General features: G+C 49.6%; 2 protein-coding genes across 5 annotated transcripts; one reads left to right on the forward strand and one right to left on the reverse strand.

The window, feature by feature from the left end:
- Positions 1-245: 245 nt before the first annotated feature.
- On the forward strand, positions 246-28,726 carry snx27a (sorting nexin 27a). Its single transcript, XM_035429574.1, has 13 exons — positions 246-725; positions 6,328-6,559; positions 9,063-9,255; positions 12,323-12,387; positions 13,165-13,269; positions 15,681-15,759; positions 16,432-16,595; positions 18,624-18,713; positions 20,330-20,479; positions 20,950-21,078; positions 21,401-21,460; positions 25,294-25,342; positions 26,128-28,726. Exons 1-13 carry the CDS (start codon positions 400-402, stop codon positions 26,190-26,192), a joined length of 1,707 nt encoding a protein of 568 aa, XP_035285465.1. The 5' UTR covers positions 246-399; the 3' UTR covers positions 26,193-28,726.
- Positions 28,727-37,583: 8,857 nt separating this feature from the next.
- On the reverse strand, positions 37,584-60,799 carry chrna11 (cholinergic receptor, nicotinic, alpha 11). 4 transcript variants are annotated; one of them, XM_035429573.1, is made up of 11 exons: positions 60,695-60,799; positions 59,257-59,379; positions 57,077-57,216; positions 56,191-56,235; positions 55,595-55,704; positions 55,054-55,133; positions 48,390-48,557; positions 45,703-45,897; positions 43,450-43,536; positions 41,774-41,883; positions 37,584-38,368 (listed from the first exon to the last, which is right to left on the reverse strand). In XM_035429573.1, the coding sequence occupies exons 2-11, from the start codon at positions 59,306-59,308 to the stop codon at positions 37,634-37,636; spliced, it is 1,722 nt and encodes a 573-aa protein (XP_035285464.1). In that variant the 5' UTR covers positions 59,309-59,379; positions 60,695-60,799; the 3' UTR covers positions 37,584-37,633. The 4 variants fall into 4 exon arrangements, with proteins under 4 accessions (XP_035285464.1, XP_035285463.1, XP_035285460.1 ...); XM_035429572.1 differs by having other exon boundaries at positions 60,629-60,767; XM_035429569.1 differs by lacking the exon at positions 60,695-60,799 and adding an exon at positions 60,422-60,576.
- Between the last annotated feature and the right edge of the window lie 10,030 nt (positions 60,800-70,829).

A 70,829-nucleotide genomic window follows, 5' to 3' on the forward strand; every position in this document is an offset into this window, starting at 1 on the left:
TCATCCATGGCAATAACACAACTCTTTTTTCATTACCAAAGCAAGGAAATTGCATGCATCACATTCGGATATTTTGTACATTCGAAGCACCAGCAGTCAACTGGTTTACAGTGTGCGGCGCGTGCTCTGCAGCCCTAAGCTGTTTTGACAAGGGCTTACCCAATCAGAGAAAGGTTTCGAAGGAACCCCGTCCAATCAGATCGATACTCCAGCAAAGCGTCGTCGAATCCTGCTGCTTATTATGTCGTGACGTCAAGCGACTGGAGTCGGGAAGAAAAAAGGGTTGTCTTGTGATGGTGGGGCGGGTCAACAGTATTGGGTCTACACAGCTAGCCGTCGCCTATTCAATGTATTACTGAAAAGTGAGAGGGATAAAAGTGGAGGGGTTGAAACAAAAATATGGCGAATGTCGAAGGAGATGAAATTCGTCCGGCGTCCCCGTCGCTGGTTGCACCGTCGTCTCGAAACGGATCCGGTATTGGTTCAGCTGCAGTCAGTCCTGAAGGCCAAACGGCGACCACGATTACGTCGGGTCCACGGATGGTACGAATTGTCAAGTCGGATTCGGGCTATGGATTCAACGTTCGGGGACAAGTTAGTGAAGGAGGGCAACTACGGAGCATTAACGGGGAATTGTATGCCCCTCTTCAACACGTCAGTGCTGTTTTACCGGGAGGGGCAGCAGACAGAGCTGGCATCGTCAAGGGAGACCGGATTCTGGAAGTGTGAGTGCGCAAACTTAGTTGTGTTTAAGCAAGCCTAAATTAATGTTTCGTGAAGCAACATGTAACTTGCTTGCTACGTTTCTGACTGACCTATAGTATTAGCTTGTCATGTCGTGATCGTGAGATCATTTAGCTAAGTGAAACATTGAATAGAGTACAAGTTAGCCATCAAGGTTAATTGCTGGTTAAATGAAAACGCTTGACAGCTATAATGCTTAGACTTTAGTGCTAAATGCTATCATAATTACCTAAGCTCCTCCTAACATCCCTTGGCGTGCCAAACCAAGCTAACCTAGTTCTGCTCGCTAGCCAATTTAAGGTAGCTATTCTAAGCGCTAGCAACTTACCAGCACTAGATTGCTAACTGGTTTGCCTAGCATTGTGTTGCTAAAACGAGCACACAGATAAGTTAATGGAAATTGGCTAGTTGTAAGAAACTTACGATCTGCGAACAACAAAAGCTAGCTAATTAATTTGTGTTCCTGTTAACGCCACTGACCTGTTAACGATAGCCAGCATGGCTAACTGTAACTAGCTAGGTAACTTTAGCATCGGTGTGCTAACGCTGTTGGTACACAGTGCGACAGTGTTCATGTTAACGTTTGGTATCATTTGCATATTTTCCAGATAACTATCAAGGTTTTAAAAATAATAAATTGTGCTTTTGCCATAAGTGGCCTGGCTAGCTTGTGAGCTAAACTGGAAACAAGCCTTTGCTGCAGCGGTGTGCAGCAGTACGGTCAGTTTAGCTAGTTCACTACTGTGACGCTGATGACTGCTTTTCTTACTTGAAAATTGTGCATGACTAGCATGCTAAATACCATGGAAAATCGCGTCACCTAGCTAGATAGCTACTCCTGTGGCCATGTACACAGAAGCCCTGGCATATGCAGTTAATTATAAGTATACCGTTTGCTAGATAAAGAATTGTGGCTAACTGTACTGGTCAGGTCGGCAGATTGTGTTTGGAATTACTTTGCATTCCTGGTTATGCTTACATTCCCTACTACTGGGCTATGACCAATGTTGCTCTAGAGCTTGATTCCTTAATGAAATAAAACGGTGAAAAATTTCAGGATTCACTGGATTTGTGAATTTTTCCTAACAAAATAGGTAGCTTGCTTTGGGCCCGTGCCTTAGGTAAGAGTACGCATACCAGTATTGGGATGGAAGTCGTTATCATCAAAGCTATTAGGTCAAGCTCTGAATGCTAATGCGTATTTTGTCTCGTTAAAACGGTGGAGACACGATGATCCTACAGGCGATCTTGAAACGGCAGTAGTTTGGCTGGCATGGTGTACTTTGGTATGGGGAAGTGGCGTAAATCTGTTGTCATGGAATAGGCTCGCTCCAGCGCGAGGGATGTCGCGCTTTGGGCCCGCGTGAGATGAGGAGTGGGATATTCTAATGTGCTGCAGTGGCTCCATACCTAACTAATGTTGGAGTATCTCGTCATTAATTCGTCTGTGTGGAGAAAAAACTACTGCCTAGTCGGTTAATTTTTTAATATCCTGTGAAATCTTCATGACCCAAATGTACGCTCCTCGGGGATAGGAAAACCTGGCCTAGTAATTACAGTATTGGGGTCTTCAATATGGAAGAAATAATACAACACATTTATTGCCAAACCCCAAGACAGACCATTCTGTGGCACAATGCAAATTAGCCACAAATACAACCAAGCATTTTAGCGGAAGTTTTCACTGCAGTCCTTAAACAAAAAATGCACTAGAGATTGTGCATGAACAAAAAAGGCTAAGTTGAACGCTGACCCATTGCGTGTGCTGGCAAGTAAGTGAGGGGGAGCATTAATAACGCATGAAGTTTGGGAATTGGCATAAGGGTTTTGGGCGTGGAGGCTTGCACGGCGCAAAATACAAGTGCGTCAAAAGAAGCGTATCAGCTGGCTCGATCCTTTGTCTTGCGTGCACTCCTGAACTCACACTCCCGGCAACAGGTCGGTGCCTTTTCTCGCGCTCAGTGTCTGGATGAAAAAGAGGGCGGAAGAAAGCACAGAGAAGGTAGCATTACCATACATAATTTATTCACTCAGCTGACCTTTATCCCGATGCCTACTCGCCAAGCCTGAAACTTCACGTCTGGCGCGCGTTTGTAATCCATTTACGGCTGGTGCTGTTTGGGAGGGGGGGGGAGCACTTTCCTCGAGGTTACAACAGCTGTGGTCTGCCTAGGGTTCAACCCCATGACCTTCTGATCCTGAATTCAGTGCTAGAACTACACAACCTACTGTCTTAAACATTTGGTAGTGGTAATTGTCAGTATGAACCATCATTTAAGATGTATTTTGTGCACCATTAAATGCTCCAGTGCTCTTAATAACCCAAGAACATAAATAACAGCAACTTTTATGGTCTTTTTATGATTAATACAAATTATTTTCGCTGTGTGTTTAGTATTATTAAAAGATCTTGCTCCCTGCTAGCACTGAGAGGCTACTTTGTTGTGTACATGAAGTTTTGGAGTGAAGGACTGTTTGGTCTATGGGGCCAAGGAGTGAATGGGGGACACAAGTGTGTCTGTCAGCCTGTACTGTGGAGAAGGAAACAAGTAAAATACTGATAAGTAGACTTGGCTGATCTGAGGTGGAGGGTAGTGTCTATATCTCGGTGGTTATGTGGGTAGTCCTTTAGGCCTTCCAGACGCCGTCCGTCCGTCTGTCTCTGTTTGCGGCTGATAATCTGGGGAGGGCCTTGGGGAGACGGGGGAGATATAACGGACACTCTTTGTGCTTTGGGGAGACTGCGCTCTCCCCTGGAAGGGGGGCTGCCCCGCAAAACTGAGGAGGAGGAACAGAGAGGATGGGATTTCCCCCCCCCCCCCCCCCCCCCTGCTTACGCTTCAGTTTTCAGTGCTGGAGAGGCGCGAGACTGTGCACATTCGCCTCATGTGACCAGCGGCTTGCATGTTACACAGTAACCAGCGCACTCCGCTCGCGACCAGAGGAAGTGAAGAAATGCACGCTTTTGCATGTGCCGTTTTGCAAGTGTCCTCGCTTGGGTTCCGTTGCGCTGGGCTGCTGTACATTCTGGTTACCGGCAGGGTTGTGTCACTCTTTGTTACTGATTTGGCCGAGCCGAGTTTCATTATTAGGTTGAGCTGTGGTTCATTCTCAGTTAGACTGAGCTGAGTTTCATTATTAGGGTCGGCTGTGTTTCATTGTCAGTTAGGCTGGGCTAGTGTTTCATTGTTGTTCGGCTGAGCTGTGTTTTGTAATGAGTTAAGATGAGCTGTTTTCTGTTATAGTTAGACTGAGCTGTGTTTTGTTATGAGCTAATCTGAGCTGTGTTTTGTTATGAGTTAGGATGAGCTGTGTTTTGTTATGAGTTAGGATGAGCTGTGTTTTGTAATAAATTAAGATGAGCTGTTTTCTGTTATAGTTAGACTGAGCTGTGTTTTGTTATGAGCTAATCTGAGCTGTGTTTTGTTATGAGTTAGACTGAGCAGTGTTTCTGTATGAGTTAGCCTGAGCTGTGTTTTATTACTGGGTTGCTTGTGCTCTGTGTTTAGCCCTAGGTGAGCTGGTGCACTGTGCCTGTGCCTGGATGTGTTACCGTAGGTCACAGCAGGTTGTGTTTTTGGACTGTGCGTATGCCCCGGGCCTTTCCAATAGAAAGAAATGTATTTTCTCAGGGGATTTCTGTGCCACTGGGGTGTGACTGGTCCTTTGTTGTACAGCAAACTGATCCTGGGTCAGTGGGGCGGTGCTGGACACAGCAGGGTGGTTCTGCCTTCCTGGGCTGCGGCTGCGCTGTTGGGTCATGGTGAACTGACCCTGGGTCAGTGGGGTCGTGCTGGGCACCGGGGCTGATCCTGCCTTCCTGGGCAGTGACTGCACTGTTGGGTCATGGTGAACTGACCCTGGGTCAGTGGGGCAGTGCTGGGCACCGGGGCTGATCCTGCCTTCCTGGGCAGTGACTGCACTGTTGGGTCATGGTGAACTGACCCTGGATCAGTGGGGCGGTGCTGGGCACTGGGGCTGATCCTGCCTTCCTGGGCAGTGACTGCACTGTTGGGTCATTGTGAACTGACCCTGGGTCAGTGGGGCCGTGCTGGTAGCAGCAGGGTGGTTCTTTCTCCCTGGGCAGTGACTGCACTGTTGGGTCATGGTGAACTGACCCTGGATCAGTGGGGCGGTGCTGGGCACTGGGGCTGATCCTGCCTTCCTGGGCTGCGGCTGCGCTGTTGGGTCATTGTGAACTGACCCTGGGTCAGTGGGGCCGTGCTGGCCGCAGCAGGGTGGTTCTGTCTCCCTGGGCTGCGGCTGCACTGTTGGGTCATGGTGAACTGACCCTGGATCAGTGGGGCGGTGCTGGCCGCAGCAGGGTGGTTCTGTCTCCCTGGGCTGCGGCTGCGCTGTTGGGTCATGGTGAACTGACCCTGGGTCAGTGGGGCAGTGCTGGGCCCCGGGGCTGATCCTGCCTTCCTGGGCAGTGACTGCACTGTTGGGTCATGGTGAACTGACCCTGGATCAGCGGGGCCGTGCTGGGCACCGGGGCTGATCCTGCCTTCCTGGGCAGTGACTGCACTGTTGGGTCATGGTGAACTGACCCTGGGTCAGTGGGGTCATGCTGGGCACTGGGGCTGATCCTGCCTTCCTGGGCTGCGGCTGCACTGTTGGGTCATGGTGAACTGACCCTGGGTCAGTGGGGTCATGCTGGGCACCGGGGCTGATCCAGCCTTCCTGGGCTGCGGCTGCGCTGTTGGGTCATGGTGAACTGACCCTGGATCAGTGGGGCCGTGCTGGCCGCAGCAGGGTGGTTCTGTCTCCCTGGGCTGCGGCTGCATTGTTGGGTCATGGTGAACTGACCCTGGATCAGTGGGGCGGTGCTGGCCGCAGCAGGGTGGTTCTGTCTCCCTGGGCTGTGGCTGCATTGTTGGGTCATGGTGAACTGACCCTGGATCAGTGGGGCGGTGCTGGTAGCAGCGGGCTGACAGGAATGAGGGTTCTCCACCCTTCGCTGGGCTGACCTGGCTGTGTTCCCTCCCGGTCCTCGTCCATTTCCTCTCTCCCCCCCCCCCCCCCCCGTCACTAATCCTGGTCCCTGAGCCCCAGAAGGAAACCCTTAACTTGCATCGCTCACATTATCTCCTTCATTCTTTCACTCTCTCTTTCTTTCTCTCATTACATTACATTACAGGCATTTGGCAGACGCTCTTATCCAGAGCGACGTACAACAAAGTGTATAACCATAACCAGGAACAAGTATGACGAAACCCCTAGAGAGAAGTACCGGTCCAAGTGCAGGGAACAACCGCAAACAACCGGAACAACTCTCAAATTCAAATTCTCTCTCTCTGTCTCTCTCTCTCTCAGGTTCACTTGTTTCGTGTTAGGGAAATGAGTGGAAACGTACAGTGTATTGCTCACAAGCCCGGTCCGGGGTCGTCCTGTCAGTCACAGTGAAGGGGGCGGGGCCAGAACTCGTGGCCGCAGGGCATTGTGGGGAGGCGTGGAACCGCTGACTAGCGGGTAGTGGGTCGCAGCCCAAAAACCCAGAGCGGGAACCGCAGATCGTTCTGAAAAGCCCGGCTGTCTGGCATGTTCATCCTGAAATGGGCCCTGCCCTGTCCCCTCCCGCAGGAACGGCGTCAGCGTGGAGGGGGCCACGCACAAGCAGGTGGTGGACCTGATCCGGGCCGGGGAGCGGGAGCTGGTGCTGGCCGTGCTGTCGGTCCCGCCCCTGGAGGCGGACGGGCTGGACCAGGGGGACGAGGTCGGCGGCCAGCCCTGCTACGACTACAGCGACAAGCAGGCCGTGCCCATCTCCGTGCCAACGTACAAGCACGTGGAGCAGAACGGCGAGAAGTTCGTGGTGAGTGGCCTCTCTCTCTGTCTCTGTCTCACGCTCTCTGTCTCTCTCCGTTTTTTTTTTTTTTTCAATTTCGAAGTGCTTTATTGGCATGACAAATACAGGCACTTGTGTTGCCAAAGCAGTGGTTACAAGATGCAACTAGCCTATATGCAATGGATGGTAGACTATGAATTTGTTATTTAAAAAAAAAAAAGGCCAAGCCTATGACAAAAATATCAGTAAGTGATGTTAGGTGTGTGTGTGTGTGTCTGTCTATCTGTGTGTTGTGTGCATGAGTGAATATGTGTCCGCTTTTACGTGTGTATGCTGTGTTGCTCTGTCTCTCGCTCTCTCTGCCTATCTCGCTGTCTCTTTGTCTGTCTCTAGCTCTCTCACTCTCTGTCTCTCTGCCTTTCTCGCTCTCTCTGTCTCTCTCTGTCTCTCTCTCTCTCTACCTCCCTCTTGCTTTCATCCTCTCCCTCTCCCTCTCACTCTCTCTCTTTCTATGGGTTTCCTTGCGCTTCAAGCGAACTGGTCCTTACGACGCGTCTCGTCCGACCGCGACGGACAGCGTTTTGCACGGAGCTATTTTCGTGGCAAAATTTGTCGAACGGATTCACAAATCTGTGAACCAGTGTGAGCGGACAAGCTGGAGCAGTTGCAAACCTGTACGACTTGAGCAAAGATAATCACAGCCTCTCGAATCCGCTTATTCAGCGCTCTGGACTTTTCCACAAAATTTTGCAGTGAACCTTGAGCAGAAGGGATCGGCAAACTTGTAAAATGTTATTTGTGACTGTTGGGTGCTAATGCTCCGGTGGGGGAGGGTCATTGCCTCCTCTCCCGACCAATCGGACGAGTGGATTTGTCTGTTCTCATCTGCCGGCTGTAAGATGCCCCAAAAAAACAAATTCCTAATGGATTAATGAATGAATGAATCTGTCGATCAATCAGTGTGTACAGTTTCATCGTGAAAGAGAGATGGGTGAAGTTTTTGAACTGAGCAGCAGCAATCCTTGTTTGATTGCCGTGTTACCATATATCATTTGAATTAAAACACGGTATATTGATCTGTATGATGTCGTGAAAATGTTTATTAGCCTTATTATTTTAGAAGTTCCATCTGTAATCAAAAGAGAATCCACACAAAGTCAACAATGATGCATAAAGATGAACAGGCCAAAAAGAAATAAAAACACTCTTAAGAATATAACGTAGTAGTGAGAATAACTGAATAAGAGAGGGGAAAAAAGTGGCCAGATGAGTTCGGAATTCTGAATTTGCTGACCTGAAACCCTGCCCATTGCGCACCTGACCAATCGCTATGGAACGTGGGTGTGGGGTTTGGAATATTGTTTTCGGAAAGTTCCCAAAAACCTCTCCGGCATTCCGAACACCAGTTCGTTTGGAGCGTGCGGTAGCCACGCCTTTCACTTCTTCTTGCCCTCTTTCTTTCTTTCGTCCTCTCCCTCTCACTCTCTTGCCGGCTATCCGTGTACCTCTCTCTCTCTCTCTCTCGCTTTCTTTCTTCTCTCTGCCTCTCGCCCTCCCCTAACTCCCTAGCCTCTCCTGTTCGTGGGAGGCGTGGCAGGGTGGGATCAGCCGGGGGTTTCCTGTCCTGCTTCTCCGAAAATAGGCCTGGGAAAAGTTCGCTCGGGCCGTTCCCGTTCCAACTCTTCCTGACCTTATTAATCATTTACTGTTCCTGTGGTCGCCAGCCCGTTTTCCTCACCCGTAGCAATGCAGAGCAGGCAGGAGGCTGTTTATACAGTACGTGGAAGTAAATCCTGTAAGTAAAGAGGGAGGTACTGTGTGTTAGCTTTTATGAAGGCTTGCTCTCAGACTGGGAATGAGTGAATTGAGCCTTTGCTAAGAAAAAATCAGGAAAGAAAGAATCAAATCATGAAGGAAGATTACCTGCTAATTGTTGACCCAGACCCGACCCTTGTTTCACATCTGTTGGCCCGCCCCATTCCAGTGATGTCATCCGCCGGGTCAGGAGCGCGCACGTAAGCGTGCACGTGCCCTGTAGCCTGCCGCAGCCAGCTGCTGAGCTGCGCAGCCGCTGGCCCGGAGGACGGCCCCTCCCGCGCAGCTGACGCAGGCGGGACTCGGGCGGCCAATCGGCAGAGCCGTTGTTGAGGCTGTGAGGCAGGGAGTGGCCAATCGTACGTCACTGTCCAGGACTCCTGGCCACAGTTGGCACAGGCACTGTCAGGCTTTCCCACAGAGCCCTCACTACATCAAAAGCTTGGACTTGCTGCATAAGAGTTCATTCTTAGTCTATTTCTCATCGCCCCCCTATTTGCTGTGTCCATAAGTTGATATTAGAATGGCGGTCGAGGGCCTCCTGGGTTTTTGTTTCGGTTGCAGTCGGGTCGTGCTTTGAAAAAGGAATTGAAATCTCGCACGGGCCCTGCTTCCTGTTCCAACACTTCCTTTTTTGGCGACTGTGACCTGATGGACTGTGGGTAATATATCTGGCTGTGAGTGTGTACCCATGGCGCCCCTTGTCTGTGTGCAGGTGTACAACGTGTACATGGCCGGACGGCAGCTGTGCTCGAAGCGCTACCGGGAGTTTGCCATCCTCAACCAGAACCTGAAGAGGGAGTTCGGCAGCTTCAGCTTCCCCAAAATCCCCGGGAAGTGGCCCTTCTCCCTGTCCGAGCAGCAGCTGGACGCCCGTAGGAGGGGTCTGGAGGAGTACCTGGAGAAAGGTGAGGAAGGAGAGCAGGGCTATTCCTGGGGAGAGGTGAAGTAGAAGAGCATGGCTACACCTGAGGAAGGGTGAGGAGGAGGAGCAGGGCTGCACCTGGGGAAAGGTGTGGGGGAGGAGTAGGGCTGTACCTGGGGAACGGTGAGGAAGAAGAGCAAGGGTATACCTGGAGAAAGGTGAGGAAGAAGAGTAGGGCTATACCTGGGGAACGGTGAGGAAGAAGAGCAGGGCTGTACCTGGGGTGAGGTGAGGAAGAAGAGCAGGGCTATACCTGAGGAAGGGTGAGGAGGAGGAGCAGGGCTATACCTGAGGAAGGGTGAGGAGGAAGAGCAGGGCTGTACCTGGGGTGAGGTGAGGAAGAAGAGCAGGGATATGCCTGGGGAGAGGTGAGGAAGAAGAGCAGGGCTATACCTGAGGAAGGGTGAGGAGGAGGAGCACAGCTGTACCTGGGGAGAGGTGAGGAAGAAGAGTAGGGCTATACCTGAGGAAGGGTGAGGAGGAGGAGCAGGGCTATACCTGAGGAAGGGTGAGGAGGAGGAGCAGGGCTATACCTGAGGAAGAGTGAGGAGGAGGAGCAGGGCTATACCTGAGGAAGGGTGAGGAGGAGGAGCAGGGCTATACCTGAGGAAGGGTGAGGAGGAGGAGGAGGGCTATACCTGAGGAAGGGTGAGGAGGAGGAGCAGGGCTATACCTGAGGAAGGGTGAGGAGGAGGAGCAGGGCTGTACCTGAGGAAGGGTGAGGAGGAGGAGCAGGGCTATACCTGAGGAAGGGTGAGGAGGAGGAGCAGGGCTATACGTGGGGAAAGGTGAGAGAAGAGAAACCGCTTGGAATTAGGGACCAATAGGTCCTATCTTTTAGCTCCTTATAAATACTAAGGCATTTGTTTGTGCAGTAATGGGAGGAGGCTTCTCTTCAGTTTGTGGCTTTGTTTAATCACTGAAGAGCTGGGCATGTTTGTACCCTTCACATAGTAATAGACAATTGTGCCAAGAAAGAGAAAACTATTTACATGCTTTATAGATTTCTGGCTGCAGATTGAGTCCAGTAAATTTCACAGTCTGCATCGATGATTTGGCCAGGGTTCTATCACAGTCTTCAGATGTTGGTCTCAGTGAGCCAACAAGACAGGGCAGTTTAATTCCTGCTCCATGCAACTGTGTTAGGAACCCGTTAGTCACCTGAACACAGACTGCACTGATGCTTGAGTATGCTGGAGAAATCCTGTCAGACCTGGGCCCTGGCATTGACCCTTTGACGAGTAGGTTTTTTTGGAATTTTTTCTTCAACATTCTAAATTTGTTTACTAGAACTCTGTTGCTTTATTGTTACATCGGCATTAGTATGTCTAGGTAAGAACATTTGAATAACATTTTTGTGACCTCACACCTTAAAGGGTTAAACATGAATAAAATGGCCTTTGACATCAAATGCACAAATATGAATTTATATGGGTATGCAATTTATAATAAATCAATGAAAAAGGAGTAGCTTGATAAGTCTGTGGCAGGTCACTTAGGGTACCTCTGGTTGTGACAGGCATATTTACACACATATTATATATATATGTGTGTGTGTATGTATATATATATATATATGTATGTATATATATATATATATATATATATATATATATATATATATATATATATATATATATATATATATATATAGCCAGTGTAATGGGCCTTTTTGCTTCCTGCAGGACACAGACAAAACAAATATTTTGTCAGTGTCCTGCGGTGCAAAGAGCTCTGGATGAACTTCTCTCGCTCCTGGGGAATATATTCAGTATTATTCAGTATTCAGCCAGTGAGCATCTCCACAGCAGAATTTACTTCCACAGCACATTCTGTATTTTTGCAAGAATGTTGGCAACTTGATGCTTCAAAAATTAAACAGATTGTAGAACCTTCAAATAAATCCTTTATTACTGCAGTTGCCCTCGAGCTTGCTTCCGAAGAGTTGTTTATTCTCCATTCAGTCTCTTTCGTGTATAACCGTACTCCGTTCCTGTTTCAAAGGATGTGTGCTCCTTGAACAGCTGACGTTTCGCTCGGTGCATTTTTATGTTTCGTAGGTTTCGTCTGTTGTCAGACGAGGCTCACGGGCAAGGCCCCTTTGAACCCACGCTGCAGCTAAACCGCTAACGCAAGCTCGCGTTTTTAACGTTTCCGACCGAGGCAGCGCTCGTTCGTTTTGGCTGGGGTTCGCGGTCCTCTTTACGGACGGCTCAAACTCGTAGCCCCAGTAAAAAGCGCCGGAGAGTTTTCTAGCCGCAGTTCTGAAAATCGCTCACCGACCACGAGCGTCCAGCAGCGGCTGCTTTTACACCGGAACTTAGTTACCGCCATCTGCTGAAAGTTGCGCGAGCGCTTTGGGGTGGGGGTGTCATATTCAGCGCTAATGGGAGCGCTTCTCTCTACGCGCTGCTGGGAGGTAGACCTCGTCGCCGCGGTCCCTGCTGTGGCAGGAAGGGGAAACCGTACATTGCTGTGTGTCCAGTTACAGCGAGCTCTCTGACGCTCTCTCTCGCTCTCTCTCACTCTGACAACTCAATTCAATTTGCTTTATTGGCATGACATGTTAACATACATATTGCCAAAGCGTACTGTTTCTGTAACATTACATTACATTACAGGCATTTAGCAGACGCTCTTACACTTTAACACTTTACAGAAAACGGCAAAAACAATTATAGTAATAGTAATGATAATAATAATGAAGCAACAAAACAAATGGGAAAAAAAGTATTGTGGATTACTTATAAAATAACACTACTGTATGTAATAGCTATGGTTACAGGTCTCCTGTTGTGTCAAGAAGTTACATAATCGGCTGGAGAATTTGCCTAATGCTCCTCCTCTCCGAGGAGTTTTTGCATGTGTTTTGTTTCGGACAGGTCTGGAAAACTTGGGTATAGGATTGTGAATTTTGGGAACAAATGATGTCGAATTTGTTTACATTTTTCCACATTTAATGAGGAAGTGCAGCTCTGTCTCAACTTGCGCTCCCTCTGTCTCTCTTCCTCTTCCACTCCCCCCTCCCCCCCCCCCCATCTTCTCCACAGTGTGCTCAGTACGGGTGATTGGGGAGAGTGACATCATGCAGGAGTTCTTGTCTGAATCGGATGAAGTAAGCACGTCTTTGTTTGTGCAGTGTGCCTGTTTGTCATCTTGGTCTGAGTCTGAGTCTCCTTCTCTGCAAGCGAGTTTGACCCTCTTCGCTCTTGTCAGGCTCGTCTGTGTGTGTATGCGTGTGTGTGTGTGTGTGTGTGTGTGTGTGTGTGTGTGTGCGCGTATGTGTACGTATGTGCGTTTGTGTGTGTGTGTGTCTGTGTTATTGAGTGTGTTTGTGCATGTACATGGGAATGTGCATTTGCGTGAGCTTGTGTCTGTCTGTCTGTGTGTGTTGCTGAATGTGTTTGTGTGTTTGTGCATGTGTGCATGTGCATGAGCACGAGCATGTGTGTGTCTGTCTGTCTGTGTTAATGTGTGTGTGTGAGCGTGTGTGTGTGTGTGTGTGTTATTGAATGTGTGTGTGTGTTACTGAATGTGTGTGTGTGTGTGTTGCTGAATGTGTTTGTGTGTTTGTGCATGTGTGCATGTGCATGAGCATGTGCATATGCATGAGCATGTGTGTGTCTGTCTGTCTGTGTTAATGTATGTGTTAATGTGTGTGTGTGTGAGTGTATGTGTGAATGTGAGCGTGTGTGTGCTATTGAATGTGTGAATGTGTGTGTGTCAGTGGTCAGCGGGTGTGTGTGTGTTATTGAATGTGTGTGTGTGTGTGTGTGTGAGCGTGTGTGTGGTGCTGAATGTGTGTGTGTGTGTGTTATTGAGTGTGTGTGTGTGTGTGTGTGTGTGTGTGTGTGTGTGTTAACGTGACTCTGCTCTCTCTTCCCTTTGGCAGAACTTCAATGGCGTGTCGGACGTGGAGCTGCGCGTGGCTCTGCCAGACAAGACCACCGTGTCTGTGAGGCTGCGCAAGAACAGCACCACTGACCAGGTGTACCAGGTACGACCGTCAGTATCACTACACCACTGACCAGGTGTACCAGGTACGACCGTCAGTATCACTGATACCACTGACCAGGTGTACCAGGTACGACCGTCAGTATCACTACACCACTGACCAGGTGTACCAGGTACGACCGTCAGTATCACTGACACCACTGACCAGGTGTACCAGGTACGACCGTCAGTATCACCACACCACTGACCAGGTGTACCAGGTACGACCGTCAGTATCACTGACACCACTGACCAGGTGTACCAGGTACGACCGTCAGTGTCACTGACACCACTGACCAGGTGTACCAGGAACGACCGTCAGTATCACTGACACCACTGACCAGGTGTACCAGGTACGACCGTCAGTATCACTGACACCACTGGCCAGGTGTACCAGGTACGACCGTCAGTATCACTGACACCACTGACCAGGTGTACCAGGTACGACCGTCAGTATCACCACACCACTGACCAGGTGTACCAGGTACGACCGTCAGTATCACTGACACCACTGACCAGGTGTACCAGGTACAACCGTCAGTATCACCACACCACTGACCAGGTGTACCAGGTACGACCGTCACTATCACTGACACCACCGACCAGGTGTGCCAGGTATGACCGTCAGTATCACTGACACCACTGACCAGGTGTACCAGGTACGACCGTCAGTATCACCACACCACTGACCAGGTGTACCAGGTACGACCGTCACTATCACTGACACCACCGACCAGGTGTGCCAGGTACGACCGTCAGTATCACTGACACCACCGACCAGGTGTGCAAGGTACGGGCATCGGTATCACAGCCAGCGTCAGTGACTGAGAAACGCGTCTGTAGTTTTCCACAGAACTTCCACGAGGATGTAATGGATTGTATGACATCACGCTTCACGGCAGCATTATTTAAAAAAACTCTGTCATGGTCCATGTGACCTCGTGCAGTTCCTGCAAACATTTCCAACAGAAAGTGTGTGCTTGCGTGCACAGTGAAATGTCCGGTGTCGATTCTAACTCTCACAGAGTACTTACGAGTCCTGTTAGGGGATATTTAATATGAACTGGTAGGCTGTTCAAGGCAATTCGTATTACATTTGGGATAATATTTTTACATTGCCTATGCAACATTTGTGCTCGTGATAGTTCAAGTGATGCCCACGTGGAACCGCAGCCTTACTGCCATACGTTTCCTCAGAGTTGCTTTTTAAATGCTGACTCGTCGCAAAAAATCGGTACGCCGAAACAAACTCCGCTCCTGCTGACGTAGCGATTAAAAACAACCACGCTCAACATACGGTTTCCTTTCTCCTTACCGAAGTCAGCCCTTGTTCAGTTGGAACAGTACGGCAGTATGTTGTCTCATGGGTGTGAGTGTCTTGGTTTCGCCACTTGTTGTCTTGGTTTTACCACTTGGGGTGCACCGATCGATCGGTCGCGGACTGGAACCGGCTGTTTTTTTTTTTTTTGCTTCAGAACATGGTCATCGGTGACCCGGCAGGTTTATTTTTAGATTTTGGCTGATCGGTGTTCCGGTTTTATGATGTAAGGAATGTGGGCGGAGTCCACGCGCAAGCTGCATTGGAATGCTTGCTGATGTATCTTTCCCAAAATGTCTGCCGTCTAGAAACGGTACAAAGTGTGTGAGGTGGACATTAAAGGTCTGTTTTTTTTCAGCCTGGGTCTTATTTTCGTAATATTCTTCGTCAATATAGGATTCTTCTGATAGTTCTGATAGTATTTTATGTGACCGTTTCTGTGATCAGTCAAAACATTTTTGACCTGTATCCTTCTCATCTGATCAGCTAGCATTGTTAGCTTTGCTACATCTAGCTGTCTGTCGTTGGCTGTTCTTGTTACGTCAGCTACTGTTGGGGGCTAGATTCTTTGCTTTGTCTTTGCACTCTTCATTGTCTGTCTGAGCAGCTAGCATTGTTAGCTTTGCTACATCTAGCTGTCTGCCGTTGGCTGTTCTTGTTACGTCAGCTACTGTTGGGGGCTAGATTCTTTGCTTTGTCTTTGCACTCTTCATTGTCTGTCTGAGCAGCTAGCATTGTTAGCTTTGCTACATCTAGCTGTCTGCCGTTGGCTGTTCTTGTTACGTCAGCTACTGTTGGGGGGCTAGATTCTTTGCTTTGTCTTTGCACTCTTCATTGTCTGTCTGAGCAGCTGGCATTGTTAGCTTTGCTACATCTAGCTGCCTGTTCTTGCCCAGCAGGATTCTTTGCAGTGCTGTTGGCTGGCAGTTTTGGCACATTTATAATTCCTGTTCCGCCAGCCCGGGGCACTTTATCTGGTGGAATGCAGAGGTTACTCCCTGCCCAGTTTGAATTGATTTTTGGTCTCTCTCTCTCTCTCTCTCCCCCTCTCTATGTTTCTCTTTCTCTTCCTCTCTCTCTCTCCCTCCCATTTCCAGGCAGTAGTAATGAAGGTGGGGATGGACAGCATCACGGCCAGTTACTTCGCCCTCTTTGAGGTCATCAACCACTCCTTCAGTAAGAGCGCCCGCACGCCCGCCCCTCCGCCCCGCTCTCCTCACACAACGCCCAACTCAGGGAGGCTCTCTGGTTGGCCCGCTTGAGCGTTCACCCGCCAGCCTTTTCGGCCGCTCTCGTTGACGTCCGGCCGAAGGCCCCGTCGTCCCGGCGATCACGGAGCACTCCGGCTCGTCCGTTAGCGCAGAGCTCGACTAGCGCGAGCTTGTCGATGAGTCGCTGTGACATCACATCACGTTTATTTAGCTGACGCTTTTATCCAAAGCGACGTACAAAAGTGCATATCGTGGTCATTGGACAACTACAAAACACAGGTTCAATAAGGTACGATACTCATTTCGTACAGCTATTTATAGCCAAGAACACAGTTCAGTGTTCAGTGAACATTATTCTGGCGTAACTTATGCCAAGCCGAACTAGGGAGAAGAACAAGCTGCAATATTAGGACAAATACAAGTTACAGGAAGTGCTGGAATTGGGCGTACATGTAACATGAGTGTCATGAAAGGGGGGATTTAAAGTGAAATGATTCACAGAGCGGTGGCAGTTAGTCCAGGTATGGTCTGAAGAGATGCGTAGACGTAGCGTAGCGAAAGTTCCGGTTCCGCTCAGGGATGTGAGGTGTGTGACTGACGGGGGGGGCTCCCCCGCTCTGCCCCCCGCCTGTCTCAGTGCGCAAGCTGGCCCCCAACGAGTTCCCGCACAAGCTGTACGTGCAGAACTACACCTCGGCCGGCCCGGGCACCTGCCTCACACTGCGCAAGTGGCTCTTCACCATCGAGGAGGAGGTCCTGCTCAGCGACAACGAGCTGGCCATACACTACTGCTTCCACCAGGTGTGTGCTAGAACCTTCTCTCTCTCTACCTCCCCCCATCACCTACTGCTTCCACCAGGTGTGTGCTAGAACCTTCTCTCTCTCTACCGCCCATACCAACACCACCACCCATCACCTACTGCTTCCACCAGGTGTGTGCTAGAACCTTCTCTCTCTCTCTCTACCTCCCATACCAACACCACCACCCATCACCTACTGCTTCCACCAGGTGTGTGCTAGAACCTTCTCTCTCTCTACCTCCCATACCAACACCACCGCCCATCACCTACTGCTTCCACCAGGTGTGTGCTAGAACCTTCTCTCTCTCTACCTCCCATACCAACACCCCCGGCCATACACTACTGCTTCCACCAGGTGTGTGCTAGAACCTTCTCTCTCTCTCTCTCTCTCTCTCTCTCTCTATATATCTCCCTCGCTCTCTCTCAGTCACACTCTCTCTCTCTCTCTTTCTCTCACTCAAACTCTCTCTCTGTCTCGCTCACTCAATCTCTCACTCACTCACTCTCCTTCCCTCTCTCTCCCTCTCTTGCTCGCTCACTCTCTCTCGTTCACTCACTCACACTCTCTCACTCTCTCTCCCTCTCTCACTCACTCACTCACTCTCCCTCTTTCAGATTCAAATTCAAAGTGCTTTATTGGCATGACAAAATTTGAATTTGTATTGCCAAAGCATGGCAAGGAACATGTGAAACAAAGAATTAGAACAGGATAATAAGATTGTATATATAGTATACATAATGTATATACATACAGCATATATATACGTACATGCATATATACGCACATATACACATACAGATATACGTGCACATACATACATACAAACATACACATGTATATACAGATACATACATATGCATAAAGTTATAATTACATATTAATTGTTATAACACTAACATGCTAATAACATCATAATAATAACAGCCAACGTGTTGATTCTAAGCATGTGTGAGTGTGTGTGTGTGTGTGTGTGTCTGTGATGATGTTTGTTTTGTCACTCACTGTCTCATTATATGGCATTCAGACACACATTTTGCTGCAATATGTGCTGTTGGTCCCTCCCCCAAGACTATTAGCAGTTTGTTGCCCTCTTCAAGATTGAGGAAGTTGGGGATATGTTTTTTTTTAATTTCTTAAAATATTTTCCCCTAATATTGTCATATTTTTGGCATTTTAAGAGGAAGTCTCTCTCTCACTCTCTCTCTCTTGCTCACACTCTCTACATCACTCCATCTCTTCCCCTGTCCTCTCTTGAGGCTCTACTCGGCCCCTTTGTTTCTCTCTCCCTTTTTTACCTCTTCATTAATCCTGCTTTCCATCCCTCTATTTCAACTAATTTACATCCCTCTGTGTCAAGAAGTTATATCCGTCTCTCACTGATTCTCTGACTTTTTTCCCTCTTTCACTTCTGTAACTTTTTCTCTCCCCCTCCCTCATTCCCTCTCTTCTCCCTTTCCCTGTGCCCCTCCTCCCTTTCTCTTTCTCTTTCTGCCTCTCTCCGTTTGTTAATAATATCTCAGCCCGTGGGATGTGCTGAATCAGGCCGGTAGCAGTGAGCATGTGTGCTGAAGGCACACTGCTGCAGAGACTGTGATGAAATATGATGTTCTCTCTCTCCCTTTCCCCCTCTCTCTCTCTCTCCCTCTCCCCCCCTTCCTCCCCCCTCTCTCTCTTACACTCTCCCTCTCTCTCTCCCTCCCTCTTCCCCCCTTCCTCCCCCCTCTCTCCTCCGCTCTCCCTCTCTCTCCCTCTCCCCCCTTCCTCCCCCCTCTCTCTCTCTCTTACACTCACTCTGTCTCTCTTCTCTCTCCCCCCCTCTCTCTCTCCTCCACTCTCCCTCTCTGTCTCTCCCCTCTCTCCCTCTTTCTCTCTCTCCTCCGCTCTCCCTCTCTGTCTATCCCCCCCCTCTCTCCCTCTTTCTCTCTCTCCTCCGCTCTCCCTCTCTGTCTATCCCCCCCCTCTCTCCCTCTTTCTCTCTCTCCTCCGCTCACCCTCTCTGTCTCGTTCCTCTTCTCCTCTCTTGCCCAGGCCCAGGACGACGTGAAGAGGGGATCCATCAAAGCGGAGGACAAGTCTTACCAGCTGCAGAAGCTGGCCGAGCAGAGCAAGACGATTATGGTCTGTTGCTCTCTCTTTCTCTTTCTCTCTCTCTCTCTCTCTCTCTCTCTCTCTCACTCACCCTCTTCAGTGCCAACTGACTGAATCGCTCTATATTGCTCTCCTTCCCTCTCCCTGTCTCTCCGTTCAATTCAATTTAATTCAAAATGCTTTATTGGCAGGAAATACTTCGGTGTACGTGTTTGCCAAAGCTTTACAAAACACATTACAATGTACATAAAGTACAGTGTAATTTCATCAGTTATGAAAAAAGAACACCTAACATGCAAATACATGAACTTAAGAACAACATTAATAAACAACAAATGACAGTTCATTATACTTTATTAACATTAGGGGTCACAGCTGTTCCTCAGGCTGTGGCAGGTGGCTACATATTGTGCAGCCAAATTTTCCTCTCCCAGGAGAATTAGATTTTTATGTGCTTCGGGTAGGATTGGGAAGTTTGGGTTTTTTTTGTGAGTTAAATTTTTTTTTGCATTTCTCACGTTTAATGAGGAAGCGCAGCTCTGTCTCTACCTGCTCTGTGTTGCAGTGGGAGCACAGCCTCTCCTCTCCTGGGCAGCCAGGTCTGCCTGTGTTGACCTGTGTCTGTCTCCAGGCTGTGCTCGCTGAGTCACTGTGCTTCGACAGTGTTTTCCTCAGCTTCTGGTTTTTCACTCTGGTCAGATCTGTAAGTCTGTAACAGTGTGTTCTCGGTTTAGGGCCAAATAGCATGCCAGTTTGTTTAGATTTTTTGTTTCCCAATAGCTAATGTTGCTAATTTTGTTCTTGTTGTGCTATGGTTTGTCTGATTCTGATTGGTGATTGGCGTAACTGGAATGGGGCTCTCCTGAGCCTGGATGGTGTTAGAGGGGGTTAGTGAACTGGGCCTCAGGACCAGCTGGCTGAGGGGGCTCTTCTCTGGGCTCAGTTCTTGGCATTTCTGGGTGTCGTAATTGTATGAGTGGGGGTCGCTGTTTTTTTTTAGGTGCATCCAGTATTTAATGGCTCTGTTTTTGGATGTTAACGAGCAGCGCTGGATATCGGCCTAATTCTGCCCTGCTTGCGTTGTTCGGTGTTTTTCTCTGCACACGGAGGAGGTTTTTACAGAACTCTGCATGCAGGGTTTCAGTTGGGTGTTTATCCCAAAGGGCAAGATCTTGCTTTGTAAGCGGACCCTACTCTTCACTGACATATAGTGTAATTCGTTTTCTCTCTCTCCCTGTCTGTATAGTATACTAGTATTCCCTCCCTATAGGTTTTTTATTTGTTTCTTTTTGTTGCTTTACATTTTAGTTTTATCTGGTCACACCCGTCACTCTGACTGTCCTCTGTTGAACGCTGTAATTCCACACACGCGAAAGTGTGTTCGGCCTTTCACCCGGTGCATGCTGGGATAGGCTCCTGACCAGGTATAAGTGGTTTAGAAACAAATGGATGGATGGAGTTTGTGGTCACTTTCTAGGGTCTTGTGTGTTTTTCCTGCCCTGCTTCTGGCCCTGTCTGTCTGTCTGTCTGTCTGTCGGTCTGTCGGTCTGTCGGTCTGTCGGTCTGTCGGTCTGTCGGTCTGTCTGTCAGTCTGTTGCCGCGCGCCAGTGTGTGTTGCTAACGGTAACCGTCTCCCCCCCCGGCAGTACCTGAGCATGCTGCGCTCGTGCGAGGGCTACAACGAGATCGTCTTCCCGCACTGCGCGTGCGACTCGCGCCGCAAGGGCCACGTGGTCGCCGCCATCAGCATCCGCCACTTCAAACTGCACGCCTGCACCGAGGAAGGGACCATGGAGGTGGGGGGCGGGGCCTGCGGAGGGGGAGGGGCATGGGATGGGGGTGGGAGGGGTAAAGGGGGGAGGGGGAGGGGCATAGGAAGAGGACGGGAGGGGTGAAGGGGAAGGGGGAGGGGCATATGAAGGGGCTGGGAGGGAAAGAGGGGGAGGGGCATATGATGGGGTGGGAGGGGTAGAGGGGGAGGGACATAGGAAGAGGGTGGGAGGGGTAAAGGGGGATGGGCATATGAAGGAGGTGGGAGGGGTAAAGGGGGTGGGGCATAGGAAGAGGGTGGGACGGGTAAAAGGGAAGGGGGAGGGGTAAATGGGAAGGGAAGGGGAATAACGAGTGCGATGACGAGTAAAGGGAGGAGCTTAAGTTAGAGGGTCAGAATGGTGGCTAGTAGGATGGTAGTATTGAGGTGTGCGTGTAGGAGCGTAAGTATGAGCGTGTGCGCTTTTGACGGACCGTCCCCTCGCTCTCCCTGCAGAACCAGGTGATCGTGTTCGAGTGGGGCGAGATGCAGCGCTGGGACACGGACGAGGAGGGCATGGCCTTCTGCTTCGAATACGCGCGGGGCGAGAAGAAGCCGCGCTGGGTCAAGATCTTCACTCCATACGTGAGCCCCGAGCGTCGAGTCTGCCTCCGAGGACTGAGTCTGAAACAATAGCACATCTGCCTCTGGATTCCCTAATAACACACATTTAACTTTGTGTCTGTATGTGTCTGTATGTGTCTGTATGTGTCTGTGTGTGTCTGTGTGTGTCTGTGTCTGTGTCTGTGTGTGTGTGTGTGTGTTTGTGTGTTTGTGCGTGTGTGCGTGTGTGCGTTTGTGTGTGTGTGCGTGTGTGTGTGTGCGTGCGTGCGTGTGCGTGTGTGCGTGTGTGCGTGTGTGTGTGTGTGCGTGTGTGCGTGTGTGTGTGTTTGTGGCCTCTCCCCAGTTCAATTACATGCAGGAGTGTTTCGAGAGGGTCTTCTGCGAGCTCAAGTGGAGGAAAGAGGTAAAGTGCTCCCGCTCTTCTCTGCAGTAGTTATAACCTACTCAAGCTTTCTTATCTGATGCAGTTATAGTAGTTATAACTTACACAGGCGTTTTTATCTGAAACACTTACTGTATAGTCGTTTATTACCTACACAAGCTTTCTTATCTGATGCGGTTATGGGAGTTTATAACCTACTCAAGCTTTCTTATCTGATGCAGTTATAGTAGTTATAACCTACACAGGCGTTTTTATCTGAAACACTTACTGTATAGTCGTTTATTACCTACACAAGCTTTCTTATCTGATGCGATTATGGGAGTTTATAACCTACTCAAGCTTTCTTATCTGATGCAGTTATAGTAGTTATAACCTACACAGGCGTTTTTATCTGAAACACTTACTGTATAGTCGTTTATTACCTACACAAGCTTTCTTATCTGATGCGATTATAGGGAGTTTATAACCTACTCAAGCTTTCTGTCTCATGCAGTTACAGTAGTTTATAACCTACACAAGTCTTTTATTGGATTTAGTATATGCAGTTTATGACCTTCATGAGCCTTCTTATCTGATAGTTATAGCAGGTTATAACCTACACAAGTCTTATCTGATAGTTATAGCAGTTTGTAACCTACACAGGTCTTATCTGATACAGCTATGGTAGTTCATAGCCTACACAAGCCTTCTTATCTGATGTAGTTATGGTAGTTTATAACCTATACAGCCTTCTTGTCTGATATAGTTAGTAGTTTATAACCTATACAAGCCTTCTTATCTGATATAGTTATGGTAGTTTATAGCCTACACAAGCCTTCTTATCTGATACAGTTTTTGGTAGTTTATAGCCTACACAAGGCTTCTTATCTGATACTGTTTTGGTAGTTTATAGCCTACACAAGCCTTCTTATCTGATACAGTTTTGGTAGTTTATAGCCTACACAAGGCTTCTTATCTGATACAGTTTTTGGTAGTTTATAGCCTACACAAGCCTTCTTATCTGATACAGTTTTGGTAGTTTATAGCCTACACAAGCCTTCTTGTCTGATACAGTTATAGTAGTACATAACATACACAGGCCTTCTCATCTGATGCTTATATCAGTTAATTAACCTACAGGTGCAGATACAGCAGCGTATATCATGCACAGGCCTTCTTATCCTGTGCAGAGACGCTGTGTGTAAATCAGTGTCCATCTCAAGAGGCTTCCTTCTCTTCTTAAACAAACTGAATCAAAAACCTGTCTGCGCTTGTCTTGCTTAATAGTGCACACGCTATTGGGAAACACGCGGATGACGTTGCGAATGTGCGTGTGTGTGTGTGTCAGGCATATTGCAGTGCAGGAAGTGAGCCTTTGTCCTTCCCCTTTGGGATGAACAACACCGTACATCTCCTGAGGTTTTAGTTTAGAACATAAGAAATATGCAGTGAGGAGAGCAGACCATTCGGCCAGTCTAGGCTGGTCCTTTACCTACAGTCTGGGGAATAATCAGCATGAAGCCTGGTGTGAAAAGGGTCTGTGACTGTCTGCTACATGAGGCCATGAAGCCTGGTGTTGAGCAGCCTGAGGGTCTGTAGCTCTGTGCTACATGAAGCCTGGTGTTGAGCAGCCTGAGGGGTCTGTAGCTCTGTGCTACATGAAGCCTGGTGTTGAGCAGCCTGAGGGTCTGTGGCTCTCTGCTACATGAAGCCTGGTGTTCAGAAACCTGAGGGTCTGTGGTTTTCTGCTACATGAAGCCTGGTGTTGAGCAGCCTGAGGGTCTGTGGTTTTCTGCTACATGAAGCCTGGTGTTGAGCAGCCTGGGGGTCTGTGGCTCTCTGCTACATGAAGCCTGGTGTTGAGCAGCCTGAGGGTCTGTGGCTCTCTGCTACATGAAGCCTGGTGTTGAGCAGCCTGAGGGTCTGTAGCTCTCTGCTACATGAAGCCTGGTGTAGAGCACCCTGAGGGTCTGTGATTCTCTGCTTCATGAAGCCTGGTGTTGAGCAGCCTGAGGGTCTGTGGCTCTCTGCTTCATGAAGCCTGGTGTTGAGCAGCCTGAGGGTCTGTAGCTCTCTGCTTCATGAAGCCTGGTGTTGAGCAGCCTGAGGGTCTGTGGCTCTCTGCTACTTGAAGCCTGGTGTTGAGCAGCCTGAGGGTCTGTAGCTCTCTGCTTCATGAAGCCTGGTGTTCAGCAACCTGAGGGTCTGTGGCTCTCTGCTACATGAAGCCTGGTGTTGAGCAGCCTGAGGGTCTGTGGTTTTCTGCTTCATGAAGCCTGGTGTTGAGCAGCCTGAGGGTCTGTGGCTCTCTGCTACATGAAGCCCGGTGTTGAGCAGCCTGAGGGTCTGTGGCTCTCTGCTACATGAAGCCTGGTGTTCAGCAACCTGAGGGTCTGTGGCTCTCTGCTACATGAATCCTGGTGTTCAGCAACCTGAGGGTCTGTGGCTCTCTGCTACATGAATCCTGGTGTTCAGCAGCCTGAGGGTCTGTGGCTCTCTGCTACATGAAGCCTGGTGTAGAGCAGCCTGAGGGTCTGTGGCTCTCTGCTACATGAAGCCTGGTGTTGAGCAGCCTGGGGGTCTGTGGCTCTCTGCTACATGAAGCCTGGTGTTGAGCAGCCTGAGGGTCTGTAGCTCTGTGCTACATGAAGCCTGGTGTTCAGCAACCTGAGGGTCTGTGGCTCTGTGCTACATGAAGCCTGGTGTTGAGCAGCCTGAGGGTCTGTGGCTCTCTGCTACATGAAGCCTGGTGTTGAGCACCCTGAGGGTCTGTGGCTCTCTGCTACATGAAGCCTGGTGTTGAGCAGCCTGAGGGTCTGTGGCTCTCTGCTACATGAAGCCTGGTGTTGAGCACCCTGAGGGTCTGTGGCTCTCTGCTACATGAAGCCTGGTGTTGAGCAGCCTGAGGGTCTGTGGCTCTCTGCTACATGAAGCCTGGTGTTGAGCACCCTGAGGGTCTGTGGCTCTCTGCTTCATGAAGCCTGGTGTTGAGCACCCTGAGGGTCTGTGGCTCTCTGCTACATGAAGCCTGGTGTTGAGCAGCCTGAGGGTCTGTGGCTCTCTGCTACATGAAGCCTGGTGTTGAGCAGCCTGAGGGTCTGTGGCTCTGTGCTACATGAAGCCTGGTGTTGAGCAGCCTAAGGGTCTGTGGCTCTGTGCTACATGAAGCCTGGTGTTGAACACCCTTAGGGTCTGTGATTCTCTGCTACATGAAGCCTGGTGTTGAGCAGCCTGGGGGTCTGTGGTTTTCTGGTACATTAAGCCCGGTGTTGAACACCCTTAAGGTCTGTGATTCTCTGCTACATGAAGCCTGGTGTTGAGCACCCTTAGGGTCTGATTCTCTGCTACATGAAGCCTGGTGTTGAGCAGCCTGAGGGTCTGTGGCTCTCTGCTACATGAAGCCTGGTGTTCCAGTGACAGCGTACTTCCTGATGTCCTTGCCAAGTGTACCTTTAGCTCATTTCCACATGTTGCCCCTTTGTCACACTGACTGCATTTAACCTGCGGAATGTTTTGCGGGCGACTTCCTCAGTCCTTCCGGTAGATAAACAGTGTGTGCCATGTGGGGAGTGCTGGGCTGACCTTTGCTTGGCTCCTCGTAGCAGTCGAACCCGTCAGGACGTCCTGGTTGTTCCGCTACCCGTGATGTTTACAGGAGGCCGGCCAATCAGAGCTAGGCAAGCTTGCTAGCAAGCTGAGCCGGACAAGGCAAGGCGTTGACTGTTATGGTTGCGGTGCAGCTGTGGTCAGGGTCAAAGGTTATGGGGGGGGTGGATGCGTTGGGTGGAATTCAGAACTCTTGGAGGGATACATTTGTATCTTTGAAGTGGACTCTACCTGCTTTTAGTCATGGCCTCTGTGTTCCTCTTCATCAGGTGGAAGAGGAGGCTACAGACAAGGACAACAAGAACTGCGGTAAAGATGGTGAGCAGCTTCTCTACCCTCCGTGACTGCAGCGCACCTCAGGGCAAAGTCTCACACTTTTTGTTTGTTTGTTGTTAGTGTGTGTGTGCGCTTTCGCCTGTGTGTCTGTGTGTGTGTGTACGTGTGTGTGTGTGCCTGTGTGTCTGTGTGTGTGTGTGCCTGTGTGTGTGTGTCTGTGTGTCTGTGTGAGACTGTGTGTGCGTTTGCCTGTGTGTGTGACTCTGTGTGAGAGGCCGTGCTGAACCCTAGTGCTCGCAGTCTGCTTATAAAGCTTTATAGATCTCTCCCCTGTGGGCAGGCATCAGGGAGGTTAATCATTGCTCCGGATGAGGCTCGGGGCTTTTCTCACTGTTTTAAATGCGAGTGTGAATATTAAAGGCACGGCTCGTGATCCTCCTCATCGATTAACTTTCACAGCGGTTTAACTGCCCGAATCGCACGGAGGGCGCGAGCCAACGAGAGAGAGGCTCCACGTCCCACCAAAAAAACACCCAGTTAGCAGCCTGCCTCATTGCACTTGTGTCACATCCATTCTGCCCTATACTTAACGGCATACTATGCAGGATTTTTAACTCAAAACACATAAAGTAACCATACTGAGGCACATCTGTGATGCACTTCCTGTCTCTGTCGTTTCCGGCAGTAACAACACCTACCATAGAGGGTATCACTAAGAACTATTAAGGGTTCCACTGTGAAGACAAGCTAGAGAAGGCTTTCAGAACCCTTTGTCTGTAGTGTTGGACAGTCACAATGCCGAGGTCTGATCGCGATCTCTTTTTCAGAGTACCTTCCGTCCGTCGAGCCACAGAAGGGATGGCGACACGTGGGGAGCGAGATCGCCACCTAGGCGCGGAACGCCGACCCGACGCAACGTAAACGCAAACGCAACGTAAACGCAACGCAGCCGCAACGCAACAGTCACCATCCACAAACCGCCAGCCCCCGGAGGAGATCGCAGAAGCGGGAGAGAGAGAGAGAGAGAGAGAGAGAGAGAGAGAGAGAAAGAAAATAAACGATCCGGGATCGCGAAACCCCAAGAAACCCCTCGCTCGCCTGCGGAGGAACCAGAAACCACGAGGGACGTACGCATCATCACAAATTTTTTTTTTTAAAAACAAATTAATATTCATTAGAACCATAATGTCACTTCGCTTCGAGGGGCTGGACTCAACGTTGTGATGTTTTTTTTTTTTTTTTGTGTGCGCATTGTGATTGGTCGAGGAAACGAAGCATCCCACGATACCGTTTGGTCAGTAAATAGAATTTAGACGGTGGCTTAGAGGAGACGGACATCTGCAGTGTGATTGGTCGAGGGGGAAACCCGGCCTCTGACGCGATTGGTCCAGACCGTTGTGAATATGTACCTCTTAAACTTTGGGACCTGTTCGGCGTAGGGAAGTAGCGAAGGTTAAAGAGAAGGGAGAGAGAAGAAGAAGCGGAAGAAAGAAAGAAGAGAAGAAATCCCGTATTCCCAACGAAAAAGGACAGTATGGAGGGATGACAATTCAGAAATGAAGGCAGGGAGGGGGGGATGGAGGGAGGGAGGGAGGGAGGCTGGAAACTACTTCTGAAATTATAAAGGAAAGAAGTAGAACTAATATTTGTTGAATAAAAACTAACAGCGTTAAAAAAATTAAAAAAAACTAGTGCTGGTCGAAGCTGGTGAGCCATTTCCACTACTCTGTTTGCAATGGATGCGCTTTCGCTGAACTAACACGCAGGGAAAATGTAGTTCCTCACCGACCGACATTTTTACTTTTGGTAAAATGCATTCCCTCTAAGTATTTATGGAGGCAATTTAGCTAAATTATGTTGCTGTAAAAAAAAAAAAAAAAAAAAAGAGATAAGTGACAGTGTAAATTATGCGGGGTAGGGTGGCCTGTGGGAAGACCTGTGCTAGGCCGAGAAAAAAAAAACGGGTGAACGAACCGTCGAGAGGGAGAAGGAGAAGTGTGTTTTTCGCCGTCTAACATAAAAATATCAGAGAAGAAGAGTTACGGAAGGGATAACATGAGAGGGGCTCCTGGAGCTGTAGTACCTACGGTAGCCACCAGGGGGCGAGCTGCGCTTGGTCAATGCGTTGAGCTTTGAAAGGGAAGTCTTTCCCGCCTGAATCCCTGAGGTTCCTCCTCCTGGTGTGTGTGCGTCTCGCGAACAGTGTTCTGTGTTCAGTGTGTCTGCCTACACGGGAGGTTTGTGTGTGTGTGTGTGTGTGTGTGTGTGTGTGAGCGCTTTCTGATTCAGCATTCGGTGTCAGGACTCTCGTGTGTCGTTTGTTTTTTTTTAGTGATTAATTACAGAAGGAGGCTGCAGCCAGCTTGTGTAGAGCTCCGTTGGGGTTCCCCCGGACAGACTTGTCGGGGCAGTGGACGGGAATCGATCGTTTCGGGGGGGGGGGTGTCCTGTCCCTGGCGGCAATCCAACGGGCGGACAGCCGAGGAGAAGGGAGGGAAGGAGGGAGGGAAGACGTATGGAGGAGGAGTGGCTGCCAATACTGAGAGAGAGACAGAGAGAGGGATTGAGGGCTTGTTCCGATCGCTTGTTTTCACTCCTTTCCTCGTTGCTTAGCGCCACCTGACGGAGGACGCAGGGAAAGGAAGCGGGGAAAAGGAAACGAGGACGGAGGAATCGAGGAAACGTGTGTCAGGCACACGGAACATCTTTATTCAGCCGAGCGCCAGTCTGAAGCCACGCCTGTTGCAGACGCGGCAGGTGGGGAGAGGTGGATCCACAGGTGGATCGTTTATACGCCACGCGTTCAGGGGAGACCTCTGCAGAGGACGCGCTTGTGCATCCTCGCCGAAGCATCCTCGGAGACTCCTCCAGGGAACATCTTTAAAGATGGTGGCCCTCGATCGACTCCAGGGTCACGCGAGGGCCGAGGAGATGAGGACGGATAAAAGGAGTGATTGGAGAGAGAGAGAGAGAGAGAGGGTGAGTGGGTCAGAGAGAGAGAGAGAGGGTGAGCGAGAGAGTGAGAGGGTGAGCGAGTCAGAGACAGAGACAGATGGGAGGGATCTGATTTGTTTGGTGCAGATATCGTTTCCCCATCGGTAGGCCCAAATCCACGCCATTTCTACGCCCCCCTGGTGCTTTTAACAGCCCTGCTGGCCCCGCTGTGGGGCTGGTGAATGGGGCTAACGGGCTCCCCCCCAGGTCCTCGGGCCCCCAGGACCAGGAGGCTTCCGCAGGGCTGCTTTAGACCTGCACGTTCGTTTCCGTTAGCGTTAGCGTCTGGTCCTGCGGCCGCGGGAAGCGAAGCCGCGTTGAGCGGTTCCGCTGCTCGTGCGGTCCAGGGCTGCCAGTCTGGGCCCTGGGGAGCAGCTGTGGAGTCCAGCAGATCTCACTGCCTCCTGAGGTAACCTGGCAACAGAAACAACACCCCCCCCCCCCCCCCCCAGGGTGGCGTTACGACGGACGTGGTGTGGAGGAACAGCGCTGTGGGGAAGCCTGGACCATACTGACGATTTATCTCCCCCTACCCCCCCCACCCCAAAACTCCAGCGGTGATCTTATCAAGATGATCCCTTGATTAGTATTCATTTTGTAACACTCATTTGAGTCCCGAGGTAGATTGGCGGCCTGTCCAGGGTGTATCCCTGCCTCTCGCCCAACGCACCCTGCTCAGGATAAGCGGGTATAGTTAACGGTTGGATGAACACTCATTTGCATACACGGCCCCGCCCTCTCCCTGGGTGTGTGGGCGTCGTCTTTGTGCATCCTCTCTGTCTCGGGCTTCGTTCGTTGTTTCTAGTAAATGCATATAACACATGGACCCTGGGTCCCACTTCCTGTACCGACGTGCACACGCCCACCCACACAACCACACACACACACACACACACCCACATACAGACACACACACGCACAAACACGCACCCACCCACACACACACATGCACACACACACACACACACACCCACATACAGACACACACACGAACACCCACCGACACACACACACACACATGCACACACCCACACCCACCCACATACAGACACACACACACACACACACACACACACACACACACACGCACACACACACACACACACCCACACTCTCCGGACTCCCAGCGTGGGACGCGGGGGCTCGGCGGACGGTCGTCATGGCGACGGGAGGAAACAGAGCCTCCGCCTCCGCGCGCGTCCCTCGGAAACGGCGGGGGCGCGTCGGGACACGTCTCGGCCGAGCCAGGGCTCGGGCTCGCCCCCCCCGCCCCCCTCCCCCCCCCCCCCCCGAGACTAACGCTGTGATAGTCATCAACCAGCCAAGCCAGGGCTGTGGATTTTCTCACAGTGGTGCGCCCCCCCCACCTTCCCGAAACGCTGTGATACGAACTCCGCGGAGTCCAGGCGTCCTCTCGAACCCTGCGGAGTGTCCGGCCAGGCCGAGCGACCTTCGCTCTCGATCACGTTCACGGGGGGGCGGTTCGGTCGTAAACGCGGTCTTATGAACGTCGTGCGCTCGGGGTGAATGATTTCTGAATCTGCGACTCCCTAAAGAGGGCTTTCCTCTTACTAGTCAGTGCTTGGAGTGCGTGTGTGTGTGTGTGTGTGTGTGTTTACAGTATCTGTGTTCATCTGTAGAGACTTATAAGGCTGAGAATTATTATGTTACATGGAGTGAATTCATTCTTTTTCTCTCAAAACGAAATGGTTCGTTTTAATTTATGCCGGCGAAAGGTAAAGGCGACATAAAACTTAATTGTGTAGAGTTTCCCTTTTTTTTGGTTGTTGTTTTTTTCTTGGCAGGGCGGGGGGGGGGGGGGGAGGGGGGTTCCTGATGAACGTAAACAGCGCGGCGAGATCTAACAGAAACACGAGGCACGTTTCATTCTCTCATTCGAGTCACGCCCAACTAACAAGCCTGTTTTTTTTTTGAACGAGAAGAGAAATCTCGCAGGGATTCTGCAAAAAGCTAACTCACCGCTAGAAGAAAAAAAAATGTTTGATAATGTCACTTAGTGTAATAAATTGTAACATATTATTTTAAATAAATTGATTTATTGATGAAAATGACTGTTCGGTGTTTTGCGTAGTGTGTCCGCATGTTTGACGGTCTTCCCGAACGTCTTGTCTCTCTCTCTTTTTTTCATCCTTCCATTTCTCTACCTCCCTCTCTTCTTTTTTTTCTGCTCCTAGCTCTGCTTGTTTGCCAATCCGCAGTAATATTCTCTCGCTCTCTGGACATTCCTTTCTTCCAAAAAGTGGCTTTTATGTCCTTAACTTTCATATTTATATCTTCAATTAAAAAAAAAAAATTCTACTATTGCTGGGTTTTTAATTTTATGTGAAGCACTTCGTAACTGTGTTTTGAGAGGGGCGATATAAAGTTTTATTATTATTTGACAGCAAACTGCAATGAGTGTCTGAAGCTGGATCGTCTCTTTAGTCTGTTTTCTTTATTCTGTGATATGGGTGACACTGCAGATATGGGTGGCACTGCAGCTATGGGTGGCACTGCAGATATGGGTGGCACTAGATATGGGTGGCACTGTAGATATGGCTGGCACTAAATATGGGTGGCACTAGATATGGGTGGCACTGTAGGTATGGGTGGCACTGTAGATATGGTTGGCACTAGATATGGGTGGCACTAGATATGGGTGGCACTAGATATGGGTGGTACTGCAGATATGGGTGGCACTGCTGGTATGGGTGGCACTGTAGATACGGTTGGCACTAGATATTGGTGGCACTGCAGATATAGGTGGCACTAGATATGGGTGGCACTGCAGATATAGGTGGCACTAGATATGGGTGGCACTAGATATGGGTGGCACTGCTGGTATGGGTGGCACTAGATATGGTTGGCACTAGATATGGGTGGCACTGCAGCTATGGGTGGCACTGCAGCTATGGGTGGCACTAGATATGGGTGGCACTGTAGATATGGGTGGCACTGCAGCTATGGGTGGCACTGCAGATATAGGTGGCACTAGATATGGGTGGCACTGCAGATATGGGTGGCACTGTACATATGGGTGGCACTGTAGGTATGGGTGGCACTAGATATGGGTGGCACTAGATATGGGTGGCACTGTACATATGGGTGGTACTGCAGATATGGGTGGCACTAGATATGGGTGGCACTGCAGATTTGGGTGGCACCAGATATGGGTGGCACTGCTGGTATGGGTGGCACTAGATACGGTTGGCACTAGATATGGGTGGCACTGCAGATATAGGTGGCACTAGATATGGGTGGCACTGCAGATATAGGTGGCACTAGATATGGGTGGCACTAGATATGCGTGGCACTGTAGATACAGTTAGTACTAGATATGGGTGGCACTGCAGATATAGGTGGCACTAGATATGGGTGGCACTAGATATTGGTGGTACTGTAGATACAGTTGGCACTAGATATGGGTGGCACTAGATATTGGTGGCACTGTTGTACAGATCCGTGAGGGAGCTTGGCTTACTGTTAATGAACTCATTTCGTTTACATCTGGACTGGGGATGAGGTACCCTTGAGCGCGGTCCTTAGCCTGAATTGCTTCGGTGATACGCAGCCGTACAAGCGGACCGTGTGTGAAGTGTTATCTGTGTAAGTCCCTCTGGACGAGCGCGTCTGCTAAACGCGGGACGTAAACGCGATTAATCATCGCCGAACGGCTCCTTCGCCGGCCGTATAATTTCAACAGATGGGAAGCGGTTACACAAGATTGGACTCCTAATACCACTCAAAGACGTTTGCCAGGGTTAGCTGTGTTTTTTTTTCTTTTTTTCTCCTTTGCAATGCAAATAAAGAGCGTTTGATACGTTTTTCAACATTTTTTCTAAAATTGCGCACGTTTAGAGCTGTCGTTTCTTCCCTCAGAGTGGCACCTTACACCTTGGGCAGATGGTAGGATGTCAGAAAGAGGTGGAGTAACTGCAGTCCCCTCTAGGGGGCAGTGGCGAGCGGAATTTTAGTTTGCTCTGGCCCTGCTGCAGGTCTGTGATTGGGCGAGTGTGGATTGAGGCTCAGAGGCATTATCCTGGCATGGAGGTGCATCATAACTACGAGATCAAGGCGTGACGACGTGCGAGTTGCGGGTGCGCTGCGGCTGACTCCGCCTCTGATCCCGATTGGCTGTCCCCGGGCAGCGTTCCCGTTTCCTTTCCTCTGATTGGCAAACGGAAGCACCGGTGAGCGCTCAAGCGGCCCTCAGAACACCTTGCGCGCGTACGCACACGCACACACACACACGCAAACACGCACACACACACAACCAGCGGTACAGAGAAGCGGGCGGAGTCTCTGGAGAGTTCGACTGGAGGCTTTGAGAGCTTTATTCTGGCATCAAAGTGCAACATCTCTGCACCCTAGCAACTCCAGGTACACACACACGCACACGCATGCACACGCGCGCACTTATGCACCTAACTATTTTGTTTCACACATTAACACAGATATTACATTTCCTCAAACACACTTACACACTCACACTCGAACATGCTCGGGTGTAAGATGTAAAGACGCAGTCCATAGAGCTCAGACCATAGAACTCGCATTAAACAGAAGCAGCTTTTCTTCCCTGTCCGTACAGGAGCAGGTGGTCTGGTACCTGCGTCCAGTTCGGGGTTCTGTAGAATTCCCCCCCGTCGGGTCTTTGGCTCTGAACCGCTTGGTCTCTTCCAAACAAGCTTCGAGGGCCCGGCCGGCCAGCATCTGCAAAGGGCTGCTGCTCTCTTTGGTCCTTCCAGCTTTGATCTAATTCCATCCCCACTTTATATTCAGGCTGGCTCATCTCGCATAAACACCATTAATCGCCGCTTATTTGATTAAGTATTTATGCTGCAGAGGTCAGAGACGAAGCCTTCCAGCAGTCAGGGACTCCACTGACCTTGGATCAGCTTCTCAAAATGGATGGGTTTACTGTTAGGGTTCTGCAGACCGATCCTGGATCAGCTGATGATCATTTTTTGCCACCGCACATCTGTTTAACTTATGGCTACAGTGATTTTTATGGTTTAAAATGAAAAGACTCCTCCATCCACATTTGGTGATCTCGGCTCCACCAATCACAAGGGCGAGGGCCAGCCAGCAGGCCAATGAAGAGAGACCTGATGAACAAAGCGTCTTCAGACTGAGGAAGTCATTAACCCTTTGAAGAGTAGGTTTTTTTGGAATGTTTTTTTCTTCTTCAAAATTCTAAATCAGTTCTAAATTCTAAACTCGATTTGCTTTCTGTTACCAGGAGTGATTGTTACGTCAGCATTAGATTAAATTCTAATCGTATAGTTGTGACTTTAATACCTTAAACGGTTATACAAGCCTTCCCTGTCCGGTAATTAGAAGTATTTTGCTGTGAACGGTCAGAAGTGACATGTGCCACCAGCGCCAAACCCCGCCCTTCCTCTTTGTGGGGGGTGAAGCGCAGGAAAGTAGTCCGGCTTTGTTAGCTTAATTGGGGCGCTCTGCGTAGCCCCAGGTGGCCTGAGTGGGGTTATCAATCTCCGCGCGTAAGCAGGCCTCACTCAGTCAGCGCCATCGATCGGGGCAATCTTCTTCCATAATTAAAAGCCATTGATCGCGGCACGTCTGGGAAATCGCACGGTGCGCTCGCTGTGCGAGGAGGAAGAGGTTTGGGGGGTTAGAGAGGAGAAGGTAATGCAGTTTTGTGCATGTGTGTGTGCGTGTGTGTGTGTGTGCGCGTGTGTTTGTGTGTGTGCATATTTTTTGTGAGTTTGCATGTGAGTGCACGTGTGTGTGAGCGCATGTGTGTGTGTGTTTGTGTGTGTGTGCATCTGTGTGTGTGAGTGTGCATGTGAATGTGCATGTGAGTGTGTGAATGTGCATGCGTGTGTGTGTGTGTGTGTGTGTGTGTCTGTGTGTGTGTGTGTGTAAGTGAGTGTATGCATGCATGCACACACAGCTCTGGGTTTTCGTTTGATGCAGTGTCATGTTTGAGTAATTAGTGCCTCTGGGTGCGTTTAGATGTGAATGTGCTGAGCTATTCGCACATGCTTGGGTGGTTTGGAGGGCTGGTGTTTGCGGGTGGGTAACTCCTAATTTCCTGTCCCCGGGGCTATCTGCAGGGCCTGGGAACGCCACTGCCTGAACGCTCGCTAATTTACTCTCTCTCCCTCTGTCCCATCTTTCTTTCCAGCTGAGTGGACACAGTAAATCTGAGAGCCAAGAGAGTGCACTGCACAATTCATAACTACATGGAGAGAGAGAGGGAGTGTGAAATAGATAGAGAGAGGGAGAGGGAGAGGGTGGGAGGGAGAGAGAGAGAGAGTTACTGAATTTGGCACCATAGCAAGCCTGAATTCTGTTCATGCTGCTGAAGCCCTGCCAGTACAAGCACTCTGACGCTAACAGTCTGCTTGGCTGTCACTGTACACAACTACAGCCTGATTCATACTGACAGACCGGCACACTGAGCTACCGACCCACTCACTGACCAACTGAGTGCCGGATTCACATAACGACTGACCTGCACTCACTGACCGACTGAGTGCCAGATTCACATAATGACTGACCTGCACTCACTGACCGACTGAATGCCAGATTCACATAATGACTGACCAGCACTCACTGACCAACTGAGTGCCAGATTCACATAACGACTGACCTACACACACTGACCGACTGAGTGCCAGATTCACATAACGACTGACCTACACACACTGACCGACTGAGTGCCAGATTCACATAACGACTGACCTACACACACTGACCGACTGAGTGCCAGATTCACACAACGACTGACCTACACACACTGACCGACTGAGTGCCAGATTCACATAATGACTGACCTGCACTCACTGACCGACTGAATGCAAGATTCACATAACGACTGACCTGCACTCACTGACCGACTGAGTGCCAGATTCACATAACGACTGACCTACACACACTGACCGACTGAGTGCCAGATTCACATAACGACTGACCTACACACACACTGACCGACTGAGTGCCAGATTCACATAACGACTGACCTACACACACTGCCCGACTGAGTGCCAGATTCACATAACGACTGACCTACACACGCTGACCGACTGAATGCCTCACATAACTGACCTAGACACACTGACCGACTGACTCACGCAGTGCCTGACTGAGCACACTGACTGTCCCTGTGTCCACCCCGACTGGTATTCACACAGCGCATCTGAGACGCCTTTTTAAAATTTTCATTTGTTTTGTACTGCATGTACTGTACGAACGGTTTGCGTGGGAGTCGTGGAAACCGACAGGAACAAAGTGATCGTTCTGTGGATCCCCCCCCCCCCCCCCCCAGTCCCGGATTCATTCTGCTAGGCGCCGAGATGCAGCGCGGCTAAACTTATCTTCCGGCAGGCTAACTGCGTGTAATTGCCGCCGGAGCGCGTTTTCGTTCTGACGGATCGGGATGATTGACAGGCGGTGACGTCCGGCCCCCCGCCGCCTCTCGCTCCGTCGAGCCGCGGTTCTTTCGGCGGGAGAGCGGGAGTGACAGACGCCGGGCGGCGCGCGGAGAGACCGCCTCTCTCGTTAGAGCCGGAGACGCCGGGCCGCGTGACTGACAGCTCGACGGGCAGGCTAACGTACTAGCGGCGCGGCCGGAGACGGATTTCTGTCACGCGGGGAGGGGGGTCCCCGGGGGGGGAACGGACCCCGATGAGCGGTCATCGATCGGAGGGAAGCTCGGCCCGAACGTCTTTCTGATTATCCTCCACCGCCGGGCCCGTGAAAGCAACCTCCACCCTCCTCCTCCATCTCCCCAAACGGCCTCCACTCCGCTGTGACGGAGTAATCCATTAAAACCCTGTCTTGCCTGCAGTGTCAGCGTTTTCAGCCACCCCTCCTGCCCCCCACCCCCCCCACCCCCCCCACACACCTCCCCCCGCCGCCCCCCCCCCCCCCCCCACCGCCTCCCCCCACCCCTCCCTGCACCCCCCCACCACCACCCCTGTTCAATTCCACTATTGTCATTTTTCTCTACAAGCACAACAGCCCATTCTCACCACAAAATGACAGACAGGGGGCACCAGTTTCTGGAAAAAAAGACAGCAGTGTTTTTATTTGGGGGATTCAAATTGCTGACAGCGGAGTTCTTTTCTCCTCCAAAGTGTCAACCGTCAATTTTCCGAGATCTTATTAAAAAAAAAGGAAAGACAGTGATGAAAAAAAAAGACAGGAAAGTAATCAGTCTCACAAACCTTTTGTTTTTTTTTCTTCTGCATTCGCCGCACTGCCGGAAAGTTCTAGGACACAGAGAGTCTGAAGCTGACTGTACGGAACTGTGTGAGATTGAGGGGCCCCACTGCCCTCAGGGGCCCCACTGCCCTCAGGGGCCCCGTGGCCCGGCACGGCCCTTCGGCCCCGGAACAACCCGCTGGACGCCGCCTCCTCATTAAGGAGGAATTATGCTATTTACGGCCAGCGGGACTCGGCCCAAGGGCGGCCATGTTGTCTGGCAACGGCACCCAATAAACACATAGGGTGAGGGAGGCTTCCTCCGTTTTCTAACCCTGCTCTCTCTCTCTCTCTCTCTCTCTCTCTCTCTCTCAGGGAGACGGAAAACGAGCGAGTGCCTTTCGCCCTCCGCTCCTCCCGCCACCCATCAGCCACACATCACCGAAAAGAGAGACGTGCGGTCGCTTTCTTCTCTTCTCACTCTCGTCCTCCGAGAGGAACTGGGTCCGTCCGTCTGTCTTCCCTCTCTTTCCGTCCCCCCCCGGCCGTGCTGTCTTTCTTTTCTCTCTGAAGTGTTCCCCCCCTCCTTTTCTTTCTCTCTCTTTCCTTCCTGTTATTTCCTTTGGTCAGACCTTTGATCTCGCTCTGCCTCAGTCTGTCCGCCCTCCCGGTGAGTAATGTCTGGCTCTCTGCTTTACTGTACAGGACCTGACTGTTATTACAGAGTCCTAACCCCACCCGCTCCACCCAAACCCCACCCACTACCATCTCAGCCCCACCCAAACCCCACCCACTACCATCTCAGCCCCACCCAAACCACACCCACTACCATCTCAGCCCCACCCAAACCCCACCTACTACCATCTCAGCCCCACCCAAACCCCACCCACTGCCATCTCAGCCCCGCCCATTCTATCCACACCCTGCCCTCTCCACCCAAGCCACACCCACTGTCATCTCAGCCCCACCCACAACATTCCCAAACCCCACCCCCTCTCTACCCAAACCCCACCCACTCCCACCCATTTTATAGCCTCGCCCCCCAACAGTAAGCCCCACCCACTCCACCCAAATCCCACCCACTCCCCTCCTAACCCCAACCCCTACCCACCCATTTTCTAGCCTCGCCCCCCAACAGTAAGCCCCACCCGCCGCCTCTCCCTCTCAGATGAAGTCCTTGGAGACGGCCTCCACGAAGTTGGGCGCGGACATGAGGATGGAGATGGTGCAGATGATGTTGAAGACGCTGAAAGCCACCAGGCAGAGGCGGTCGATGACGGCCGCCGCAAACTTCCACTGCTCGGCCACGCCCTCGTTCTCGTCCTGCTCCCGGAAGCGGTCGGCCACGTAGCGCACCTCCTCCAGGATGGCCTGCAGCTGCGGGTCCCCCGTCCCGCCCTGGAAGCCCGGCGCCACGCCCCCCAGCCCCCCCGGCCCCCCCGGCACCCCCAGCCCAAACCCGCCGGAGACGGTGCTGGCACAGCCCATGGTTTCCAGGTTGGGGGCGGGCGGAGGCGGGCTGCAGAACTGGGAGGGGAGGTGGGGCGGGGGGCTCCCGGACCCGCCCCCGCCCCCGCCCCCGGGCCCCGCCCTCTGGGCGAAGCCGCCGCCCCTCTGGGCGGAGTCGGCCACCGGGTCGTCCAGGTTCTGGAAGCCGATGTAGAGCAGGGTGCCGTTGTTGGCGCTGGGCTGGGCGTGCGGGTGGGCGTGGCCGGGGTGGGCGTGGCCGGGCTGGAAGGGGGCGTGGTGCCCGGCGGGATTGGCGAGGCTCCCGCTCTGGGAGCCGGAGGAGCAGCGGCGCAGGTGGGGGGCGCAGGGGGGGCGGTCCGGGTCGTCGCTCTCCCCCGGACGCTTCATCCGGAGGAACCAGGCAATCCACTGCAGCAAGATCAGCTGCACCTGAGAGAGAGAGAGAGAGAGAGGGGGGGGGGGGGGGGGGGAGGGAGAGAGAGAGAGAGAGGGGGGGAGGGAGAGAGAGAGAGAGGGAGAGAGAGAGGGGGGGAGAGAGAGAGAGAGAGAGAGGGGGGGAGAGAGAGAGAGAGAGAGGGAGAGAGAGAGAGGGGAGAGGGGGGAGGAAGAGAGGGAGAGAGAGAGGATTGGGGAGAGGGAGAGGGAGAGAGGGGGGGAGGGAGAGACAGAGTGACAGAGAGAGGATTGGAGAGAGGGAGAGGGAGAGAGGGAGAGGGAGCCACAGAGAGGAAGGGAGGGCAAGAGAGAAGGGGGGAGAGAGGGAGGAGGAAGAGACAGAGTGAGAGAGAGAGGATTGAGGAGAGAGAGGTAGAGGGAGCGACAGGAAGTGAGGAAGAGAGAGAATGGGGGAGGGGGGAGAGGGGGGAGGAAGAGAGTGAGAGAGGGGGAGGGATAGACAGAGAGAGAGGGAGAGAGGGGGGAGGAGGAGAGAGACAGAGAGAGAGGGTGGAGGGAGAGGGAGAGAGAGTTGGAATAAACACTGCGATAAACATTCAACTGAAACCCAGCATGCAGAGTTCTGTAAAAACCTACTCCATGTGCAGAGAGCACCGCTACTCATTAACATCCAGAAACAGAGCCATTAAATACTGGATGCACCTAAAAAAAAACAGCGACCCCCCACTCATACAATTACGACGCCCAGAAATGACAGGAGCTGAGCCCAGAGAAGAGCCCCCTCAGGACAGCCCCATTCCAGTTACACCAATCAGAATCAGCCAAACCATAACACAACAAAAACTAAAAAATTACATTAGCTATTGGCAAAATGGGCAAACTGGCATGTTATTTGGCCCCAAACTGAGAACACACTGTTACAGACTGTCTGACTACAGATAAGATGGACACAGGTCGACACAGGCAGACCTGGCTGCCCAGGGAGGAGAGGCTGTGTTCTGTGCTCTGTGCACTGCAACAAAGAGCAGGTAGAGACAGAGCCGCACTTCCTCCTTAAATGTCAGAAATACAAACAAAAAAAACTGAGAACATTTTATCCCCAAACTCACAACACAATTTCAAAACTTTTCAAAACCTCCCTGAGTCATAGAAGATTCAGATTCTCCTGGGAGGGGAAAGGTGCTGCCAGAATTTGGCTGCACAATATGTAGCCACCTGCCACAGCCTGAGGAACAGCTGTGACCCTTACGGTTAATAAATTATGATGAAATGTCATTTAGTTCTTTATTAATATTATTCTTAGGTTCATGTATTTGTTATGTGCTTGTTTATAATTCATGACTTGGGCACTGTAGTTTATGTACATTGTAATGGGCTTTGCAAAGCTTTGGCAAACACATTGAAATATGTCATGCCAATAAAGCATTTTGAATTGAACTGAATTGAGATGACGAGAGAAATGGAGTGAGAGTCAAAGAGAGAGTGTGTGGATGAGAAAGCAAGAGAGGGATGGAGGGAGGGAGAGAGGGACAAGTAGAACAAGTACAATGGAGCAAGTATAACAGAACTGCACAGAGAGGAAGTATCCATATAAGCAATGCAAACAAATCTGAAGTGAGACTTCAACCTATTTTCCCCCAGAAGAAAGAAAATGCATCATTCGCATACGATATCGAAATGAAACTTTTCCGATCGTCCACGAAGGATTAATAATAGTGTGTCATTTAATTGTGATCCTTGATTTTTACGATTCTTCAAGTTCATCTTCTTCCTTTGACCCTGCTTTTATATCACCTGTCCAGGTAAACCTCTCTCTCTCTCTCTCTACCACACGCAACAAAACACTGGTCGGTTAACTTGCCGTCTGTTTGCTCTCTCGTTAATTAAAACCCAGAATAAAAGTGTTCTCACACGCTGAACCCAGCTTCTGTTAAATCACAGGGAGAGGGGGGCGATGGACGGAGAGATGTATAGAGCGAGAAAGAGCCTTTAGTCAGCTGGTGCTGGGGCTGACTGGTCATGTGACACTTCTGTCGGTCAGGGCTTCGCGCGGTGCGGTGGAAGACCCATAACTCTGCGACTCTGACCAGGCCCCCGGGGGGGGAACCAGCCACCCAGAGAATGACATTAAAGCAAAAACTAATTCCACTGCGATTTAACTCCCGAGAGATTACACACACACACACACACACACACACACACACACACCTGCCAAGCACAGTGTCTGGCGGACAGACAGACAGTAAACACGGCTCAGCAGAGCAGAGAAGGCGAAGAGTAAAATGGCCGTGTGCCGTGAGTGTGGAAGGAGCCAGATAAACTAAAACTCTTTTCTCTGAACCGCTGAGAAAAACAAGGGCCGAGACCGGCAGCCAATCCGCTCCTGCCACAGTCAGTCACGGAGGCGGGGCAGAACCGAGCCAGGCAGCAGTAGCCGAACCCAGAGGAGGAGGCAGAGGTGGGAAACCCAGGTTCAAAAAGTAAAAGTCCTCCCCAGTATTTTCTTCCAGTTGCCTGGATTTGCTCATTGGCACCGTTCTTCGGCCAGGAGGTGGAACTAATTTGTGAAATCAGCTGGCTGAGTCCATGGGTGGAAGACACACACGGCAGGACTTCTATTTTCTGACCCCTGGACCCCTGGCAAGTTTCTGACTGAATCAAAACCCTGCTCCCTGCTGCCCAACCCTGTTCCTGGAGATCTACCCTGTCGCTTTTCACTCCAGCCCTAACAAAGCCAACCTCACTCAGCAGCCAGAGATCTCGTTGAGCTGCTAATTAGCAGAATCAGGTGTGCCAAATGAAGGCTTAAATGAAAACCAACAGGACAGTAGATCTCCAGGAACAGGGTTGGACAGCCCTGAACAACAGCCATTAACTTCAGCACCACATCAACATCCGTCATCTCACTGCAAACAGACGCTGAGACAAAGCAAGAATATAAGAAAATGAAATGAAGAGTTTAGGACAAGTACTCCCGTTAATAGATTTATCAAATCACAATGGTGATGTGCATTGGATGCATACTCCACCTGATACTGATTAATGACAAGTTAAAGGGGATAATATTTAGAAAATGTTAAAAAATGTAAGAAATGATAACCATTTCCATAGGTTCAATAAGAAAATGTGCTTACATTGTTTGATCTTTTAGTGGTACGATTAGCATTATCAAAACTGCAGTCTGAGAATTAACATATGCTTAAATGTGCAAATGTCCTGACTTCCAGATGTCACATTTCAGAATCCAGAATGAAAGCTCATACATGTACTCATCCTCCAAAGAAAAATTCATTTTTTACTTTTAAATTTAAATAAAATTTAAAAATAAATTTACACTTAAATAAAATATCACTTTGCAAATGTCAAGCGATCTCCCTCTACTTCAACTGCCTCAATGGATAAATGTATCAATGGACGGACAGACGGACAGAGCCCTACCCATTTGGGCATGTTTCCTCCGTTGGGGTCGTGATGGTGGTACTGGAGCACTATCACCGTGGCGATCACGGACATGCCCACGATGATCATGATGCTCGCGAAGTACTGGCCTGGGACACACAGCGGCGATCAAAGGGTTAATCCTTCACATCTCATAACTCCAGAACACAGCCCGTGAGCACGGCATGACTAAGACACAGCGGGCAAATTTGTATCAAAATAAAAGTTAATGAAAAACAATATTGATTCTTACTGCGTGCATTGCCTTGCACGTAGGGTATAATCAAGCCTGTTTAAAAATTTTTTACAGCAAGCATACCGTATAACTAGTCTATGAAACTGGTGAGAGTATACATGCATAACACACAGTATGTGAATTCATATCAACATATAAGTTTATGTAAAACAATACTGATTCCTGCTTGCACCTGTTGCCTTACATGTTAGGTATAATTAAGCCTGTTTATATTTTTTACAGCAAGCATACCGTATAACTAGTCTATGAAACTGGTGAGAGTACACATGCATAACACATAGTATGTGAATTCATATCAACATATAAGTTTATGTAAAACAATACTGATTCCTGCTTGCACCTGTTGCCTTACATGTTAGGTATAATTAAGCCTGTTTATATTTTTTACAGCGAGCATAAAATGAGTCTATGAAAGCAGTGACAAAAAAAAAATGTTTTTGACAGTGTTTTCTATCACGTTAGAAGGGGACTCTCTCCTGCCAGCGTTATGGATGTGGGTATTTAACGAGCATGTGCCGCTTCCTCCTGAGGGGCTAATTATGTCCAAGCGCTCTGCCGGAAAGCAAAGCCCATCAGTCCTACCGGCAATCTGTGGGCCCCGCAGGCCAGCGAGCCGAGCGCCGAGCACACATCAGATAGGGCGCTGAGACCGGGCTGTGATTAGCCAATCAGCAGACAGAGCGCTGAGACCGGGCTGTAATTAGCCAATCAGCAGACAGAGCACTGAGACCAGGGGTGTAATTAGCCAATCAGTGTGGGGTACGATTAGATTGATAGATTACCAGATCTCAGTGGAGACTCTGGTTTCGACACACAGAGGGACCTTTCCTGAGTGGAACCTTAATTTAGACTAACAGACACGCACACGTAAATTCACACATACACACACACACACACACACACACTCACAAAACAGCAACCTCTCTATTCCCCAGTTGTCTGATTATTTCCCGCTTTTATACTTTGTTGTTTTTCACATAGAAACCCACACAATTTCACTTTAACCACATAGAATCACAGGGGATTTACACACACCACACACCACACCCCACAAATTGTGTATGGGGTGACATAGCTCAGGAGGTAAGAGCGGTTGTCTGGCAGTCAAAGGGTAGCCGGTTTGATCCCCCGCCCTGGGCCCTGAGCAAGACACCTAACCTCTAATTGCTCCCAACGAGCTGATTGGTACCTTACATAGCAGCCTTTCACCGTTGGTGTGTGAGTGTGAGTGTGTGTGGGTGAATGAGAGGCATCAACTGTCAAGTGCTTTGGATAAAAGCGCTATTTAAAATGCAGTCCATTTACCGTTTACATACCCGCAAGGACACACACACACTTTCAAAAACACAAACAAGTACTCGTACACAGACGTAGGCCTAGTCTCATACGCGCACACACACACGCACACACACTGGCTCACCAATTAGCGGTATTGAGTCTGATGTGGCCGGCATAATCTCAGCAACCAGCAGCATGAATACAGTGAGTGACAGAAGCACTGTGATTCCTACAGAGAGAGAGAGAGAGAGAGAGAGAGAGAGAGGAGGAATGGGGGGGGAGGGGAGACAAGAAGGGAAAGAGGGACATGTTATTTGTTGTTTGTAATACAACTTTTAAAATAACATCTAACATAACACTCGTTTGGTCACAACAACAGGATATTTCGCATTTCAGTATGCACAAAGCTTTCTTATCATTTACAAATAAACACATTTTAAAATTTAATGCAAAACGTAATGTCAGCCAATTTCAATCAGTATCAAAGAATTGCATCACTGATGAACCAAATTCCAAAAAAAAAAGAAAGAAAACATTGCAGAAATGTAAAATTCCCAGCTGCGTCACTGTTTTTTTATGCTATTGCTTTTTGTCACTTCTGCTTCAGCAATTAAGTTCATAACTGAAAACTAGAGACAGAGAGAGAGAGAGAGAGAGATAGACAGAGATTCATACAGTCAGTCGGCACTGGAACTGCACAGAAACATTTTGCATATTTGAAAGTAGTTCTGTTGAATTCCGTTAAGTTGCCATGGTTGCAAATTGCTCTGCAAACATTCAGAATAGGATCTCGGAGTCTGAGCTCCTCACTCAGATGAAAGTCGGTACAAAAACAGCTTTACTTCGGCTTGACAACTAAACGAAATATCAACAACAGTCCGTCCAAGGAATTCCATAACCTTGGCTGATGCAAATTAAGACGTTTGTTTATACTTTGATGAAATGGAAAGATCGAATATCTTTGAAACATGTCTGTTCTCTGGATGGGGGAAGGAGAGCAGGTGAGGATGAAAGGAAAGGTACAGAGGAGAGTGGGCAGGAGGAACGGGGAGGTGATGGGGGGATGAGGAGAGGAAATGAGGCAGAGCGCTGCCCTGTTTTTGCTCTCTCTCCACGCTCCTCTCTCCCTCCCTCCCATCCATCCATCTCTATCTCTCACTTCACTCCACGTTCCCTCCCTCCATCTGTCTCCCTACCCCCCCCTGCATCCATGCATCTCTATCTCTATCGCTTCTCTCAGCATTCCCACCCTATATCTTCTCCCTCCCTCCTTCCCCCACTCTCGCTCTCTCTCCCTCTCTCTATCCCTCCTTCCCTCCATCCATCAATCTCTACCTCTCGCTTCACTCCACATTCCCTCCCTCCATCTATCTCCCTACCTCCCCGCTTTCATCCATCCATCTCTATCTCTATCGCTTCTCTCAGCATTCCCACCCTATATCTTCTCCCTCCCTCCCTCCCTCCATCCCTCTCTCCCTCCCTCCCTCCCTTTCTCTCTGAGCATTTTTCCTGGCCAGACGAGGGCAAGGCTATCAAACCAGCAAAGCGTCAGTGGAGAGAACAAGGCGCCGGGGTGCTATAAATACAGTAAAGGTTCATTAAGAAAGCTGAGGGATATTTACACACACACACACAGCGTTCTAAGTCCCCAGTAGTGACTGTGAGGTCCCCAGGAGACTCGTCCCTCGTTTATCAGTGAGTAAATCTTTCCTCTGCTCCCAGCGCTGTCTTCCCTCTCTCCTCCCTCTGATCCCTCCGTCTCTCGCTCGCCCACTCTCTCTCTCTCCGCTACCTGGGAGCTCTTCATCGCTCCTCGCCCACCTTCCTTCTGTCTTTTACACCTCAGCCTCTCATTTCCTCAGTTTCCTTCCTGCCTCAGTTGCCCTCCTCTTCCTTCCCTGCTCCTCCTCCTCCACCTCCCCTTCCCCTCTCCCCCGCCTCCCTCTTCATCCTCCCCCTCCTCCTCTCCCCCCTCCGGCCCCTCCTCACCCTCCTGCCACTCCTCCTCCTCTCCCTCCCACTTCCTCCTCCCCCTTCTCCTCCTCCCCCCCTCCCTCCCCCTCCTCACCCTTCTCCTCCACTCTTCCTCCTACCCATCCCACTCCTCCTCCTCCTCCTCTCCCACCCCCTCCTTCCCCTCCTCCTGCCCATCCTCCTCTTCCTCTGGATGCTCCTGCTCCCCTCCCCATCCCCTTCCCCCTCCTCCTCCTCCTCCCACTCCCCACCCCCTCCTGCCCCTCCTCCTCTCCCCCCTCTGCCCCCCTTCCTCCTCCTCTTCTTCCTCCTGCCCCCCCCCCTCCTGCCCATCCTCCACCTCCTCCTCCTCCTCCTGTCACTCCTCCTCCCCCCCCCCCCCCCCCCCCCCCCCCCCCCTCCTCCTCCTGCTCCTCCTCACCCAGAGAGATCTTCTCCCCCGAGTCGGCGGGCAGCAGGAAGATGAGCAGGGTCATGGAGGAGAGCAGGACGCAGGGGATGAGCAGGTTGAGGGCGTAGTACAGGGTGCGGCGCCTGATGGTGACGGTGAAGGTCACGTCGGGGTACGGCTCCTTGCAGCAGTCGTAGAACACCTCGTTCCGGCTGCCCGGAACCCCTGGTCCCGGGACAGGGGGGGACAGACTTTCATTCGGAGCCACTGGCAAAGAGCAGCTTTATTTACAGACCCAGGGGCGTCCAGCACCACCAGCTGACAGAGAGAGGGAGGGGGAGGGAGAGAGAGAGAGAGAGAGAGAGAGAGAGAGAGAGAGAGAGAGGGAGAGAGAGAGAGGGAGAGAGAGAGAGGGAGAGAGAGAGAGAGAGCGAGAGAGAGAGAGAGAGAGGGAGAGAGGGAGAGAGAGAGAGGGAGAGAGAGGGAGAGAGAGAGAGCCTGGAAGCACTCTGGGTTTAGCAGAAGCAATCACACATCAAACAGTGCGCAGAATAAATCACAGAAATAACAGAACCATGAAGGTGTGAAAAAAAAACTTTTTTGACATTTATTTTGGTGTTTTATTAACCTGGGCTGTATTTTAAAAAGCAAATTGATGAGCAACAAAGCCTGCCGAAGCTCTAACAACACAAAAAACAAAAAAAAAGGTTTTAAAATACATTCATTTCTTCTCAACATTTTAATACGATGTAGCAGGAGAGTGAGCGAGGGGGGGAGGGAGAGAGACATTGAGGGAAAAGAAGGATTACTGTTGTTCCAAAAGAGGAATAAAGAGAGATCAGCAGAGAGAGGGGTTGTTTTTCTGTGGTTCAACATCTGTATAATACAATAACTGGGCTCCTGGGACTGCTTGCCAGCTTGGATCCAAAGTGTGGCACAGCCGCTGAGTCTTTGAGTAAGGTGCTGTGGGGCACGCATCCAGCCTGTTTGTAAGAGCATGATCTATATGCTGTGCAAGGCACCCTGGGTAAAGTCTCCCGCGGAGACTAAGCAAAACGACAGGAACGACGAATTGAAACTGCACCGTGGAAAAACAGAGAGATGTTAAGAAGATAAGGGGAGAGATGGAGGGATGGAGGAATCCATTGACTCCCAAGCAGCCTAACTCAGAGAAAGGGAGAGAGAGAAGCAGAGGAGGGGAGCGGGGGCAGTATTGACAAAATGCCTGTCTTCAAAGGGTTGACGTGCGCCGTGCTCTCCTCCAATCAGACGGCCCCTCCAGTCGCCCGCGTGCCCTATTCCGCCTCATCTTTCCGTCTGCGGCCCGGCGAGCCTTCCCCCGCCATCAAGTTCTGAGCCGCCGGAGCAGAAACGCGCTTGCACCATAAAAAAGGAAATGGCTTTGTCCCAGAAGGCTACGAGTTCAAATCCGTAAGTGGCCCTGACGGGTAGGAGGTTCTGCAGTCGAAACCTTAAGCACGGTACACAAATGGACTTTTCTTCTGTAAATATCCAGGCGTACAAAGTGATAATGTATAAAACCAACAACAACAACAAAAGCGTGTAGATGTGGACATTACCCTGGATAACGGCATCTGTCTGCTGTGTGCGTTAGTAACAGGGTGGTAGGGTGCTCGACTGGCAACTGTGAAGTTGCTGGTTTGAGTCCCTGGTGGGCATGTAGGGATGCTGACTTGTATCTCGAGAGATGAAGTTGTATCCCTACTGCTCCAGGGGCTTTACCTCTCTCTCTCTCTCTCTCTCTCTCACTCCCTGCTTGCAACTGCTCTCTCTGGCCTTTCTCCCAGAGTATGCTTGAAAAGGAGAAATATGTTCTCAATGGACCTTTAATCCTTATTTTAAACATTAAAGTATGAAAAAATAATAATTATGTAAATTGCTTATTTAAGCAAACGAAGTGTGAGCATATATTAGTTTTGGTTCACATCTTATGCAAATGATAGCTTTTGTCGGTGCTGTATGCCTGTTGCCCACACGCGATCTGAATTAGTGAGGCGTATCTGGATTTGAATTTAAGAGGAAGAGAGGGAAGAGTCTGGTGAGTGAGTGAGCGAGCGAGTGAGGGAGAGAGAGAGATTCATCACACACACGCACACACACACACACACATAAAGTTGTATTCTGTTTACATGTTTATTCTGTTTGTTGTACACCTGCCTAGGCAATATGTACAGTACTGTGCAAAAGTCTTAGGCACCTGTAAAAAAAAAATGCTGTACAGCTAAGATGCTTTCAAAAATAATGAAATGAAAGGTTATAAATATTGAAAAAATAATATAAAGAGCAGCAAATAGTTAAAAACTAAATAAAATCAATGTTTGGTGTGACCATCCTTCGTCTTTAAAACTACATCAATTCTCTTAGGTACACTGTCTGGCAGTTTTATAAGAAAATCGGCTAGTAGGTTGTTCCAAGAATTTTGGAGAACTTGCCACAGTTCTCCTGCAGATTTTGGGTGTTTCGCTTGCTTCTGGCTCTCCAGGTAATCCCAGAAACCCTTGATCAAGTTTTTATCTGAAAAGTAGTTTATTACTTAAAATATTACTTTATTTAACAAAATACAAAAATGTGTCTGTAAAATTCATGTTTGGAAACCTCAAATTTGCTTTTTTCTACTGACACACTAATGCAGAAAACAAAAAATGGACACAATATATATAGAGAGCGAGGGGAGGGTTTGGAAGGGTCCTACTCACCCACCAGGTCCCACTCCCCGTTGGCCATGTACCCCGAGATGTCAGCATCGGTCATCTGCAGGTCCAGCAGCCAGCCGTCGAAGGTCCAGGACCCGAACTTGAGCTCGCACTTCTGGATGTCGAACGGGAACCAGCGCACGTCCACGTTGCACGTGCTCATGAAGATGCCTGAGAGAGAGAGAGAGAGAGAGACAGAGAGAGAGAGAGAGAGAGAAATGCACAGTACATCACCACTTGCCATAAATAGAGGGGCAGTGAGTAATGTTAACACATAGGTAAAGAGGAAAGACATCTGGATATACCCCAGCCCACTATACAAGGTTCTATATGTTCTCTTCTCAATCTCCTTTTTTGGATATTCCTTCTTTAATTATTGTTCACCGAATATACATATGACATGACGTTACACAAGTAACACACACACATACTCACAGAAATGTGTATTCCGTTATGTTTATTCTATGTTGTGCTCATGCTTTGGCAATATGTAACCATGTATGTCATGCCAATAAAGCTCATTTGAATTTGAATTTGAGAAAAAGAGAGATGTATCTACAGAGTTGGCAATAGAAAGGGGCTGAAGACAGAAAACGTGGCCAAACAAGCAAGAGAGGGAGTGAGAGGGAGAGAGACGAGTACCATGTTGGATTTTGAAATGGGTTTTAACTGAATCGTTCACACGCCAGACGGGTCAGTCGCACAGTAAAACGGAACCACAGACGCCTCCGGAGACCGGGCCCCAGAATGCACCACGGGGGGAGAATCGGAGATGAGAACCGCTGGGCTAGCGCCGGCAGCCCAAATTTATGGAGCGAAGGGACAGCGTTCGCGCACACGCAGCACTCCTTTCAACGCCTCCCGTCTTCGGTTCAGTGGGACGAGAGAGAGAGCGAGAGCCAGAGAGAGAGAGAGAGAGCCAGAGAGAGAGAGAGAGAGAGAGCCAGAGAGAGAGAGTGAGAGAGAGAGAGAGAGAGAGAGAGAGAGAGAGAGAGTCAGAGAGTGAAAGTCAGAGAGCCAGAGAGAGAGAGAGAGAGAGAGCCAGAGAGAGCCAGAGAAGGAGAGAGAGAGAGAGAGAGCCAGAGAGAGAGAGAGAGAGAGCCAGAGAGAGAGAGAGAGCCAGAGAGAGAGAGAGAGAGAGCCAGAGAGAGAGAGAGTCAGAGAGAGAGAGAGAGAGCCAGAGAGAGAGAGAGAGAGCCAGAGAGAGCCAGAGAGAGAGAGGGAGAGAGAGAGCCAGAGAGAGCCAGAGAGAGAGAGGGAGACAGAGACAGAGAGAGAGAGAGCCAGAGAAGGAGAGAGCTAAAGAGTTATCACGGAAATGAACAGAGGGCTGAGATGAAGAGAGCTGTTCCCGCTTAGAAATTTGACAGCTACTCGAATGGAAAAGTAGTTCAATTAAAGGACGAAATTCAATAAGTTCCGTGCACTCTGCCGGAAATGGTACACACAAAAACAAAAAGAGGCCCAGTTTCCACGGGGAAGAAAATAGACGAGGCGCAGACAGCACTCTACATACCTGTCACAGCTGGGGTCATGTGGTTATTAGCAGGGAGCAGAACTGTCATTTATATTTACCGTACATTTACATGCAGGCATTCAGCAGTCACTCTTATGCAGGGTGAGGATATGAAAACACCGCCCGACCCAGAAAATCAAGTTCGTTTCACAGTTTGAGTCATGCTGTAATTTGAACATGAATTGATCTGCACGTTTGTTTTCTGGTTGCCTGGTGACAGCTTCTGATTCTTATCTAAATTGGATTCTTGAAAACTGACATTTCGAATCAACTGTACGATGACTGCAACGAACGTTAAAAATGCAATTTCTTTGTCACTCCATTTAAAGGAGTGTGAATTTAACTGAGAGAATTTTCTTTCTTTTGAATTTTAACAGCTTTCTTTATTGAACTGGTGACAGAGCACAACATACCAACCCCGCCAAGCAAAAATGCACAAATCCGCCCCCAAGAAAAACACAGAAAAGAAAAGAGAAAGATAAAACATAAAAATAACAAATAAAAAAAGTTATTAACAAAACAAAAACACTATCAGGAGTCACCCAAAGGAATTCATAAATATTAATTTACCACCAATTTATGGAGAATATTGTCCCTTGGTAGCACCAAATAGTATGAAAATTCCCAAGGGTGCTCACAGCCTTATAGCACATACAATCAACTCTGACTCAGGCCTGCATCATCCTTTTTAAAACTGCCACTGCCTCTCACCCTGAAGTCTGTTCTGTCTATTCTTTTCCCGTTGATGTACATCACCAGCAGGAATAGAGAAAAGAATGAGAGAGAGGAAGAGAGAGAGAAAGAGACAAAGGACAGATACCGAGAAACAGAGGCAAACTGAGGCAGACGAGAGAAACTGCAGTAGGTGAGTTTGGGAAGTCTGTAGCACTCAGAAACAGGAAAGAGAATCAGAAGTTACGTCATTACTGCTAAGCCCCCGCCCACAGCGCTCTGTCTGAGAGCAGCCTGCTAGTTCCGACCGTTTTCAAATCAATGCGACTCCAAAAAAAGTCCCAGGCAACCCTGTTTGTCCCATGAACTCATCCATTAATACAGATGGGTCCAAACACCGACTGCAAACGCATTGACCAGACTCTTTGAAACAATTAGCTCCATTAGCATCAGTGAGAAACGCACCACCAAGACAGAGCAGGCTTAAATCTGGACGGCAGGGCCCTTAATTAAATCTTCCTGGAGGGAAAAACAGCAAGTATGGCTGAACTGTCCAAAAAAATAAATAGAAGTCACTTAATCTGAGCCTTAATGGAAATGGCTCATAATTAAATTAGAAATGTCGCAGTTTCTCAATTTCCTCGTTTTAATGCTTCAAGCTTGGTGAAATGCTTCAGGTAATATTTTCCTCAGACCAACCAACCATAAATCCCGAACCGTGAGCCTCAATTATTTTGTGTAATAGATTTATACTTATCCAGGATCGGGGGCAGATGTTATCAGGTTCAGACTCTTAAATGATATTAACATTCCCTTAAAAAGACCTAAAACGGCTTCGGAAATGCGTAGCATTTTAATTAAAATAAAGCTAGGAGAATACTTAACAGAGCACTAAGGCGTAGAAAGAAGGTCTGTTGTAGCACTGTGAACTTCAGGCTAAGCAATCTCAACCGTTGCCCAGGCTGGGCATGCACGTAAATGAATCTCCGGAAAAGAGATTGCTTGGACGTGCCGGGCGGCAAAAAAAGGTTTGAAATCAGCCGTGAGAGAGGCTATTATTGCGTGTTTGGGTCATCCTTTTTATGTGCCTCAACTGGGGGGGGGGATCAATTTGAAGTATCCCCTAATGAACTCTTTCTGGAAAAAAATCTATACAGTAATGTCGAACTCCAAGTCGGCAGACGGGCTAAGTGATTACTGTCTAATCCGCAGACTGAAGTCTCATCTCTTCAGAACCGCTCCATGGCTCCCCTGGCCCCTTCTTTGGATATTATTTTACTTTCTTTTGGGATTTCCTTTTGGGATAATGTTATAAGTACAGCTGTGTGAAGACAGAGTCGCTGTTTAACGGTATTTACTTTTGGTGGCAATATTAATTGTTGGTCTGTTTGGTTAACTTCACACTTATTGCTTATAAATGAGCCTTCTGGGCCTTGGCGATGTGGAGATTACCACTGATGTTCCCTGCTTTTGTAAGTCGCTCTGGGTGAGAGCATCTGCTAAGTGACTGTACTGTAACGTAAAATTAGTTGTATGTTTTGGAGAGCAGCTGTTGGTACCTCTCTAAAAAGCACATCATTGGGTTACCGTTCTTCCGAATTCAGCACAATTCCCATGCTCACACGTGATCCTCTTCAATAAATTATCCCGTCCCTCCAGCATCCTGTCATTTTTTACAACCTTCATTGATTCATTAAAAAAAAAAATTAGATTTGATTCTATTTCACGTGAAGCATTGTACTGCACAATGCCAATGACGCAGAGGGGTACATACGACCATCATGTATGATATACTGGCGTAAGTGAGCGCGGTGTAAATCTTGATAACAACAGATTGGATTCTTCTCACAGAGTATCATGAGGTAAGGCTACAGGCGCCGTCAAACATTATTCAATGTTTACGATTGTGATTTAAAAGTGCTCTTAGAATAGACCGGAGCCCAAGGCCTGGTTCTTTGAGAGAGCCACAATTCCTGCCCCTGATGGTTGACCTGCTCCTGTGTTTGACCACAGGGTAAAAAGGGTATCGAACAGCCGAACCGAGACTTTCTGGAGTAATACTGTCAAGACCGGGCCCTGGCAGTAAACTTTAAAAACACAGCATCAGCAGAAGCACTCTAAATGGAACACCCAGTTAGATTCTTTTTTTTATATATAAAAAAGAAAACATAATATATCAAGAAAACACCAAGTAACGCACATGAGATAGACTGAAGATGGCATTCAATGGCAATAAATAATCTGAAAGGTCGGCAACATTTTTGGCTGCATCAAAAAGCCCAGGACTAAGCAATTTTTAAAAAGCAGCCCCCATCAGCTGGTACATGAGATGACCCTTCCATAACCCACACCAGCTGCGCTGAACAAGATGCTGTCCTCTGGCTGGGGCCTGTATCACAGAAGCAGGATTACTGAGTTAGCTGAGTGAAACCTAGAACAGATCTTTTTACTTCAGTCCATGTTCCAGATTTAAGAGGGTTTCGGGTTTTACTCAGCACAGTTATCCAGGTAACACAGCAATCCTACTTTGTGAAGTACCCCCCCTCGAGCCTGTTCCATGAACCAGGATTACTGTGTTACCTGGATAACTGCACTGAGTAAAACCTGGAACAGCTCTTTTTACTTCAGTCCATGTTCCCGATTTGTGAGGGTTCCAGGTTTTACTCAGTGCAGTTATCCAGCTAACTCAGGAATCCTGCTTCATGAAACAGGCTCGAAGAGGGTTACTTCACAAAGCAGGATTACTGTGTTACCTGGATAACTGCGCTGAGTAAGACCCAGAACCCTCTTAAATCAGGAATATGAACTGAAGTAAAAAGAGCTGTTCCAGGTTTTACTCAGTGCAGTTATCCAGGTTCACACACAGTAATCCTGGTTCATGGAACAGGCTCGGGGGGGGGGGGGGGGGGGTACTTCACAAAGTAGGATTGCTGTGTTACCTGGATAACTGTGCTGAGTAAAACCTGGAACAGCTCTTTTTACTTCAGTCCATGTTCCAGATTTAAGAGGGTTTCGGGTTTTACTCAGCGCAGTTATCCAGCAAACTCAGTAATCCTGCTTTGTGAAACAGGGCCCTGTTCTTTCTACCTCTTGTAGCCTGAGAGGCCGGCAGGTCTTCAGGCATAAGCACTCCGGCAAAGACAAGCACACCTGAGGCTGATTAGCATTCAGCCTGGGCATCGCTCGTCATCAGCTGTGTTTACGAAGGCATTCTGTTCTGTTCTGGGCTAGCACGACGCATCCCTCCCATTTTTTTTTCTGTTTGTCGACCCGACAATTCATCTTCACCAAGCAGACCGCGCAGGCAGCCCCCATTGGCCCTTTGGACCGATCCTGCTCATCCAATCACGGCCTGGCACGGTCGCCACGCCTGTCACCGTGCCACACAGCCATAAACTAGAAATGGGCAAATGAAGAGACCTGCCAAAATAGCAACAATGAATACTACTGGGCCCAGAAAAGACAATTTTTACTCTTGCTGAGTAGTTCTGCACTCTCGTACAGAAACACCCTGAATTTGAGTGCTGGGGCCTCAGATAGGTTCGCACAAAAGACACACACTATATCTAAGAAGGCTGAGTATGAGTTTGGTAAAAGTACCTGAACTCATGAGAAAAGTGTATTTCAAGGGAAATTGGACTTGTTATCTCCAGTATTTCCCAAATAGAAGAAAATAATAAAAATAAATACATTCTACAAGAAACCGTCACATCAATTTAAAATCGTGTTCATCACATCCTGTCCTAACCCGGAGACCACTGAATAATTCCACGTAACAAGGAACAAGCACAACCTTAAGCACTGCACACCCTGTGCTTTTGCCTTGTTTTAAATTCTACTAATGATGGGAGACTGAGGTTCCTTCAGCTCCGTAATGGATGGATCTGCATGCAGCCGCCACTCGCTGACCTGTTTGCACGGATCAAAGGGTTTTGCTTTCCACAGACAAAATGCAATGATTGGTTTAAATCAGTGAGACCCTGACAGGTTATTACTGTGGCTCCGCCTTTTTTCTGTCTTCAGGAAACCTCACTCTCCGACCACTGACTCACCACAGCTCAGGACGCGTGCTTTAAAAATATATATTAACGGACGCAACCACTGAAATTTGAACTTGCGTTTTCCAAAACCAGCCCCAGAGTTTGGGGGATCGTAACAGAGAAACAAAAGCGGGGTGTGATTTGTTTAGAATTTTACTCCGAAATTGATTTATTTAATCTGAGATTTATCGGGATGGCATCGAACTTTTTTATTCTCACAGTTAATTAAGATTCATGCTAACTCCTTTTATCGGTCCATCTGTGAATTACCACATAAGGTTTCCAGGCATGAGGTCGTACAATATCGAGTGTAATTTGTACAAGTAAACAAATGAAGGTGGATTAATAGGGTGAGGCTAAACTGTGATAAATTAGAAAGGTGAGCACAAGGTGACCATCTACTCAAAGTCTGACAAAGAACCAGAGCTAGGACACTTACCTGGGGGCAGGTACTGGCAAAAGCCGTTTGAGTTCACCTTCACATTGGTCTTAAATGTGGAGTCAAACTTGTCATCTGCACTGAGGGGGGGGAAGGGAGAAAAATGAGTAAAATATAAACAAAATTAGGCATCTTACAACAGATACAGAAATTTTTCTATACACAGAGGCCTGTAATGTACTGTGTGTGTGTGTGTGTGTGTGTGTGTGTGTATGCATGCAGGCATGCGTATATGTGTGTGAGTGTGCATGTGTGCGTGTGTCCATGTGCACATGTGTGTGTCCATGTGTATGTGTATGTGTGCGTGTGTGTATATGTGTGTGCACATGTATGTGTGCATGCATGTGTGTGGGTGTGTACATGCACATGCATGAATATGTGAGCATGTGTGTGTGCATGCATGCGCATGCATGTGCATATGAGCATGTGTGTGTGTGTGCACTTGCATGTGTGTGTGTGTGTGTGTGTGTGTGCATGCGCATGTGTGTGTGTGTGTGTGTGTGTGTGTGTGTGTGTGTGTGTGTGTGTGTGTGTGTGATACCTGTTGTACAGGAGGATATCGGGGGTCCATATCTGGTCGGTGGTGAACCTCAGGTTCTTCACCCCCGGATAGGCCGACTGGTTCCACTGCAGGTAGTGATCGTACCAGTGCTGAAACAAAGAGGCTGAGGGTGAGAAGCACGCTTTCATTCCTCGGCTGCAATGACCCATGCAGCGGCTGCTGCCTGCGACGAGTGGTCAGCATGCGCGGGTGCAGCAATGCGCCAATGCGCCAATGCGCCAATGACCCATGCAGCGGCTGCAGCCTGCGACGAGTCGTCAGCATGCGCGGGTGCAGCAATGCGCCAATGACCCACGCAGGCGCAAACGATCCTGCCTGCATTTGACACGCTCCGCCTGTCCCTTCTCTTCAGGATCGCCCCAAGTTTAAGAGGGGGTGTGTTTTTTTACCCTCTCCCTGAAACGGTCACCCGACGTTTCCCCCAACGTCGGGAACGCGCCCTCGCGCCGCACGAGCGCGGTTCGCGTGTCGACCCGTGCGAGCGCGCTCTCTCGCCGACGCTCGCTTCGCCCTCGCAGTCTCTCCGCGACACGCCCTCGCAAGCGCGTGGTTTCGAACGCTCGCTCGGGGATTACCATCTGCAGCCAGACGTTGGTGGTGAGGACCTGATTCTTCTCGTCCTGGGAGAGAGAAGAGACACAGAGAGAGATTCCGGTTAGATTCCCATTTTGTTAAGATGAGCGCGTTATGACGAGAATGTTTTTTTCAGTCTTCTCGTCACAGGAACAAATCTTTGCAGGATTTTATTAGAGATGTTCTGAATTATTATAGTATTGAAATGGCAGATTAGTCAGCATCCATGATGCAATTCACGCAAGTGGACCATCCTTTGAAGGTTGTTCCTACAATGGCCCAGGCGACTTAAAGATAATGTTCTGGGAATGTTCTGAGAATACCAGAAAATCGCACGTCTATCAAACCAAAAACTGTTATTTTTCCCCTAATCTCTCTGCTCCCTTGAACATTACCTCTCCACTGTCAAATAAGGGGCAGGAGACAGGGGACAGGTATCGACACAAAGAGGGAAAACAGCTGGACAAGTAGACAGACAAACAGTCACAAAGAGATAAAACAGCTGGACAAGCAGACAGACAAACAGACATAAAGAGGAAAGGCTGAACAAGCAGAGAAATAGAGCACACACTTCACCGGCATCCCATCATCCTTTTATCGTTTTTGAATTTCAGACATAAACAGAAGAATTGCACAGAATAATCATTTTGCGTGCCGTCAGTGTTCCGTGGCTCGGTGACTAATACCGTTTATTCGAAACACCACAGGGATATTGAGATGTGAGACTTTTTACAGCGCCAGCCATAAAGGGAGATGGAGGGTCAATCGGAGGCCAAGGTAGAGAGACGGGTGGAAAGGGAACTAGCGGGTCTGAAGAGACCGGTAGACGGACAGACGGAATGCCGGACAGACGGACAGATGGAATCGGGGACAGACGGACGCTCTTACCACGTCCATGATCTGCACGAGGATCATGGATAAGTTCACGGTCAGGGTATGCGAGTCGTTGGCCACCGGCCTCTCCATGCGGTTGTAGTCCTTGAGCAACTCCCTCAGCAGGGTGCGCTGGTGTGGACCCTGCATCGACACTGGGGGGTGGGGGGGGTGGGGGTGGAGGGGGTAAATAGGGAGTGTGGCACAGGCCACCGAAGTGGCTTTCCAAAGGGCCCTCCGGCACAGAGACACAGGGAGACGATGTTAACACCAGTCCACATTTATTCTCGAGGGTGGCAAGATGTTACAGCCAAGGAGCAGATATAAAACACTGTCATGACGGAGAGGCTCTCCCTTGGCAGATTTAACCTGTGCGCACTGATTACCTCACCACGCACAGGTGCAGCCACCACTGTTCCCGGGTCCTATTAGCCTGGCCAATTATCTCATTCTTAACCAATTATCTAATTGGCCAGGTATAATTAGCTTGGCCCAGGGCAGGTGTGGCTGCTCAAGCCAGCCATCCCCACACCACAGGGAGAAAGGAGGAGGAGGTGAAAGAGAGAACACGAAAGAGTGAAAAACAAGGTGAGGAGGAGAGCAAACAAGCGAGAAGAAAGCCAGAACGGGAGGAAGTACGGGAGGAAGTACGGGAGGAAAAGAGAAAAGATGAGTAGGAATGGGGCAGAAAGGGGGAGAGGAGTGAAGAGCGCAAGAGCAGTTGTGGAACAGCAGGGGATGGGAAGGAGGAGAGGAGAGCTAGAGGTGAGTGAGAGAGTCTGGAGAACTGTTCCCTCAGCGACTGAAAGGAAAACCATCTTCGCGAGCGTGAAAAAATGTCAGCGACATCAGCGAAAGCGGCGTGCGGGGTATGAAACAGTAAATAAGGCTCGGAGCGCGGAGCGGGGAGCGGGGAGCGGGGAGAGGGGAGCGGGGAGCGGGGAGCGGGGGAATGCAAATGCCCTTCGGCGCTTCTCCTAATTGGCTGAACTCAGCGGACCCCTCCTGCACCGCCGCGCCACGTCCGTAACGTCGTTAACGAGGGGAGGAAAGAGAATCGAAGCGGATCCATAACCGTGTAGCATCGACGCCGGGGCCGCTCGCTAGCCGTCCTCTCCGGGAGCGCCCCCTTCGCACGCCGGTGTTCGGTTGAGGTGGGCGGGCAGGGGAGTCGGAGTCGCTTACGGAAAATTTCGCGGCTCCAAATCCGCGCCCCGGAGCGTCCTGTCCTTCCCCTTCCCTCATTAATGCGAGGGAGATAACCGGCTCCCACCCTCACGCAGAGTAAGCTCATTATGTTCTGATCTTATTCAGCGATAACCCCAATTAATACATAATGCATACCTTCCAGCGCACACACACACACACACACACGCACACGCACTAAGGGGGATGCACATGCTTTTACACGCTTCCAAGCTGGCACACACACACACACACACAGACACTGTCTCACTGTTTCTCTCTCTCAGGCAAACACATACACACACAGACACTTCCAAATACACAAAGTCATTCTCACACACACACAAACACACACAGACACTTCCAAATACACAAAGTCATTCTCATACACACACACACACACACACACACATTGTCTCACTGTTTCTCTCTCTCAGGCAAACACATACACATGCACATCCAAACACACACAATCTGTCTGTCCATCCTTCTTTCTCTCTCTCTCTCTCTCACACAAAAACACACACACAGACACACATGTACACACACACTTCCAAATACATAAACTAATTCTCATACACACACACATACACACACTTCCAAATACACAAACTTATTCTCTCACACACACACTTCCAAATACACAAACTCATTCTCATACACACGCACACACACGCACACACACATACACACACACTTCCAAATACATAAACTCATTCTCATACACCAAATACACTAAGTCATTCTCATGCACACACACACACACACACAGAACAACACTCTCGTGCAGACTTTCAAATACAAACATCTTCCTCCTCATCCTCCAGTCTTACCCCCAGCACAGGTGTCAGTACAGAGGCAGAGAGATTCGGGCAGACCTACCCTGGATCAGCGCTGAGAGAGCACAGGTGTCGGTACGGAGGCAGAGAGATTCAGGCGGACTGACCCTGGATCAGCGCTGAGAGAGCGCAGGTGTCGGTACAGAGGCAGAGAGATTCGGGCGGACCTACCCTGGATCAGCGCAGAGCCTCCGATCAGCAGGAGAGCCACGGTCGGCCACATGCTCCTCCGGAGCGGCAGGAGGGAGAGGAGCAGGGAAGGGAGGAGAGCCGGGTTCTGTGGGAAAGCGGGACCTGCCTCGATTCAAATCCACCCAGGGACCAACGGAGTGTGAGAGAGAGAGAGACAGAGAGGGAGAGACGGGGGGGGGAGAGAGAGAGAGAGAGAGAGAGAGTGTGAGAGAGCGAGTGAATGTGTGTGTGTGTGAGAGAGAGAGACAGAGAAAGACAGAGGGATAGAGAGAGAGAGAGTGTGAAAATGTGTGTGAGAGAGAGTGAGTGAATGTGTGTGTGTGAGAGAGGGAGAGAGACAGAGAGACAAAGAGAGAGAGAGAGAGAGAGAGAGAATGAGGAGGGAGCAGAGCCAAACGTACACCTCAGCACAGTGTTTGCAAATCACTGCAAGTCAAAGGGGAAAAAAAGCCGACAGAAGCCAGTTCTAGACACACAAGTCCGCTCTCTCTCTCTCTCTCTCTCTCTCTCCCTGTCTCTCACTACCCCCCCCCCCCTTACCCCTCTCCCCACCTCCCCTCGGTCATCCCTCCCTCCCCTGCTCAGCAGGAAAGAGGGGAGGTGGAGCGAGGGAAGGGAAGAGAACGGGACAGTGGGGATGAGGGATGAAGAGGAGCGAGAAGCAGACAGTGGAACAGCGGGAAGAGGGGGGAGGGGGGAGGGGGGGGGGGGGAGACCAGGCATGCGACGAGCATGCAGCGGCTTCCACTCAGCTCAACGTTAGCATGCTAAGGTGCTAATGTGCTAGCGCGTGAAAACTGAGCCGTAACCAGGCGGGAAAGATGCTGACCCCCCCCCCCCCCAAAAAAAAAAAACTCTGACTGAGAGAGAGAGGAACTTTCAGTCAGCCCTGCGTGACCTGACGAGAACTTCAGTGACCAAAAGCATCGTAACCATAGTAACCAGGTGCAAAAACTCTCACAGATAATTCTCCGAACCACATTGATTCACTATGTTAGAGTACATAACCACTATATACACACACATGTGGGTGCACACACAGACACTCACACAAACACACACTGCATACAGCACACATTGTACACACATTACATTACATTACATTATAGGCATTTAGCAGACGCTCTTATCCAGAGCGACTTACACAACATCTCTTTCTATTGATCAAAGAGATAGAACTCTTCAGCGTGAAACAGATGTGTCCATGGAAACAGACCAAGAGATCCAGAGTCTGAATGAAATTCCGGCGAGCATCTTGTATAATACAGAACCCCATTACCCATGCTGCCCTTCACCCTACGGAGCACAGTCACCCGTGCCCACCAAAAGCAAATACGCGCACATTACTCACACGTTCAATCGCTAATATCCTGTAGCACGCGCACGTATGCTGTGCGTGGCATAGCTCCACACTCACGCAGATGCTAACAGGCTGAGCCGGATGAAGAAGCAGGTACACGGCTCCTGACGTTGGACTCGCTGGGGCCGGGGGGACACCTGGTGGACGAATGTAGAACTGCGGTCGTGCCTTCAGCAATTCCACAGAGGCCTCTGCTGTGCGCTGTGTTGCACTGAGATGGAAAGGGGAGGGGGGAGGAAGGGGGTGATGCCTGGAGGCACTGTGTGACCTGTCCAAACAAACAGCAGCAATTTTCCCTTCTCCAAAATGATAAACTCGGCAGACCTCATACCTCCAATGGAAAAATCGGTGGCCTTCGCTGTCTATGAGAATGTGATTGTTATCACCCCGAAAAAGCTGCTGTGCTTTAATCAGACTAGTCACTGTGTCCCAGGCTGTTAGTGTATACAGCGAACAGCGTCTAAATGTTCTGGTAAACGTTTAGGTCACCTTTAGCCCCATCACTGCGATGGACCCAAGGGGCGATGCGTTGGTTTCTGGACTTAATGGTGAGCTCTGTACTTAATCATTTAATCAGCCACGAGCAGAATCCTTAGCTACATTTCTTGACAAGCTCAATGAGCTTGATGATCTGCCAGGGACTTTCCCAGGTTTCCCTATAAATGATTGATTGATTGATAGATAGATAGATAGATAGATAGATGGATAGATGGATAGATGGATAGATGGATAGATGGATAGATGGATAGATGGATAGATAGATAGATAGATAGATAGATAGATAGATAGATAGATAGATCATCACAAAAACATAGTACACACAACCATATATAATAGGTGCATGGTAGTGCATGTCAGTAGTATGTGAGGAGGGGACTAGAGGGAGGAGTTCAGAGTCCTGATAGCTGAGGGGAAAAAGCTGTTTGTGAAGCGTTTAGTCCTAGTGGACAATGACCTATAGCGCCTCCCTGAGGGAAGGAGCTGGAAGAGGTGATGAGCAGGATGTGAGGGGTCGGAGATGATCTTCTTTGCTCGCTTTACAGTTTGGTGAGTATGTAGAGATTCAACTGAGGGGAGTGGGTGGCCTATGATTTTGGATGCCTTGTTGACAATACAGTGGGCTAATCTACGGGTGAACCAACGCTGGTGTTGACAGCTAATTAGCTCATTGAGCCAGGGTAACTGGTGAGAACAGAAGCCTGCATACACACTGGGTCTCCAGGAATAGGATTACTCAGGCCTGGTGTACTACACTGCGTGAGCGAATAAGACCTTTAGCCTGTTAGCCAGAGGGTGTAATCCCTGTGGAGCCCAGCACTCTCATGTTTTTATGGGGTGTTCGCCTCATTCTTTAGCTTCAGTTACCACCAGGGGGCACTGATGAACAATTCTCACCTCCACCAATCTGGGTAATGGCTGTTAATTAACATTTCAACTGGGGTATTAGCATAATATCAGCAGTACGTGTGCAGGTGCCATAACTTGCTATTCTATATAGTGCTTTAAAAACAACTCCAGCTAGGATCTAAACAACATTTGTCTTTATCCTGACTAACAATTTAAAGCAAGAATACATATTTTCTTCACAGAAACCATTTGGAAAGGGAGCAGTCCTCACTCCTCAAGACACCAACGCGCAGGAGCCGCAGAGTGTTCTGGTGATTAACGCAGGACACGTGTGACCCCCATAGGCTGTGAGTTTAATTCCCGAGCGGGGTTTTTTTTTTTTAAATCAGGGTGCTTAACGCAAACCGCTCCTGCAGATGCCCGGCCGCGTAAATGGAAAAAAAGTGAAATATGAAGGCTTACACAGGCAAACGACGCGGGCTACACAAATGACTCCGTAAATCATACAGCGGCTCCACAGCGAGGCCGTCGGCTCGTTAACGATAGAAACACGGAGACAGCGGCTCTGCACAGCGAGGCTGTTGCTTGTTTACGAGAGAAAAGACTGTAGCGGCTCCGCCGCTCGTTTACGAGAGAAACACTGAGGAAGCAGTTCTGTCTGTTCGACATCCGCACCTATCCGCTCTCCTCGTGGCCCCGGCCATTCTCTGTCCCCAATCCCGCGATGGTGCAACAACCTTAATTAGATTAGATTCAACTTTATTGTCATTGCACAGAGTACACGTACTGAGACAACGAAATGCAGTTAGCATCTAAGCAGAAGTGCAAAAGAAGCAGTAAAGTGCAGTAAGAATATGGAATGAAAAGCTAAGGTATATACAGTATGAACGTGAATAAATATGAACGCAATATGATAAATATGAATACAATACAATGTGGTATAAACAGTATAGGCAGTTATAAACAGTATAGACAGTGGATCGGTATAAATATGATAAATATATTATCAGCAAGGTGCGGCAGTGCAAGGTTCAGTCATTGGAGTAAGTTGAGTGGGGGGGGGGGGGGGGGGGGGGGGGGGGGCTGGGGGGTCCAGGTGGGGGTATCCGGGGTGGGGGGGGGGGCCTGTCACCGTGGTGCAGCTGAGGGGGAAAAGCTGGGCAAACAGTCTGTGGCTGGGGTGAGAGGTGTCCCTGGCGATGCTGCGTGCCTTCCGCAGACACCGCTTGTGCTGGACAGTCTGAATTGCTGGGAGTGGAGTGCTGGTAATGCGTTGGGCGGTTTTCACCACCCTCTGAAGTGCTTTCCGGTCCGAGGCAGAACAGCTGCCGTACCAAACTGTGATGCAGTTGGTGAAGATGCTTTCAATTGTGCAGCGGTAGAAGTTCACCAGAATCTGAGGAGACAGATGGGCTTTCCTCAGTCTCCTCAGGAAGAAGAGTCGCTGGTGAGCCTTCTTGACCAGGGTCGAAGTGTTGAGGGCCCAGGAGAGGTCCTCGGAGATGTGGACGCCCAGAAACTTGAAGCTGGTGACACGCTCAACCTCCGTCCCGTCAATGCAGATAGGGGTGTGCGTGCCTCCTTTGGTCTTTCTGACGTCCACAATGAGCTCCTTGGTCTTCTTAGTGTTGAGGGCCAGGTTGTTGTCGGCGCACCACGCCGCCAGGTGCTGGACCTCCTCCCTGTAGGCTGTCTCATCGTTGTTATTTATGAGACCAACCACCATTGTGTCGTCTGCAAACTTGATAATGGTATTGGAGCCATGTACAGGAGTGCAGTCATGGGTGAAGAGGGAGTATAGGAGAGGACTCAGCACACGGCCTTGTGGGATGCCGGTGCTCAGGATGAGGGTTGAGGAGGTGAGGTTGTCTAACCTAACATACTGAGGTCTGTTGGTTAGGAAGTCTAATATCCAGTTGCAGAGGGAGGGGTTGATACCAAGGTCCCCAAGTTTGGTGATCAGTTTGGAGGGGATGATGGTGTTGAATGCTGAACTAAAGTCAATGAACAGCATTCTTACATAGATGTTGTTGTTGTCCAAGTGGGAGAGGGCGGAGTGTAACGCTGTGGAGATGGCGTCCTCCGTACTCCTATTTTGACAGTAGGCGAATTGGAAGGGGTCCAGTGTGGGTGGTAGGCAGGATTTGAGATGAGCCAGGACCAGCCTCTCGAAGCACTTCATGATGGTGGAGGTGAGTGCAACAGGGCGGAAGTCATTTAGGCTCGCTGCAGAGGAGTGTTTCGGCACCGGCACGATGGAGGTGGATTTGAAGCACGTGGGGACAGCTGCTTGGGCCAGTGACAGGTTGAAGATGTCAGTCAGGACCTCAGTCAGCTGCCCAGCGTAGGCCCTGAGCACGCGTCCGGGGATGCCATCAGGGCCAGCAGCCTTGCGTGCATTGATCCTACTCAGTGCAGCACACACGTCGGTGGGGGCGAGTGTAAGGGGCTGGTGGTCTGCAGGGAGTACAGCCTTGATGGCCGCCTCCTGGTTGTCCCTGTCAAAGCGAGTGTATAATTTATTTAGCCTGTCAGGGAGGGAGGTGTCGCTGGTTGGGGGGGAGGTGTAGCTGGGTTTGTAGTCCGTGATGGCCTGGATGCCCCGCCACATGCGTCGGGGGTCGGAGTTGTAACCGCTCGTTCAGCGTTTTCCACATACTTATAAAAAAACAACCACCTTTTCATAACACTACATCACTAGCTTTACTTCTGTATTTTTTTAAAGTAGAAACACTGAAGCTACAGCGGTTGCTGGAATGTTTCTGTAAAAAAATTAAGTATCCTTCTCTCCCTTTGTTTCACAGGTAAGGCAGTGGCACTTGTATGATTTTAAGTTTGCCTGTCTCTAGCTCCCTCTAGTGGTGTTAGCAACCTGTGAAAAGCGCTTCTGTGTGTCGCTTTGGCTGAAAGCATCTGCCAAATGACTAAATTGTAATATGTAACTGTAAACAATTCCAACGAGGAACAGTGTAACAGTGTATCGAGCAAAATTAAAAAAAATTTTAAAAGTAAAATCAATCACAAAGCTGGAAAGTGCAACATCTGGATAGTGCAAAAGAAGAAGCCATTTAAAGAATGTTTAACTTTTTTAAAATAAAAATACTGTTTAGAATATTGCAGAAATGTATAAATGTACAGTAATTGGACTTGCAGTGTTGATTAAATATATATTTAAGGAGGACTTTAACTTAGATATGTGTATGTGTGTGTGTGTGTGTGTGTGTGTGCGTGTGCGTGTGCGTGTGCGCGTGTGCGTGTGTGTGTGTGTAAGCAAAGAAGATGTCCATGTGATCGAGGCCCACTGACTCCATTCATTGCATCTTATTCTTATTACATTGCATCCATCTATGCAGCTATACATCGATACAGCTGGATATATTCTGAAGCAATGCAGGTTAAGTACCCTTGCTCACGGGTACAACGGCAGTGTTGGGAATCGATCCTGTGACCTTCGGGTTACAAGACCAGTTCCTTACCCATTACATTGCACTGCAATACATATGGCTATGATATATGACTGTGAATGGATTCATTATTAATCGTGTGTGAATTGACTGGCACACGGGTGGGTGTAATGGCTCCGGCAAGGGTGCGTTTTGTCTCCCCTCCTGTTGCTGGCGTTCACGGACGGGATCTCAAGGGATCCGGAGATCGACCGGCGTCTCGGTGCGGCGGCCGCAGTGACGCGATTGGATCAGACGCTGGTGGTGAAAGAAGGAACCGAGCTGAAAGGCGAAGCTCTCCGTTTACCGGTCGATCTTCGCCCCCACTCTCGCCCACGGTCACGAGCCATGAGTAGCGACGGAAAGAATGAGATCGTGAATCCAATCCAAGCAGCCAAAATGGGGTTCCTCCCTCGCGTGGCAGGGCTTACTATCCTGGCTCCTCTCGATGGCTCACCTCGATCCACTTCCGGGTCAGTCGAGGACCTTCGGAGACAAAGGACGAATGAAATAAGCGATTGAAACGCACCCGCTTTGACAGATGTGAAAGTATTATTTTTTTTATCTGGGCTGCTCTGCTTGCCCTGTTGCCATCACAACCGTGATCTGGACTAAGCGGTTACAAAATGGATGGATGGATGGATGGATGGATTCATTATTATATAAGTTATGATGTGCAGAATGGATACTAGTTGCGTATTAAAGTAGTTACATAAATGATCTGCCAACATAAACAAACCATGCTCTCTCCCTATTGATGGAAGCACAATGATCCTGATTTGGGAGCAGGGTGTAGCGCTAACACTAGATGGCGCTCCAACATAAAACACCCTGATTGCAGCTCGGCGGAGAGCCTGCCATACAACGGCCACATTCCCCTGATATTTTCATTCAGATTTTCATGTCTGTGGGAAAGAGAAGGGGAAAGAGAGAGAGACAGAGCCAAGGGAGACAAACAAACATCACAGTATCCTTTTTCTTCCCGTCTAATTTTGATTTCTTGGATCACAGCATCCAGTTAGGTGCCAGTTCCTGGTATTTGACTGGGCTATCGATCATTACAGCCTGTCTGGTTTACTCTCTGATTATAATTCACCACAGGTGTGCTTTCTCTATATTATGAGAGCGCGCTACCACAGTGAAGTATCGACAGTGTCCCTTTGAGGTGTGAGATCACAAACGTGATGAGAACGTTCTGAACATTCTAATGCTGATGTCACAATCACTACTGGTGATTGAAAGCAATGGAGTTCTAGAACACGGACTCGGAAATGTCTTCGTAGGGTTAAGTAGCACAAACCCAGAGCATCCATGGGTTCAAATATGAGACTCAGAAAGAGACTGAGAGGTAAAAGGAGAGAAGGAAGTGTGCAGAGGATGGGGGGGAGGCAGGAGAGGAGAGATGGGAAACATGTTTCACCTTCTACAATTTTCTTTCTCACTGTGGTACACAGGTCTTGCTGAGGTCATCGCCCCACCTTGTAGACATCACTTCCTGGAACGAGCCGATGCCCCACCCCCCTCAAAATCCTTCCTGAGCTCCGGACGTCCCGTATCCACGGACACCACGCTCGGGGACCCCCTCGGGGAGCCCTAAATCATTGCGAACGGCTCTTGCTCACCTTCACCAGACGTGCGGGTCACCGAGCAGAGGGCCCGCCCACTCCTCATCGGAGACCTCCGAAGGGCTCGTCCGCGGCGGCGAGGCCGCCCGCTCCGCCCTGCGAGGGCAGCCGGGCGGCCGGTTCCTTTGCCCGCCTTAAAAAGCAGAAGCCGTTCCGGATAGCAGAACCCAAGCGAAGGGTGCGCTAACCGTGGGATCCGCTGGCTTCATTTGAGCAATTAAATGCTGAGCAACAAGGAAAATCGGCGCACCAAGAAACTCGCCAAGAGCGAGAATGTCTACCTCTGCTTCGGCCCAGAGCTGTATGTGGACGGAGTGTAGCACAGTGGGTAAGGAACTGGGCTTGTAATCGAAAGGTCGCAGGTTCGATTCCCGGGTAAGGACACTGCCGTTGTACCCTTGAGCAAGGTACTTAACCTGCATTGCTTCAGTATATATCCAGCTGTATAAATGGATACAATGTAAAATGCTGTGTAAAAAGTTGTGTAAGTCGCTCTGGATAAGAGCGTCTGCTAAATGCCTGTAATGTAATGTAATGTAATGTATTTCCTCTCGTCTGGAGGCCGGCAGCTCAATCCCCCAGCACTGTCTGCCCAGCGGCGCCCGTGCCAAGAGCTTCGGTGTGCGGCTCGGTCGGTCTGGCCGGCGACCTCCGCCGCGCGGGGCGAGTCCGGAGCTGTGCAGTCGCCCCCTGCTGGACGCCGGGGCGACCTCCGCGCTCCCTGACCCCGTTGCTATGGCGCCCTCGCTCTCTCTCCTCCAGGCCCCGAGGGCGAGACACGCCCTGCCGTCTTCCGCTGACTCACCCGCCGACCAGCACGGCGACAGCTGAGGGGCCACCTGCTTTAAACCAGGCTGGGTGCTCCCCGGATGTCCCCTGCGTGTGCGCGTGTGCGTGTGTGTGTGTGTGTGCGTGTGTGTGCGTGTGTGTGCGTGTGTGTGCGTGTGTGTGCGTGTGTGTGTGTGTGCGTGTGTGTGTGAGTGTGTGTGTGCGTGTGTGCATGTGCGTGTGTGTGCATGTGTGTGTGTGTGCGTGTGTGTGTGTGCGTGTGTGCGTGTGTGCGTGTGTGTGTGTGTGTGTGTGTGTGTGTGTGAGTGTGTGTGTGCGTGTGTGCATGTGCGTGTGTGTGCCTGAGTTTGTGTGTGCGTGTGTGTGTGTGTGCGTGCGTGTGTGTGTGTGAGTGTGTGTGAGTGTGTGTGTGTGCACGTGCGTGTGTGAGTGTATGTGTGTATGTACGTGTGTGAGTGTGTGTGTGTGTGTTTATGTACGTGTGTGAGTGTGTGTGCGTGCGTGAGTTTGTGTGTGTGAGCGAGTGGGTGTGTGCATGCGTGCATGTGTGATTGTGTGAGTGGGGGTGTGTGTCTGCGTGCATGCGTCCACGTGTGTGTGAGTGTATGTGTGTATGTATGTGTGTGAGTGTGCGTGCGTGAGTTTGTGTGTGTGAGCGAGTGGGTGTGTGAGAAAGTTAAGTGAACATGTGTATGTGTGTGTGATAGAAATTACATGAGTGTGTATGTATGCGACAGGGAGAGAGAGAGGTGTAGGGGGTACTGGGTATTGCGGACACAAACACCCCCGACCACCAAATCACCCGACCCCATGCTGACTCGCCCGATCACCAGTCTGTTTCCGGAAACACCCCATCAACCACCCCCAGCGGGCAGCTGAACCCGCCACAGCCGGGGGGTGGGTGAAGTGGGGGGGGGGGCAGAGAGACATACGCTGACACGTCACCTCCACCCTGACCCCCACAGACCAGCCTCCTCGACCCCAACAACCCAACCAATTCTGCTGAGCGAACAACCGACACAGATAGCAACTTCTTTCCAGTTAAACAACCGCACACAAATGTGAGCCAATGGCCTTCCACCACGATTACATGACATTTCACTACACTACATTGCATTGCATTTCACTACATTACATTACATCACATTAATTCAGCACATAGCCCTTTTCAGAGTGACTTACAGTGTGAAAGGATGTAAGTGCCTTTGTAGTGAGCTAAATGAGCACCAGTGACATCCACCAGAGGCATAACACTTTTAGATGAGAGGCGAAGAGCATCAGCATCGGATCGGGTCCACCGTAAATAGCTCGAAGCAAATACAGTCTCGTATTAAGCCACATAAACCACCATTAAAAGTGTTATCACACTATATGCTTTCAGTACCACAACAGTCCAGCTTGAGTTTCATCTTTAATTCAGGGTTTGAGTAAGCGTTTCACGCAGGGCCGTGTGTCATTCGGTTTAAAAATAAAACACCAGCAGCGGCAAAAAAAAAAGAAGAAATAACGCAAGGATACGAAGCAGGAAGCTAAGGGACGTGTAATCATTGCGCTTCCGTCGATAATATTTACGAATTCAATCAACTGCAGTAAATCATTGCTCGGAAATGAGAATTAAGAACCCTCTACATCCTGTGGAGATCTTGCAATGTCAGTGCCGCCGATTCGTTTTTTATGGCACGAGGTCCATTAGTCAATGTGCTGCGCTTCGTGCTTTTAACTTACGGGTTGGCTGTCTAGGAGGAAAGACCGGCTCCTTCCTTCACGCAATCTCGCCGAAACTTTTGGGGTGTTAATCGGTCCAATGGCTGGGTCCAGCCGTCTCTCGTGTCTCATTGTATATTAACGTCGAAACACCGCACAGATACGTTCTCATGTGTTTCTGGGCTTGGTGCTGGTGGTGCTCCCAGAGTGCTTCTAGCGTTTAACAAGGCCGGACGACCCCGACCTTTTCAGAAACTAGTCCCGCAAGTCGCGCTGGGGTCTTTCATTTAGCGACGCCCTCGGGCCAGGAATGACAAGAGACCTGACTTCCTGTTTCGGATAAAGGACTTCGGTCAAACGGTTAGTGTGAAGGTGAGTCACGTCTAGGCCTCGGTGGACAGGAAATGCCCTCGGCGGGCCGAGAAATGTGCCATTTGCACAGGAAGTCCAAACCGATTCCAGTGCACGAAATGTAATCGTGTCCAGGTGTGCTGCAACATCGTACCATGGCAACAGTGGACTGTTTATTTTTCATCCAGAACAAATGGCTTAGCTTTATCCTTTCTAAAGGTTTTTATGCAGAAAAGCCTGCCAATCAAGTGCATGGCATAAAGATAAAAGACATTGAAAGGTTGTTACCACAAGCTAAAGCTATTGCATGTTCAAATTTGGGTTTATATTTAACCTGTAAAATTATGACTCAAAACAGTTCATAAACATATAAATGTTTATTTGTAGTTAACAAAGTCAAACATAAAAAAACATGGCCTGGATGAAAGAATTCACACACCCAGGATGAGCTTATTTTCTGGAATAGCCTAAATGAAAATACATAAAACTGATACCTAATAAAACATAATCCGTTAAAAAATTGAAACAACAGAAAAACTGCACATCAAAACACCATACAAAACATATATCAGTAAACAGAAGGGATGTTTTTTTAAAACACACACATACACACAGACACACAGAACAGCCACACAAGATGAAGATAAAACGTACTCACACCTTGTATCTCCGAAGGAGATCTTGTAGATGTCACCCTGCATCGCGGCTCTGCTGTCTGTGAGCGATCGGGGGCCTCTGGGGCTTCATTAAAGCTTGTAAAAGCCGAGTTGCCTTCAGCCATTAATAAAACTGATGCACCGGGCGCAAAACCGTTCGGTAAAGGATGCGGCCGGGTTCCATTCCGGCAGGACCGCGCTTTCGTTTCCACCGATTGCCCTGGCTGTCATAGCCAATTAGCGGCGCGGGCCAATCAGAGTCCATTCACAGATCTGA

Source organism: Anguilla anguilla, chromosome 8 (genome assembly GCF_013347855.1).
Source record: "Anguilla anguilla isolate fAngAng1 chromosome 8, fAngAng1.pri, whole genome shotgun sequence".
Lineage (NCBI taxonomy): Eukaryota > Metazoa > Chordata > Actinopteri > Anguilliformes > Anguillidae > Anguilla > Anguilla anguilla.

What these genes read in the sequence shown, in the direction of transcription:
- snx27a (XM_035429574.1), top strand. Translation starts at nt 400, where the DNA reads ATGGCGAATGTCGAAGGAGATGAAATTCGTCCGGCGTCCCCGTCGCTG. An exon ending in GGAGACCGGATTCTGGAAGT is followed by an intron (nt 726 to 6,327) that starts GTGAGTGCGCAA and finishes CCCCTCCCGCAG; the next exon opens with GAACGGCGTCAGCGTGGAGG. An exon ending in TACACTACTGCTTCCACCAG is followed by an intron (nt 16,596 to 18,623) that starts GTGTGTGCTAGA and finishes TCTCTTGCCCAG; the next exon opens with GCCCAGGACGACGTGAAGAG.
- chrna11 (XM_035429569.1), bottom strand. An exon ending in AGGCTCTGCGCTGATCCAGG is followed by an intron (nt 57,217 to 59,256) that starts GTAGGTCCGCCC and finishes CCCACCCCCCAG; the next exon opens with TGTCGATGCAGGGTCCACAC. An exon ending in CCAACGTCTGGCTGCAGATG is followed by an intron (nt 55,705 to 56,190) that starts GTAATCCCCGAG and finishes TCTTTGTTTCAG; the next exon opens with CACTGGTACGATCACTACCT.